Source organism: Poecilia mexicana, unplaced genomic scaffold, assembly GCF_051168715.1.
Source record: "Poecilia mexicana isolate PSO_F unplaced genomic scaffold, ASM5116871v1 scaffold_15, whole genome shotgun sequence".
NCBI lineage: Eukaryota > Metazoa > Chordata > Actinopteri > Cyprinodontiformes > Poeciliidae > Poecilia > Poecilia mexicana.
In genome coordinates, this window is record NW_028263384.1 from 4,822,837 (window position 1) to 4,894,925 (window position 72,089).

At 38.8% G+C, this 72,089-nt stretch overlaps 3 protein-coding genes across 3 annotated transcripts; 2 read left to right on the forward strand and 1 right to left on the reverse strand.

Annotated features, from left to right (window-relative positions):
* The first annotated feature begins 14,550 nt into the window (after window positions 1-14,550).
* LOC106911624 (high-affinity choline transporter 1-like) lies at window positions 14,551-39,646 on the forward strand. Its single transcript, XM_088012914.1, has 8 exons — window positions 14,551-15,001; window positions 16,983-17,096; window positions 20,627-20,782; window positions 24,345-24,493; window positions 27,046-27,189; window positions 34,566-34,719; window positions 36,304-36,521; window positions 36,594-39,646. The coding sequence occupies exons 1-8, from the start codon at window positions 14,704-14,706 to the stop codon at window positions 37,137-37,139; spliced, it is 1,779 nt and encodes a 592-aa protein (XP_087869040.1). The 5' UTR covers window positions 14,551-14,703; the 3' UTR covers window positions 37,140-39,646.
* A 740-nt stretch (window positions 39,647-40,386) lies between these two features.
* On the reverse strand, window positions 40,387-47,624 carry cox20 (cytochrome c oxidase assembly factor COX20). The gene is made up of 4 exons (XM_014975180.2): window positions 47,574-47,624; window positions 46,343-46,457; window positions 40,893-40,956; window positions 40,387-40,817 (listed from the first exon to the last, which is right to left on the reverse strand). The coding sequence occupies exons 1-4, from the start codon at window positions 47,604-47,606 to the stop codon at window positions 40,673-40,675; spliced, it is 357 nt and encodes a 118-aa protein (XP_014830666.1). The 5' UTR covers window positions 47,607-47,624; the 3' UTR covers window positions 40,387-40,672.
* Window positions 47,625-49,918: 2,294 nt separating this feature from the next.
* lhb (luteinizing hormone subunit beta) lies at window positions 49,919-58,363 on the forward strand. The gene is made up of 3 exons (XM_088012916.1): window positions 49,919-50,312; window positions 53,619-53,740; window positions 57,852-58,363. Exons 1-3 carry the CDS (start codon window positions 50,225-50,227, stop codon window positions 58,083-58,085), a joined length of 444 nt encoding a protein of 147 aa, XP_087869042.1. The 5' UTR covers window positions 49,919-50,224; the 3' UTR covers window positions 58,086-58,363.
* Window positions 58,364-72,089: the final 13,726 nt, after the last annotated feature.

Consider the following 72,089-nt stretch of genomic DNA (forward strand, 5'->3'; position numbering starts at 1 on the left):
CTGGATGGTTACAAAGAGAGGGAAGGTCGTCCGCACAGAAGGGGTCTCACTCCCAGAAGGAACAATAGCAGACATTGAGGACAGTTACAAGTACCTGGGAAAACCACAAGCAAATGCCAACCTCGATGAGGTCACAAGGAAAGGAGCCACAGCCAAATACCTCCAACGAATAAGGCAAGCCCTGAGAAGCCAACTCAATGGCAACATAAACAGCTATGCCTGTTTATGTTCAGATACCCTGCCGGAATAATTAGCTGGACAGTGGAAGAGATAAAGGGCACGGATGTTAAGACTCTGAAGCTACTAACCATGCATGGAGGGTTCCACCCCAAATCCAGCACCCTGAAACTGTACACGAGCCGTAAGGAAGAAGGCAGAGGACTAGTGAGTGTGAGAGCCACTGTCCAGGATGAAACATCCAAGATCCATAAATACATCAAGGACAAAGCCTCAATGGACGATGTGCTCAGCGAATGTCTCAGACAATGTGGAACAGAGGACGAGGTGCTGGAGGAACCATCATGGGAGGACAAGCCCCTACATGGGATGTACCACCGACAAATAACTGAAGTGGCTGATATCAGGAAATCCTACCAATGGCTGGAAAAAGCTGGACTCAAGGACAGCACAGAGGCCCTCATCCTGGCCGCCCAGGAACAGGCCCTAAACACCAGAGCAATAGAGGCTCACACCAGACAAGACCCAAGGTGTAGGTTGTGCAAGGAGGCCTCTGAGACAGTCCAGCAGCACCAGAAGGGTGCAAGATGCTGGCAGGGAAAGCGTACATGGAACCACATAACCAAGTGGCGGGCATAGTGTACAGGAACATCTGTGCAGAATATGGACTGGAAGCCCCGAGATCAAAGTGGGGAACACCCCCAAAGGTGGTGGAGAATGACCGAGCTAAGATCCTGTGGGACTTCCAGATCCAGACAGACAAGATGGTAATGGCGAACCAACCGGACATTGTGGTGGTGGATAAAGAACAGAGGAAAGCCGTTGTGGTGGATGTAGCAATACCAAGTGACTACAACATCAGGAAAAAGGAGCACGAGAAACTGGAGAAATACCAGGGCCTCAGAGAGGAACTGGAGAAGGCCTGGAAGGTGAAGACCACAGTGGTGCCTGTGGTCATTGTGGCCCTCGGGGCAGTCACCCCCAAACTGGAGCAGTGGCTAAAACAGATCCCAGGAACAACATCAGACATCTCAGTCCAGAAATGTGCAGTACTAGGCACAGCCAAGATACTGCGCAGAACCCTCAAGCTCCCAGGCCTCTGGTAGAGGACCCGAACTCAGAGGATGAAAAACGAGCGGAGGGTGAGAAGGGAATTTATATATATATATATATATATATATATATATATATATATAAAAATTTGTGTAATATATATATATATATATATATATATATAAATTCATGTGTAATGTTATGTATATAACATTACACAAACATAATTATCACAGTTAACAATTTAAGTCATTGATAGAGAAAATTTATTTACAAAAGGTATATCAATTTTATTTCAACATTATGTGATGGGTATTTTTCTCGAACCTACATAAAAGAACCACAGACAACGTATATGAATTTTATGACAAAGCTTTTGCAAAAGGAGAAGTCTCTGGTAGCAGCTCCTCCGAGCTGTTCACAGAGCGTTCTGCTCTCCTTCCGGTTGAGCCCGTTTTATTGTCAAAGCAAAACAGCCAAGGGGGCAGTCAGGAAAAACAACGTAAAATTTCTAATTCAAACTAGCAACCCAGTTCCAGGTGTGATATCTGATCTACGGTCTGAGCCCAGTTCAAATCTCGGTCAAACTGTCAACAAGACAAAATACGACTACACACAGGCAGTTCCTTAGGAGGTATTTTGGTTGATAAGGATTTAAGGTCTGAAAAAACAGAGTTAACTGTTTCACATGAAGATGAACAGTCAGTCCTGACCTCCAGGTCAGTTCATACACACATTAAAGAAGAGAACACTTTAAACTGAAAGTCACAATAATCTATAGAACATTAGACTGAATATGAACTAAAGTAACAAAATGATAATACCAAAAATCTCTATCATTATGTACTCAGGGTTTACAATTTAAGAAGAAGACATCCATGTAGGGTAAGGACCCTACATGGATGTAGGGTCCTACAGTCTGCAGTGTAGGACCCTACCAGTCTGCAGTGCCAGTCCACTGCCAGTCCACAGTGGACTGGTGGCAATGGTATACTGTAGTGAGCAGTTTGAAGCAGAAGTCCCACCATGTGATCCACAGGGCTTTCCCAGCTGAGCACAAACTTCATGCACTTCGTTTCCACAGGCACCACAGCAGAATCAAGTGTAACCTGTTAAAAAGGTGTTATTCAATTTTCTACTGCCAAGTCTACAACCGCAGGAAAACAAAGTAAAAGAAATTTAACCTTCTAATCATAACCTTTGTTAAATATTAATTGGAGAAATGTGAAGTTAATATATATTATGGCCACTCTTGCATCATAATAAAGTCCACAAAACAAAAATGCAAGAGTAGTCTTTTAGGAGGTTTTTGACTCACTCAAAGAAAAAATAAAAAGCACTCACAGAGACTTCTCCTGTTTCAAAGGGGTTTCTTTTACTTATATAAATAAAAAATAATGTCCGAGTTGACATCAAATATAAACGTTAATTTGTGGTACAAAAACCTTTTCACTCCTTCACCAAAGGACAATCAGGTCAACCCCAGCAGCTGCTTCTGCCTGTTAATCACTGCAGGAGGGTGACTGACAAGGAGGAGGGTCTAAGTGTGGCGACACTAGATGGAAATTCAGATTTTGTGGAAGTTTAGTTTTAGTAAATTGCTCAACAACGCCACCCTGGGAATTTCACCCAGAGAATATTACCTCTTGTTTAAGGCACACAGGTTCAGTCATGCATAGATTAAAACATCTGAAACCATTTCAAAATTATAAAAAAAAAATGTTTATTAAATTCTTTTTAAAAAAATTTTAAAACCAGTTTCTTCTTTAAAAATTAAACTAAAGAAATCAAAAGAAAATAAAAGAACTGCAGCAGTTGAGGTTACCGGCCGGAGGGGGCGCTATGGGGACGACATCCATCAAACACAGCAAATCAAAAAAAACCTTTAACACCAGACGCAGTGAGACAAGCCAAACTCCAAAATCACAGCACACAAACGAGGAAGACACCGTCACCACACCAACACCGGACCTCAGCAACTGCAAACAAAGACAAACAATTAACCAATATAACAATATCAGCCCGACTAAATAAACAAAAGGGCTGTGAATAAAAGTAAAAAAAAATAAAAGTCAGACAATACAAGTTAAAACATTAAGACCAGGCGTGGCCCTGCCACAGCGGGAGATGAAACGGGCGCGCCGATGCCACACCCCAAACACCGCTCCAATTAGGGCGGATAACGCCGCCACAGTCCAACTTGAGAACAATTGTGCAGGAATCCGGAAGATTTACGTAGCCGGTGCAGAACAAAGCCGAACAGATCCGGGAAAAGAACGCAGACAGAGCAGATCCGGGAAACGAACGTAGACAGAGCAGCAATGGTTCAACTGTGGGGAACCTATAAAAAAATGTATCACCATTTTAAATAAAACAAGAAACTGGAGCTTAGATGAGTGTTAATTTCTTACCTGCTGATCCACAAAACATGCACACACACTCGCAGACCGAGGAAGAAAGGGAACGCAGCGCAGTGGCGTTTTACCTACGATCACACTTTAGTTTAGATTTTCTGACCAAGATCAGCTAAAGTGCAGGGAGAGAGAACACCTACCACCAGAACATCAGCGCAACATGCACCAGCCAGCAATTTGTTGCCTTCTGCTGCCAGAGTCCACCAGACACAAGCCACACAGTGGGAGAACAAAAACGACACATGCCTGAATGAACGCCGCAGCTCCCTTATATACACCACGCCCACTTCAAGAACCGGAACTTCTCACCTGGAAACTATTCGTGTGAAATTATGTATATTTCTATACCACTACATTCTTCTACCCCCCCTTCTTGCATCGTCGACCCGACGATGGCCAATTCAAAACCGAAACCATCAGTTCCAAGGTCTAAACAAAGCTGACACAACTGACATGGATGCAGAAGAGCCTCCAGGAAGAGCGTCTCCTGCTGGTACACATTAGAATGTTGTCCAGCAGTTTGACGTTTGGAGCGACGTAGGGCCACTGGGTCAGGACAGCTGACAGGTGGGACAGTCACAGATGTAGAAGGTTCAGCAGATACAACTGGCTCACATGGTGCCCCCGGTTCCTGGAATGCAGCTTGGGGCTGTGATCTACTAGAAGGTAAGTCAGAAGCAACCACCAAGGGTTGCTGTTCACAAACAAACAGATCATAATCAAATGGGCCATTATCCTCAGACAGTCCCTCTTCTACAGGAGGCAAGTTGTGAGGAGGAATGTGATCAGGAGGAACAACACCAACCACAGGCTTTAGCATGGTACGGTGTACCCGTCTTACTTTAGTCTGGTCATTCATAGGTGCAATGGTATAAACAGAGCCATCCTCCTTTGGTACCCTCAACACTTTATACTTGACAGAGCTCCATCGATCCCTGGTCTTATGAGGCCCTCTAGCAGTAAAGTCACGCAAAAACACAAATTGACCTTCCTTTAATGGCAGATGTTTCACCCGAGTGTCATGGGCCTGCCTTCGGCGATCCGCAGCATGTTTCAGGTGCTCTCTAGCCCCATCAAAGGCTACCTGTAAACGAGCTTGATGCTCTTGAACCCACTCATGGACAGAACCACCAACGGGACTCTCAACTCTACCCAACAGGAAATCTAGGGGCAGTCTAGGTTCCTGACCAAACATTGAAAGGAAAGGCGACTCTCCAGTAGATTGGTGAGGAGTTGTATTATAACAATAAAGAACCTGGGGCAAACAGGCATGCCAATCTCTTTTCCGAGACACAGGCAGCGTCCTTAACAGATTGTGCAGCGTCCAATTAAAACGCTCACATTGGCCATTTCCTTCTGGGTGGTATGGAGTGGTGCGTGATTTTACAATACCATACAAGCTACACAGCTGCTGGATAAGTGAGCTCTCAAAGTTACGACCCTGGTCGGAGTGCAACCGAGCTGGAACACCAAACTTATAAAACCATTCAGACACCAAAACCTTAGCCACAGTAGCTGCTCGCTGATCCCGTGTGGGGACAGCAACAGTATATTTACTGAAAACATCTGTCAAGACCAAAACATTTTCTAAGCCATTCTGAGTGGGCTCTAAGGTGGTATAATCAATAGCCAAAATTTCATTAGGACGTGATGCTAGCAAATGCCCCATGTAGCCATAAGCTTTAGGGTGGACATCCTTTGCCACCTGGCACCTCTCACAAGCCTGGCACCATTGGGCCACATCAGAGGCCATATGAGGCCAGTAACACCGGGACCGCAAGAGCGCCAAAGTTCGTTCCACTCCCTGGTGACCATGTTCTTCATGAACTTGGGTCAAAACATCCTTAATTAGCACACTTGGTAACACCAACTGAAACACAACATCACCACCGTCAGATCTAAACACCTTTCGATAGAGAACTCCATCTCTCTCGACAAACCGGTCCCACTGTCGGAGCAGAACCAACGTGGATGAAGACAGCTGGGCTCGCTCCTCTCGACTAGGATGCTGTCCTTTCTTCCAAAACACATCCTGTAAAACAGGATCCACCTGCTGCAAAGCACAAAGTTCTGCTGTAGTATGCTGTGGCAAAACTGCAACGACTGCTTGGGTTGCCTCAACTGTTTCAAACCCCAAAGCTTCCTGCAATGCTCTAGGCATAGCTGTACCCGGAAGCATGACTTTCACATCTGGTAAATCAGGTGGATGCTGGCGAGAAAGCGCATCAGCATTGGCGTTACTCCGACCTGACCGGTACTTGATCTCAAAATTAAAAGATGCTAGCTGAGCAGCCCACCTCTGTTCAGTGGCAGCCAATTTAGCGGTGGACAGATGGCTGAGAGGGTTGTTATCAGTGTAGACAATACATTTGTTCCCCAACAGATACTCTCTAAACTTGTCAGTCATGGCCCACTTAAGGGCCAGAAACTCAAGCTTCATGGAGCTGTAATTTGCCATGTTTCGCTCTGTGGGTCTCAAGCCTCGGCTGGCATAAGCAATCGGTCTCACCTTGCCTCCCTGCATCTGGGAGAGAACTGCTCCAAGGCCACCATGGCTAGCATCCACCTCCAAGATAAATGGCTGAGTGAAATCTGCATAGGCTAACACTGGTGTTGTTGTTAGCTTAGCCTTCAGGATTTCAAAGCTCTTTTGACACTCATCAGTCCAACATGCAGCAAGTCCACAATCTGATTTCTTACCAGCTTTGGCACCAGCACACTGAGTCACAGCTCTATGCAAAGGAGCTGCCAGTTTTGCAAAACCTTCCACAAAACGACGGTAATAACTGGCAAAGCCAAGGAATGACCGAAGTTCTGAAGCTTTAGTGGGAGTTGGCCAGTTGGCTACAACTTCAACTTTACTAGGATCTGTGGCAACCCCTTCACCAGAGATCACATGTCCTAAATAACATACCTCTTTTTGAAAAAAGGAACATTTACTGAGCTTTGCTTTAAGCCCTTGTTGTAGAAGTCGATCCAGCACCACCTTCAAGCGCTCCAGATGTTGATCCACACTTGAAGAGAAAACAACAATGTCATCAAGATATAACAGAACAGACTGGCACTGTTGATCCCCAAAAATCCGTTGCATTAACCGTTTGAATGTGCTAGGCGCATTGCAGAGCCCAAAAGGCACCCGGTTCCATTCAAACAGCCCAAAGGGAGTACAAAAGGCAGTTTTTGGACGATCTGCCTCCACAACTGGAACCTGATTATAGCCGCTAGCCAAATCAAGGGTGGAAAACCAACGTGCACCAGACAAGGCATCCAATGACTCTTCTATTCGTGGAAGAGGAAAAGAATCTTTTCGAGTCTTGTTATTTAGCTGTCTATAGTCAACACACATCCGAATACTTCCATCTTTCTTTCTTACTAAGACTATGGGAGAAGCATACGGGCTGCTACTCTCTCTAATGATCTGCGAAGCCAGTAATTGGTTGATATGGTCCTTCACCACCTCATAATCAGAAGGGGGAATACGCCTATAGCGTTGTTTAACTGGGACATCATCAACCAAAGGAATGTCATGAGCTATCAGACTAGTACAGCCCAGGTCACCATCATGAGATGAGAAAACTGTCATGTACTGATGGAGCAATGATCTCACCTGACCTTGTTCTTCCACAGACAGACGACAAATCCAAGTCCTTCACCTGCTGTTGCACACTAGCTGAAGCTGTCTGGCACCCCATCCTGGCTACTTTTGCTGGGACTTCAGTAATTCCTGCCGGGAGAGTCACCACATTAACAACATTCAGTGTGCCAACAACAGTGCGGGGGTATAACACCACTTCAGTCAAACCAACATTAATAATGGGCACATAAGCTGTACCCCTGATTACCGGAACCAAGGCAGGGGAAACAAGCAAACCAGAAGGCAATCCGGACTCTAAAGGTTCAAACAGAGCTGTAGAGCCCGAGTACCCATCAGAACATGTGGCAGCCACAATTTTCATGACTCCACCAGGAATCCGACAGCCCATTTTACCCCTGACCTTAACCCTTCCAGGACTACAAGGCTCCTGTAAGTAGGCAGACTGACACTGCTGCAGTGCCTGCATGACCGACTGAGGGGCCTCAGAAACACCAGATACAGAAGACCAGGCTACACCATGCAGCCCAAACAGTTCCTGATAACACTTCCTGATCACATTCATCCCCAAAACACCTGGGACTTTAGCTGGGAGCTCACCACAAGGGTCCTGCACAATCAAAACACCACAGTTGGAAATCAATTTGCCACAGAGTTGTACATCAAGTTCTAAATAGCCAATATAAGGAATCTTAAGTCCATTGGCAGCTCTAAGCTCCAACCAATGACACGAGTGGAGACGCTCCAAACCCCAAGACTCCATATGCTGACGAAAAAAGCTTTCAGAGACCGTGGACACCATTGAACCAGTATCCACTAAACATGTGACTGTTACACCACCCATGATTACATCTGCATGAGGACAAGCTGAGATCAATTTAGAAGCACCCAAACTTCCAATAATGGCTTGTGAGCCAGTAGCACCCCCACCTAAACTGTGGCTCTGCGGTTCGGTGGGAACTAGTTTTCCGCCGCTGAAGCAGAATGGGGCCGAGTAGCTAAATCTGAATGAACTTGGGTTCGACGAGGGGCACGCACCCCATCACACTCTCGTGCAAAATGACCAGGCTGATTACACCGCCTACAGATAACTGGACCAGCAAAGGGTGGACGGTTAGTACGACGGAAATTCTGCAACTGAGAAATGCTCTCACTAAGCTGTTGGAGCTGCTCTTGCTGACGCTTTAGCATTTCCCTTATCTGACTCATTTCCGTTGCTGATGTCAAAGAAGCTACGCGAGGATCGCCATGAACCCCATACTGGACACCATAAACTGAAGGAACCGACTGACTACGGCTTCTCACAGGATGAGGTACCCCTTCGCGCTCCCACTGTATTGCTGCAGTCCTAACATCAAGCAAAGTGCTGTCCGGCCTCGTGCGTACCAGCTGCTTCAGCTCACGACGCAGGGAACCATCCAACACCTGCTCAACAAACTGATCCCTTAGCAGCGTCTCAGAATTCAACATACCAGCAGGTGCGCGTTGCTTTACCTTCTCCATAAGACCCATTAATGCGAGGGAGAACTCCTGAAGACTCTCTCCCTCTTGTTGTCCTCTGGAAAAGAAGGCCTCTTGGAGAGCAACATACGACTCTGAGCAACCATACAACTCCTGTAAGATTTCAAATACTTTAGCAGGGTCCTCTCTCTCTGCACTAGAGCGATACTTTATTTCATTCCTAGCCTCTCCATCCAAGTGATCGAACAGGAAAAACGCTTGATCAGCCACAGATAGATGTTGCGCTCTCATACACACCTTTGCTTCCTCCATCCACTCACTCAATCCTATGCCTGTCCTTCCTCTAAAGATGGGACATTTCCTATCCCTAGGCACAAAAATCAGTCTCTCTGCTACAGGGAGACTAGGCGTAGGAGGGGCATTAGGCAATGCTGAAGAAGTGGACGGCTGAGCACTTAGGCTAGCCTGCCCTTGTCGCAACTGCTCATTATCAGCTCTTAAGCTTGCTACCAACTTTTTAAGTTCCTGAATTTCTTCTTCCATTATCACAAGCTTATGCTGCTTCTTATTACTGCAGTGCGGAAAAAAAACTAAGATTAAACTACTAACACCTCACCCACCACTTTGAAGCTCTACATGGAACCACTGCTGCTCCGTCTCTGGATCGGCCAATCTGCACAAAAAGTAAAGAAAAAAAATACACAAACAAATATTGAACACAAATACTGGTCTCAGATGTTCATAAAAAGCATGTCCTGCCAACAACGCCAAAAATGTGGCGACACTAGATGGAAATTCAGATTTTGTGGAAGTTTAGTTTTAGTAAATTGCTCAACAACGCCACCCTGGGAATTTCACCCAGAGAATATTACCTCTTGTTTAAGGCACACAGGTTCAGTCATGCATAGATTAAAACATCTGAAACCATTTCAAAATTATAAAAAAAACGTTTATTAAATTCTTTTAAAAATATTTTTAAAACCAGTTTCTTTAAAAATTAAACTAAAGAAATCAAAAGAAAATAAAAGAACTGCAGCAGTTGAGGTTACCGGCCGGAGGGGGCGCTATGGGGACGACATCCATCAAACACAGCAAATCAAAAAAAACCTTTACCAGACGCAGTGAGACAAGCCAAACTCCAAAATCACAGCACACAAACGAGGAAGACACCGTCACCACACCAACACCGCCACCGGACCTCAGCAACTGCAAACAAAAGCAAACAATTAACCAATATAACAATATCAGCCCGACTAAATAAACAAAAGGGCTGTGAATAAAAGTAAAAAAAAATAAAAGTCAGACAATACAAGTTAAAACATTAAGACCAGGCGTGGCCCTGCCACAGCGGGAGATGAAACGGGCGCGCCGATGCCACACCCCAAACACCGCTCCAATTAGGGCGGATAACGCCGCCACAGTCCAACTTGAGAACAATTGTGCAGGAATCCGGAAGATTTACGTAGCCGGTGCAGAACAAAGCCGAACAGATCCGGGAAAAGAACGCAGACAGAGCAGATCCGGGAAACGAACGTAGACAGAGCAGATCCGGGAAACGAACGTAGACAGAGCAGATCCGGGAAACGAACGTAGACAGAGCAGCAATGGTTCAACTGTGGGGAACCTATAAAAAAATGTATCACCATTTTAAATAAAACAAGAAACTGGAGCTTAGATGAGTGTTAATTTCTTACCTGCTGATCCACAAAACATGCACACACACTCGCAGACCGAGGAAGAAAGGGAACGCAGCGCAGTGGCGTTTTACCTACGATCACACTTTAGTTTAGATTTTCTGACCAAGATCAGCTAAAGTGCAGGGAGAGAGAACACCTACCACCAGAACATCAGCGCAACATGCACCAGCCAGCAATTTGTTGCCTTCTGCTGCCAGAGTCCACCAGACACAAGCCACACAGTGGGAGAACAAAAACGACACATGCCTGAATGAACGCCGCAGCTCCCTTATATACACCACGCCCACTTCAAGAACCGGAACTTCTCACCTGGAAACTATTCGTGTGAAATTATGTATATTTCTATACCACTACATAAGCTAAATAAATAAATAAATAAATAAATAAATAAATAAATAAATAAATAAATAAATCTATCATTCATATAACCTAGATCTGCGAAAATTAATTTAGCAAAAAATAAATTAATGCTTAATAGGCTCCATAGAGCTCATCACATTTCTCCAATGAAACTAATATCTATCTATCTATCTATCTATCTATCTATCTATCTATCTATCTATCTATCTATCTATCTATCTATCTATCTATCTATCTATCTATCTATCTATCTATCTATCTATCTATCTATCTATCTATCTATCTATCTATCTATCGTTGAGAAAATAAATTTGAAATAAGCTAGTTTGATCTGCCTTTTGTCTGTGTGGGAAAACAATACAGTATAAGTTCTAGCTTTTCACACTCATCTGTGAAAGCCGTAAACACGGCAGGGGTTTCTGGCTTCAGACAAAGGGTCAGAGATAGCTCATGGTTGAATGAGGAAAGATACGCCTTATTTAAATAAATTAAAGATAAGAATACGCCTTTACTATAAAACTATCTACACAGAAGTAACACATTAGATTTTGCTCTTGCAACTTCTCCAAAGACGTCTTTGCTTTTTGTTTGTCGTTTCCATCTCTTGTCTTTTTCTCTCTCAGGTAAATTCATGTGTTGTTTGTGCTCTGAGGTTTCTGATGTTATGTGATGTGCTTTTCTGGTGATAGTATGCATCTGTCTTGAATAAATGCTGATTATTGTGACGCTGTTATCTCTGTGTGATCTCAGTCTTTGCGCACAGCATTTTTCTGAACCCGGGCATAAGAGAGGATTTAACGAGTCAAAAGGTTTTTAAAGTTCAAGAATTTTTCCTCTCTTAACACTATCTATCTATCTATCTATCTATCTATCTATCTATCTATCTATCTATCTATCTATCTATCTATCTATCTATCTATCTATCTATCTATCTATCTATCTATCTATCTATCTATCTATCTATCTATCTATCTATCTATGACAGCGTCTTTCCTACTCGTGTCTCTATCTTAGCAACTTCTCAGGACGTGATGGAGTAGCGGGTGTTTGGCATAACTGTCAAGTTTTGGAGGTAATGTTTCACCACCCTCTCAGTCACTATTGAGAGGGTGGTGAAACTAGAGTATGACGTGAGGAGGGGTTAATACGATCATGCTTAGCAACTTCAGTGATTTTAGTGAAACTTAACAATACAGCACTGACAGGGAGTGGTGTATACGTTTCCTAACTCTGGCTAAAGCTGCTGCTAGCTGGTTTACTCTCCGATTGGAGGCTGGTTTCTTTAAATACAGTTGGAGAATGGTAAATTGACAATGACTGATAACGGCTAACACTTAAATACTGTTTTATTAAAGTTAATACAGAAAGTGAACCTCTAAACGTTACAGCACTGACAGACAGCGGTGTTGATGACAGTGACAGTTGATGTTCCCAACTGTGGCTAAAGCTGCTGCTAGTTGGTTTATTCTCTGATCGGAGGCTGTTTATTATATACACAGTTAGAGAGTGGTGGATTGACAATGAGTAATAACGGCTAACACTTAAATGCTGTTGTAATTAATCTTACCTTTTAGTATATCCTTAAGATAATGAGTATCCGTGAATTTTTCAGTCAGGTTTCCCGAGGGAAAATCACACCAAAAGTAAAGATACACCTCTTCGAGTTACGGCGCCCATTGTCTGACAGGGTCTCCAGAAAAACTTTTGGTTCAGAAGTAAAACGAGCTGTAATCCAATCAGCAATTTCTTAGGTCTCCCACTGGGGCCTACCTCTTCCATTTTGTTAATGTCGTTGTGTTTTTGTTAATGTCATTGTGTTTTTGTTAATGTCATTGTGTTTTCATTAATGTTGTGTTTTCGTTAATGTTGTTGTGTTTTCGTTAATGTTGTGTTTTCGTTAATGTTGTGTTTTCATTAATGTCGTTGTGTTTTCATTAATGTTGTGTTTTCGTTAATGTTGTGTTTTTGTTAATGTTGTTGTGATTTTGTAATTTGTAATTCTTAGGTCTCCTAAGAAATGTATTAACGAAGCACAACTAATTGTGCTTCGTTAATGTTGTAGTGTTTTGCATCTCAGGGCCACCGTAGGAAACAGCTGACTGTTTCTTGGCTAGCACCTGTTTTGCTGTAGTCTTACTTTTTGTATTTCTACAGTACAGTTTGTGTAATAGCACCCTCTGGTGATCAGAAACTGAAATACAGGTTACCGAGTTTGTTTAGGTTGGTATTCTACCAGTTCGTTCTAAGTAAGACCTACTTCCAGGTGAATTTTATCCATGTTAAAATTAAATGATTCATTTTCATAGGTTAGCACCGAACAATTTCAAATAAAATTCAGAGATCCAGCATGAACATTAGTTCAAACATCAATGAACAATGTTCATAGATGAAGAGCTCTACAAAGATTTTTATTAATATCTTTCAAATAATAGCTGAACAAATGGAAATTTTATCAGCACAAACAAGCACAAACGTAGATGAGTTGATTGACACCAAATTTGATTGATTTTATAAAAGTGAGGGGGCTGGTTGACCTTTAAACTTTCATAAATATATCTTCAAAGCCAAAGCAGTACAGATGAAATTTTTTCTTGTACAAACAAGTACCAACTTAGCAGAGCTGAGATTGTGCAAATAAAGAAATAAATGTAAATATGAGCAGGGACTCAAAGAACTGTGTAATGTGAATGGTTGACCTCTGATGACTCCTAGAGAACATTTTTCTTAACATATTTAGAATGATAGTGGCATAAATGAAAATTAAAAAAATAAAATAAAATAAAATTCTGTATGATTCAATTATTTTCAATATTTGTGGGGCATTTGTCAATATGGCCGTTTCTCCAATTCAGAAAGACATATTTACGCTTTTCTCTGAACAGTTCCGTCCTAACATTGCAGGCTTGTTTGTTTTCAGTCATATGATTAATATTATTATTACTATTATTGTTGTTGTTGTTATATATATATAACAATATATATATAATATAGCATATATAGCATCCATCCATATCCATATATGGATGGATGGATGGATGGATGGATGGATGGATGGATGGATGGATGGATAGATAGATAGATCCTCAGGTGTGCTGCATACAGTGAGACACATTATGATAAACAAGTTCAGTTTAACTTCATCAGAACAGTCTGTAATTTTTTATGTCTTGTTCAAAGGAAACATTTTCTACTTTAAATGCTTTCAGTATTTAGTACAGGTACTAAATTTGACGAATGTGGAAGGCCGACTTCACTCAGGTTTTGTTTTTATCAGTCAGAAAATCATTAGAAAGCTCAATATTAAGGAACAATATTTTTTGTCCCTTATTTCGGAAAGTGAAACTCAAACATTATGTTCATGTTTTCAGTTTTTATCAGTGGTCGCTTTCAAAATAAAAGCCTGCTTAAAATATATGTACAGACAGAATTATGACTAACATACATTTCAGATGTCTAATCACAGCCTGTTTTTCTGACTGGTGGATATTACAGGAACCTTTTTCACTATTTTCTCCTCCTCTTAAAATGAGTTTGGAAAAGTTTTAGAACTGTGTTTGTTTTGTGATGCTGTGAGACCTGGTATTTATTTTTCAGTGGTGAAGACTTGCTAGCAACTAGCTACATTTATGTAGATTAATGATTACAGGGACAATATGGCAGATGGCTGCAGTACATCAGTCAAATAACTGATGTACTGCTTAATGCTAATAGCCAGAAGAGCTAAATAAATTAGTGAATGAACTAATTAATTTTAAATAAAATTCAAAATAATTATAATAAATACATGTATTTAGTCTCTCTGGGGATAGGCACCAGCACCCCTCCCAACCCCACTAGGAAAAGGAAAATGGATGGATGGATGGAAATGTATTAATTTATGATTTTGTATTTTAATGTCTGTCTTGACCATGTTTATTGAAACTTTCACATACTGAACTTTTTTTTTTTAATGCATTGGATTGTGGCACTTGTGGCACTCCGTATAGCACGTAGCAGCAGAAAGGCATGTTCAGCAGCAGCAGGCAGGCGCTTATTTCCTTATCAGGGTACCCGCCGCCTCATCATGGCTCTCAACATCCCCGGTGTGACCGTGATGGTTCTTTTCTACCTGCTGGTTCTCGGGATCGGCATCTGGGCTTCCGTCAAGTCCAAGAAGGAGGCAAAGAAAGGCCGGGGGGACAAGACCGAAATGGCTCTGCTGGGGAACAGGGGCATCAACCTCGCGGTCGGCATCTTCACCATGACAGGCGAGTGACTGATTAAGAACAGAGGGACACGAGGGGAGAGCCTGGCTCTGCTTCGGCTTAAGATTTTACATAATTAATTGATAGATAGATAGATAGATAGATAGATAGATAGATAGATAGATAGATAGATAGATAGATAGATAGATAGATAGATAGATAGATAGATAGATAGATAGATAAAATCATGTTACAGTATTCTGGTAAAGACGTGTGGTCTATTATACATTAGTGATAATTTAGTAATTTAGATTAACCACAATTAGGCAGTTGAGTTTAGCTATGAAAAACATATAAGTGTCAGCTGTTTTTAAATAGAAACTGCTTTTAAAAGTGAAACTATTTCAGAACAGGAAGCTGATGTTTGTAAAGAAAAACAGCTTACAGTAAGAATGTAGCATAAGACTCAAAGAACTGTGTAATGTGAAATAAAAATGAGTCAGAATCAATTAACTCTCTTTATCATGTACATTTCAGATCCGCATGGTTTAAATTTGCCCTTCGAATACCTTCTGCTTTTAGGTGTTTGTTGTTAAACTTGCTCTATGCGGCTTGCATGCAGGTGGAGGACAGGTCAGTCCGGTCATGTTTGAGTTTATTTTATGAGAAACCAAAAGGGGAAAAAAAGAAGTGCTTAACCAGTTTTTCTACATAATGTTTTTAAAATAATAGATACTTGTTTTCTATAGTGATCAGTTTGACTTGGTATAAAGCATAAAAAATACAAGAGGGAAAAAAATAGTCGGTTTGGTCATGTAACATTCACACTTCAACAAAAGGGATATCCTTCACATGAAGGATATTCCTTTTCATATGTAACCATATGTAACCATATATGGGAGACGGCTTATAAAATATCACTTAGTGGTATTTGTATATAAAAATGATATTTGCTAGTTTTGTAGTGGTGGAAAAAAAAGTAATTGTGGAAGCTCCCCCTACTGTTATGATATGGTCACAGAACTGTCTGGAAATACTTGTTAAAAAAACCCCCAAACAATTTTAAGTTTCTGTGTGACTTTAACTTTAATTATCTCAAACAAAAAACAAACATTAAATCAAATTTAAATTTCTACAAATCAGTTTTTCCACAAGAAAATTGATCTTATCTAACTTTTCATACTTTTTTTTAAAATCAAACTCCAGTAACTACTTTGTTACTGGAGTAACAAATGTTTTCTCATTAAAACATCCAACTACCAAAACAAGAATAAACTAGTATGTTTATTCTATATATGTTTATATTTCCATGTTTATATTTACATTTCCTCAATTGAAACCAGAAACAGGGGGGAAATTGATCATTGATTTTCATTTTAACAGGTACAGTATTACATGTTCATGTTTAAAATAACAAAAGCCTAAGATCACTGACTAAAATGAAGTTAAAAACTGGTGTTGATGGTGCCGTGTTCTGTGAAACCCTCCACACATGAACTATGTTATCAGTCAGTAGCAGCCTCAGGCTTTATTTAGCCAAACACTGCCAATAGCCGCTGGTAGCACTGAGTCCTTTTGACATTGAACTCAGATGAGATTAAAGAAGGTTTTTATTTGATAAGTTCATGGTGTTTTTGTTTTCTGGTTGAAAATATATTTGGGACCAAATTTTGTGTTTGTACAGAAGAAACCGCTCCTTTAATAGTTACAGTAAATTTTTTAACAGTTCCTGTCTTCTTCCTGTGACAAATGTATCAGTTTTTACATTTCTCATCTACGATTTTTATGTTTTTTTAATGATTATTATTTTATTTTAAATATGAAAAGGAAAATCAAAATCAAAACTCTTGTTGATTTATTTTTTGACAGCATAAAAGAACATTTTTTAATATTTCGACTAACTGTTTTGTATTGGAACAAATAAGTACTTGTTTTCTTTTGAATTTGTGAGTTTGTGAGTGAAAATATGCACATGGCAGCAGCAGCTGCGGCCGCGGTGCTTTCTGCCTCTGTGTGAAGCTGTGTGTGTATTTCTGTCCCTCAGCTACATGGGTTGGAGGCGGATTCATTGTGGGCACAGCTGAAGCTGTCTACAACCCATCCATGGGTCTGACCTGGGCTGTGATGCCGATAACAGCAACACTGTGTTTCATAATAGGTAAGATTTCCTCTCTGTTGTCCTGTAGAAACAGACAGAGTGTGTCATGATCAGTTTCACTGAGGATGGTAAATTATTTATAGCTTCAGCTGGGACGTCTCTCTGTACAGGAGAGCAGACCACTTCATTATGCTGAGTGCTACCTCTACTTGTTGTAGATCAATCAATGTCTTAAGAGCAGCAGCAGACACTGATTTAAAATAGGTACTGATTTAAAATACCTGCTGGCTAAAAAGGCCTGTAAATAAAGGCTGTTCATTTAGTGGGAGCAGAGATGAGACATCAAAAGATGTAGGCGTCATTTCTATCAAGTACAGATTTTCATCTTAAAGCAAATAGCTTTTCCTAACATTAGCAGCAACACAACTGTCATAAACACACTAAGCTAAAGCTTCACAGTGGTTAGATGCATGATTATCTCAGACTGCAGTGATGCACTGGCTTTAGGAAAACTAGAGTGGAAAACTTTCCTTAGTCTTAGAGCTTCATTCTTGATTTTAGAGAAAATTGTGGTGAAGCCATTAACTGCTGTTCTTCATCTGTATCAGATGACAGGATCATTGTCAGGCAGGGTTTCATAAATTCAAATGAAACAACTCTTCTAGTCTCAGATATTTTGCTCCAGATGTTCAGTCATGCTAGATCTGACTTCAGCTTTGGGTGCTGTTGGCCCTTTGTCCCTGCTGAACAGGCTGAGGGTTTTGGCTGGTGTTTCAGGTTCTGTTTTTAATAAATAAATCTTCTTGTCAACAACTTTCAGTCCTGTTCAGTTTGGTGTTCCATCAGGTCCTATTTTGGAGCCAATGTTGTTTTTTCTGTATCTACTCCCTCTTGGTTCCATACTGTCATCTTTTAAGGATTTGTCCTGCCATTGTTACGCAAACAGTTGTATATTTATTTTCTTCCAGATGAAGTCTCAATACTGCATATTTTACTAAAATGCCTAGACAAAAGCTGCATGTATGACAGTTTTCCTAAATTGAATTAAAAGAAAATGAAACAAATGAAGATAAGGGCCTCTTGGTGTTTTCATAAAAATCAACTTTTGGAAATGCTTGAAAGTCAGATAAAATCTTTGGTTTGATTCTGTTTCTATCAGTGGCGAAATCTTGCTAAAAGTATCTCCACTGTCTCTCAACCTAAACTGGAACTTTTACTTCCTGCTTTTACTTCATCTGACTTTACACACATCCGACCAGAACTTAACAAGATCAGCTGCAGCCTCTGCAAAATGCTGCTGCCAGCAGCCTTTTCTCATGTGATTCTGCTGTTAATGCATTGGCTCCAGGTTATGTTTGAGCCATATCAAGATCCTGGTTTTGAGTTGGTAGCTTTGCTTTTACAGGCAGCAATCTACATGTCAGCCCAATTAGGGCCTTGAGGTCCGGTGATGAAGACCAGTTGATAGTCCTGACTACCTGAGGCCTGAAGGAGGCAAGTTTTTCTTCTGGAATGCCAAAACTCTCTTCCTTTTTCACTGAGATCAGCTGACTCAGCAACTTCCTTCAACAGCCGCTTAAAAACATCTTAATATCTGCTTTTGTTTAATTGCTTTGTATATTTTAGTTGTTTATTTAAGAACTTTATAATCATTATGTCTTAAAAAAGAGCCACAAGTTTACTTACTTCCTACGGAAAGATTAAAACATTTTGTGTTTCCAGTGTAATGGTTTGCCAAAATGAGGATGCTGAGGCTGAAACGAGTGGTGAAGAATATGATGATGGTAAACAGAACCTAAATCTGTATTTCTTTTTGAAGTTTGTACAGTCATTCAGATTCAACATAATGCACTCTACAGAGCATTCAAGCACAGAGAAGAACCTGTGTTCTAAATATAAGGAGTGTTGTTCTAAGTTCTAACCACATAATTGTAAAATTTGGCATTTTGAAAATGAATTAGCTTAACAGAAACATGTCAATTTTGAAAAAACACGATTTTTGATAAGATGTTTTAAGGTTTTTTCCAGTTGTATTGAAATTGGTTTATTTTTCAAAACTGCATTTGGATCACATGAGTCTCATGATCTTGGACTGCACAGTGGTGCAGTTGGTAGCACTGTTGCCTTGCAGCAAGAAGGTTCTGGGTTTGATTCCCAGCCTGGGGTCTCTCTGCATGGAGTTTGTATGTTCTCCCTGTCCATGAGTGGGTTCTCTCTGGGTACTTCAGCTTCCTCCCACAGTCCAAAAACATGGACTGTGGGAGGTTAATTGGTCTCTCTAAATTCTCCCTAGGTGTGAGTGTGTCTTGTCTGTCTCTGTGTTTCCCTGCGACAGACTAGCGACCTGTCCAGGGTGTACCCCGCCTCTCGTCCGGAACGTTCGCTGGAGATAGGCACCTCCCGACCCCATTAGGGACAAGGGTGTATAGATGCAGTCATGGATGCAGTCTCATGATCATGTGATGCAAAAAAGCATCGTGAACAACAAAGAAGAAGACGACAGGAAGTGGTTGGTTGGCAAGTTTTTTTTTATGACTTATTGTGTGAATAAACTTATTCACATGTGATTTTAACTATTTTTTATGGAAACACCATAATGCAAAATGGTTTTTCAGCATTATTGAAATATTGACAGTTTTGCTCACATTTGTGATGGAAACTTAGTGAGCAACGCTTTGAAGCTTTGTTAGCTTCAAGCTTTTGTTATAGACGAATCAGTGAATAAGGATGGAGAGAGACGGGGAGGGATCAGTGGAGGGATTCAGAACTTGCTCATACAATCATGTTTCCTTTGCTCCATCAGGTCCCGGCTGCACTATGTATGTAACAAGTCTTTTAGTGTCAGTGAAGCAGAGTGATGGACAGAGTTTGGAGATGTTTTTGAGATGAGAGACAGAGATTTACAGAGTTGTTTTGATGTTAGTTTCAAATGTAAGTTGAGGGTTGAAATCTTACACCAAGATTGTTATCTAGAGGAAAAAAGATGAATGTTGTGTGCAGAGATGGCCAACAGCACCCAGGTGTTGAGGCGTTACTGGAACAGCTTTTGTTTTTAGTGTTTAGTTGGAAAGTGATGTGGATTAATCTGGAGGCAAGGTCGGCTTTGATGTGCATAACAATAGAAGGAAATCCTGTGATGAATGATGAGATGATGCTGAATGTGAACAGGGTGGGGTCCAAGGACCGACCCTTGAGGCACACCACCGCTGACTGAGTCTATTCAGGATCTTGCTTCTGCTCTGTTATTGTAAAAAATTAATCAAAATTCTGCAGTTTTTTTTTTTTTTTTTTTTTTTACATGATGGCACATTTTTGATAAAGTGCACTTACTTCAAGCATTAATTTGTATAATTTCATAAAAAAGTAAAAAAAAAAAAAAAAAAAAAAAAAAGCCCTGACAGTTAACAAAATCTACCCAAACAACAGATAGATATCCCAGTTTTAGACCAAACCTCTTGTTTAAAGCAGAGATCATCCTTGTGGGAATGTCTCACTGCTCACTATGTCTACTGAAAGTGCTAAAAAAAGGACAGGAATGTGTTTTGTTGTGTCACTACATGACGCGTGACTGTTTTCATTTACAACCGAAGGTGGCTTCTTCTTCGCTGAGCCAATGCGGAACAGTAAATACGTAACTATGATGGACCCCTTCCAGATCAAATACGGGAAAGTTCCCACAGCTGCTCTGTCACTGGCCTGCCTTGTATCGGAGATCATGTGGGTGACAGGAACACTCATCGGATTAGGTAAGAATGTTTTTCTATATATGCATCAGTGGAGTGTGTGTGACAGTGGTTTGTTGATCCTGGCAGCTGAACTTCAAACTGCTTCTATTGTGCATCTCTGACATCATTCTACATCAAGCAGCAGCTGCAGCAGTGATTACTAATATTGTACTGTTGAAATTAATATCAACTTCATTACATTTATACAAATATTTATAATGTTTAAATAAACCATGCAAACCACAAAGTACAACATAATCATTTGCTCATCAGAGTTTACATTATATTTCTCAATATGATGATATTGTATGATTTTGTTTGCATTACTAGACATGCAACAGTTCATAAAATCCTCATTGGAGTAACCCAATGCTGTCAGCTCCGGCAGAACAGCAACTACACTGTTTCACTTTTTACAACACTAACACTAACTCAGATTTCTGTAAATATTTCCAATTTAGAAAAACTAAATTCATGGTTATGAACCTCATTTTTTTGTCTTGAACTTTGTTTATATTTTGCATTCTGGGACCTCTGCTATAATCTGAATAAATGGAACTGGAATAAAACTAAGAATGAAAGAATCAGTTTGTATTTTTTTAACTTGGTTTTTAATAAGAGCCATATCAGAAGAAGGTTCATGTTTCTGTTGTGGAACAAATTAACCTAATGTTCACATATTAAATGAACTCAGAATGGAGAACCACAACTGTCAGGAGTAAAAAAAAACGTGGATCTTTTCACATGAAAATGAGATTTTAAGATGCTCATGATGCTGGTGTGAACTTCTGATATAATTACATGACAAGAAGCTGACTTTCCCACAAAAAGGGGAAAAACACATCAAATACAGTTGATGTATTTGATTTCACTATAAAAAAGTGCTTTCGTTCAGTGTAAATTCAGAGCAGAATCTAAACAAAGAGGGAACAGATCATCACAAAGCTCTTGGAACAAAACAGCAACAAACATGATGGAAACCACTCCTCAAGGTGAGTGTGTCTGCTGCTGCTGCGCACTGACAACTCAAACACTTGTCTGACTCAATTCTGTCTGTTTTCACCTTTCACACTACATAAATCCCATCTCACTGAACAACATGCCACCATAATGTTTCACTAACAAGCCATAAAAATCCTCAACCTGAATACTCTCCAAGACCCAAAATAACTAGTTTTATTTAGATGCGTTACTCTCTGTATTTAGTTACAATCCCCAGTAATGATGAGTGAGTGGAAAGCCACATGTCAGCAGCCGTCCTCACATTTCTGAAATACTGCACAGGGTTGCTTGCTGTAATGAGACCTAGTTGCTGACTTCTTCTAGTGAACCGACTGGCTAAGCTCTGCTCTCAGCCCCAGGGAGAAAACCCTGCAAATCCTTTGGGATATGTACCGATACACACAGTGTGTGTGAAAAACAATGTTTGTTGTAATAAGTACACTGACACTTAAAAGAGCTGCAGGTATCAAAATGAAACCATGAAACAGAAATGGTGATTGACTCTGAGTGTAGTACTGCAAAGCAACTGGAAACTACAGCTGCAATATGGAGCTATCTATCTATCTATCTATCTATCTATCTATCTATCTATCTATCTATCTATCTATCTATCTATCTATCTATCTATCTATCTATCTATCTATCTATCTATCTATCTATCTATCTATCTATCCATCCATCCATCCATCCATCCATCCATCCATCCATCCATCCATCCATCCATCCATCCATCCATCCATCCATCCATCCATCCATCCATCCATCCATCCATCCATCCATCCATCCATCCATCCATCCATCCCTAACTGCTTTATGGACAACATGCACTACCCAATTATGTAAGATCAAGTATTTCACTCGGTCTTTGCCAGTAATAAATGCAGCAGAAAACATTTTAGCAAGCTATCATCATGTCCCATGAGAAAACTTAAAAATTCCAACCAGGTTGTTTCAGAGCAGAAACAGAAGGAACTCTTTATTATTATTATTATTATTATTATTATAACCATGTGGTTCATATGTAAACATATGGACCCTGGACTATTTGCAGTTGGGTATTTGTGGTTGCACCTGTTCACAAATTTTTTCATAGCGCATATCTAAAATATTTAAAAGAAAATGTGGCTTGGGAAGCTGTGATCCCTGGGCACTGGGTACTTGACACGCTATTGGCTGCCGTTTGCATTTAACTGCATTCAGCCCTGAAGAGCTGAAATGGAGAAGACTGCAGATATTAACTTCTGCAGTCGTGTTAAGATGGTTTCCACTCTGTGTGTTGATGCATATGAAGGTTTATTTGGTGTTTGAAACTATTTTAAAACAGTGACACTCCCTCTAGCTGTTTCTAGAGAGAGTCTCACATATTGACTGTAACCCCAATATGTGGTTACAGAACACTGTGTGTTCACCATAACACACTTTAGTAATTCCAGTGCACTGATCGATTATTCACAGTCTGGATTTCATGTTTGTAGTGAACTTTAAGCTTTAAGTTTTTTCTTCTAAGTCCAACAACAGCAGGAAACACACCTTCCTGAAACTTGCATTTCTTTATGGTGCAACTTCTACTTTCTTTACCTTTTTCTGTTTTTTGGATGTCAGCATCCAAAAAACATTATAAGATAAGATAGTACTTTATTCATACTCTATCCAGTGACATCCATAAAAGTCACACATGCACATGATCAAGTGATCAAAATACACACTGTAAAACTCTAGCCACTGATCAATCTCTCACCTATCTGGTATTGTACAACTCTATACCTAATGGAACAGAAGACTTTTCCAGTCTCATTGTTACTAACAGACAGTTTGTACTCAGGGTCAGTGTCAGATGCAGTCACTCCAGTTTCATACTAACAGAGGCAGCTTTCTTCAGAAGTCTGTCCAGATATCCAGCATCCCACTTCCTAGAGTTGCTGCCCAATGCCCAAGATGACTGGCCATGACAGACTGGTGGAACATGAAGAGGATTTTATTACAGACACTAAAGGAGCTCAAACTCCTCAGGAAATGGTGCATCAGTATTGGCAGTGCCATTAGAAAACGTGTGTATGTGTCATGATTTAGAACGTGAAGTTGGTAGCTACATATTAAACTAATATAGCTATTAATCTGAAAATAAATATTGCCCCAGTTGGAGCAACTTCAAGCTTTTGGCTTGCTGAGTTGAGTGAATATTTATCTCTATACAGACAGAGGATGTGTACAGTGTGGGGTGCCATTTGTAAAGTTATGTTGTAAAAAAAAAAGAGCAGCAGTGATTCTTGGTTATTTAACCATAAGAGGGAAAAATACCTGGCACCATTCTTCAGTCAAATTTTGACCATGTTATTCATTCAATGATAGAAATCCCAGTTTTAAACTAATATTTAATTAGCAAGCTAGCAATATAGTTAGTAAACTAAATGTCTTACCAATGTCGCTAATTGCATATTTAGTTTGGAGCTGGATATCTGGCTTGCTAACTAAATAACTTTTTTAATAATGATAACTTTTGCTAAAGTGCTTTCTGGTAATAGGAACCCAGTCCATTGTATGATGTAAATGCTTACTGTTTGCCTGTTGTGCATTTGGTCAGGAGTGACCATGAGTGTAATCCTGGATTTGTCCTACACTGTGAGCATCTGGATATCTGCTGCCGTTGCCATCATCTACACACTGCTGGGTGGCCTCTACTCTGTGGTTTACACAGACATCATCCAGCTCATACTCATTTTCATCAGCTTGGTGCGTTTTTTTCCCACTTATTCTTTTCTAATTTAAACTGTAGATGTCTTTTGAAGTAATATGTGTCCATGTTTGCAGCTATGAATTTGATGCTGATTAAAATGCTTCCCTCTGGCATTCTGTTTCAGCCGTTTCTTCATGCCAAGCATAAATGACATTACTGAAAGAATCGTCCTTTTTATTTTCAGTCAGCTACCAGCCGGTAGAATCTGGCTGATGGCCAAGAGCTTTCAGACCTGCTCTATGCAGTCCAGTAATTTTTCTTGTCTCAGCACAGTTCAACACGTTCTCCCGTCAACTGATGCATGTCGATTGATAAAGACGTACCAATGTAGTGAAGAAGCCTTTTTAATTCTTGACTTATGTTCAAACATTTTAACGTGTTTCCTCTGAACTGAGACTGAAGATTTTGGGACAGGTGCTTAAAGCTTAAACGCATGTGGTCTCAAACTTACAACCAAGTTGGCTTTGGAATAATAGATTTGGCTATTCTGAGACCTTAAAGCTGTATAATATGCTTCCTTCAAGAGCTGTAAAATATTCAACTTATAAGCCGCACCCACAAAGTAAAACAAACAAAAAAATAAATAAATAAATAAATAAAATAAAAAACTGGAAAAGCACATAAGCTGCACCGAGTGGCAGGCTGATATCGCCGCCACTCGGTTTTTCACAAGGACGCTGCCTGCGTCCTTAATAAATCTGCTATTAAGGACGCAGCCCTGCGTCTCCAACGCCAAACCATGGATTCGTTCACGTCGAGTTTACGTGCAGCGGCTATCGATCTGTACTGCCAGATCGATAGTCTTCAACTTAAAAGCGGCATCATATGAACTTCTTCCTGTTGTTTCCATGATGAGGGATATGAGTTTGAAAACATTTCTCCGTCGTGACTACTGCTAGGGGCCATCTGAAGCCAGGCTTCGAAGCGTGTACCGAGTAAAAAGGGGGCGTGTCAGATGAAGCTCCGCTTCGTCTGACACGTCTTCGTCTTGCTGAAAACCACGTGACTGACAAAAAACGATGCCTCACGTTGCATGGGTCACATGTCTGCTTTATTTTGCGTGTCGCTTTTCAAAATAAAAGCACAATGATCCGTGCCGCTTCATGGGTTTTTGTATTTGATCGCGCATCAGAAGAGTATTTGTTTTCAGCAGTGGCCGAAATAAAAGGAACCTTGACCAACAAAGGTCATGTGTATTAACGATTTTGATGATGGCATTCATCAAAATGTAATGTTTGTTACCGCCTTTCTCAATTGTTGATTATTGTGTATTTTATGACTTTGAAACTGCATTGTTGCTTCTACACACAAATAAACTTGATTGAAACGGAGCCAGCAAGAAAAAAAAATCTGGCATGAGTTTAAACTCATGTTAGTAAACATGAGTTTGACAAAAACTTTGTGACAATATTGCATTTACTAATTTCTTTTTTGAGATGATCGCTCAAAAGATTTTTAAATAAAAATAATTAACCCCTTCACCTCCAAAATTCTCAGTTTTTGAAATTTCCACTATTTCTTTATTCTGCAAATATATATCAGACTTGCACAGCAGAAACAGACAGCTGTTGGAAGAGAAAAATTCTGGCCTGATGAGTAAAAATATAAGGGATCAGAAAGCCAATAAATCCAAGAAAAAGAATTTTTGAAGAATTTTAGTTTTTCAGGAGGCAAATCAAAACTCAAACTCTGCCCCAACAAGTACTGCACTCCGAATACATTAAAACAACATTTGTCTATTGTCAAATCAGTCGATGACAAAAGAAAACAGCCACTGTCAGTCAACAGGATTGGCTAAAAATAATTTTAATAACTAAAAAAGATTAGTTAAATAGGATTTAATTGACTCTCCTGTTACTAAACATAGTTTGACAAAAACTTTGTGACAATATTGCATTTACTAATTTTTTTAAGTATGTCTATTTGAGTGACACCTGCCACAGTTTCAACAGCAGATGTCACTAGTGAGAAATTAATGAACCACTGAGCAATGAACCTTTGGGCAAAGCAATGGGCTGGGAAGCTTTGCCCATTGCTTTGCCCAAAGCAATGGGCAAAGCAAGCTGGTAGCTGGTAGCTGGTAGCATGTGCTTGTTCTAAATGAACATCAGCACTTTCTTCTTTGATTTCTAATTTCGACTTCCAATAATTCACTTCCTGCTAAAGAGCCCCCTGGCAGTTGAAGAAAAATCCACAGAAAAGCTGTGCCGGGCTACAAGTTGCATGGTTCAAAGCGTGGGAAAAAAGTAGCGGCTTATAGTTCGAAAAATACGGTACCTGAACCCATATCAAGCCGATCTTAGAGAAAATCCAGAATAAAACTGTCCTTCAGCACCCAGTTCTTGCTTTTCAAAATTAGTGAATTTGTGTAACCATTCTTTGAAAAAGAGCAGTTCAAGTAAATCCTTTAAACTCCCAAATTTCCAATATTCATAAAGAAATTCTGACTGAAACAGTATAATTTCTAGACATTTTAGCCCTATGGTCTACAAACAGCAATGATCTTATTCTGAAAGGAGGGTTTATAATGAACGTGTTGTGGTTCTAGTGGCTGTGCGTTCCCTTCGCCCTGATGAGTCCGGCTGTCTCAGACATCACCAAGACGGCCTTCAACCAAACCTTCCAATCTCCCTGGGTGGGTTCCCTGGAGGCAGGCCGAGCCTGGAGGTGGATTGATAACTTTCTACTTCTGGTACGACCAGGTTCCATGTTTCATTTGTAAAAATGTGAATTCCTCTGTCCAGGCATGAAAAGGGGTGAAAAGTGATGACAATTCTAGGGGCCCTGACCAGCACTACCCTCCACAATTTAATTATTTATATTTTGTTCATAGACATAAAATAAAAAAAAATCGGGGTCCTGTCAAATACAAGATTGTTTTTAGCAGTAAAAATTTAATGGTACCTCTCCCAGACCAAAAAACACACATCCATTTTTGCCCTGAACCCCCTATCTGTGTTAAATGGTTCGTTCCTGCTTGGAGCAGTGATGTATGCAGCTACAGTCAGTAGAAGCTGCAGCTGAATACAGCGGGAACTGTGGCTGTTACTATGTTGCTAAGAAAAGTTATAAAATCAGGTTTTCAAAAACAAAATAGAGAGAGGGAGAGAGAGAAAAAGGCAAGAGTGTTAATTTATAACCCAGTTTTTCTCCAAGAGAGGTGGGCAGATTGTGTGAGATTTAGCATAATTAGCTCAGCTACGGACTACTGTAGCATATTCACTAGCATTTAATGAATTAAGGAAAAAAATTACCAACATAACTTGTTCCCTGTACCTTTTAGCACTTAACAGATGAGTGAGTGAGCAGAAGCTTGAAAACACGTCCCTCCTGACCTGTTCTCTCCTGAGTGAAATTAAAGCTTTTATATAAATATTTTTTCACATATTTTTTAAAAACTGTCATTATGTTGTGACATTAATGAGAGGTAATCTGTGAAAAATCTATTTCCTCTTCTTTCTCCCAGTGCTAGAAACAACCAGTCAGAGGCAGGAGAGTTTAGTGCTGTCATGTGGTGCTTCTCATCCTTCCTCCTCCTCGATTTGTGCCGTGCTGCAGTTAGCATAGCACAGAGCTTTGCAGATTATAGACTCAAAAAATTGTAACAGCAGCTGCGCAGGGGGCCCAATCAAATTTTTTGTCAAGGGGCCCAAGATTTCTGGCAGCGCCCCTGGAGCCGCTGGAGAGATCCACTAGTTATTGCTGTGGCTCTGCATCACTAACAAAAGAACCCTCCAGTAAGTAAATACTTAAAGCAAAAGATATGTAACACGTTGGTAACACTTTATTTGAAGGGGGTTGAATAAGACTGTCATGACACTGTCATAAACATGACATAACACCTGTCATAAACATCAATAAGTCTTCATGAATAGTTATGACTGTTGTCATAAAGCGTCATTCGGTAAATAATGACACTTTTTCTGAATGAAGACATTTCGAATAAGTTGACATTATTCGAAATGTCTTCATTATGACAACTTGTCATTAATCTAAACAAAATGTCTTCGTTATGACAACTTGTCATTAACCAAGAAATCATGATCTGACATAAATTTGTTATAAAACGATTAAACTTTAAAAATTTGCTTTATGTAGTAAGCTCTGCCATGTTGTTTAGTCTTAATTTTCTTAATTTAATCAATCCTAAAGTTTTACAGCAAGATGTCTACAAAGCACTTATGAACTTAGCATTTGAAACATTATTTAAGGCTCTTTTAACCCTTGTGCGTGCGAGGACTGAGGCAAACGTAGAGAACTGTGGCAAATGATAAAAGTTTTACGTGTGTGGGGTCGGTTTCTAAACACAAGGGCTAAGTAGTGCAATACACCATCTCCACCAGTGAGAGGCAGCAGTGCACGAACAGGCGTGCAGTGTGTTGGTGAAGAAGAAATCTTCCATATTGTGGCGCAAACCTAACCACAAGTTATAACGGCCAGACCTCCTGTTTAAAAAGAAGCCGAAGTTTGATACCTAATACATATAAGGTATGTCTCTTATTAATTTTACATGTTCTTTGAGAAAATAACATTGATAACATTAATAACTCTCTCTCTGTAATGTTAGCTATAAGCAATTCAAGCCAATCCTACCTTGCTGTAAGTTAATGTTAGCTAAAGTTATTAAACACAATTACTGTAACGTTAGCCCTTAATTTAAATATATTTTAAAGACAGGCAAATAGTTTTTCCCCCTCCAATTTTAATCTAGCAAATTAAAAGCTAATATATATAGTAGGGGTTGAACGACTACATATTTTTTAAGGTCGACTACATCATGATAATAGTCGAGTCGATGTCGACTAGTCGCGGTGACGTCATAGTGACGTAAGCGCAAAAACCCTTCACAACTACTTGGAGGCTTTATCAGCTATTTTCACGGCAAGTATGTACCCCCCCCCCCCCCACACACACACACACACACTCCCCTTCTCCCGCTTTTACTAAGTCTATTATGCAGAATTAAAAGAGCAATAAACAGATCATTGTTCGTGAGCAGGGAGAAAAGTTCGTTGTACAAAGTCGGGTATGACTTTTTTTTTTTTTTTTTTTCCAAACACCGGCTGATGCTGATGATCTCTGGATAGTTACTCGTATAGGAGTCAAATTATCACACTGACCACTGGTGCTTTTGGAACATCACGAACCAAACTTATTATGAACGGATCCCGTTTGGTTACAGTTGAATTTAACGAAGCCTCCTGCTGCTCCTCCGCCCGATGCGCAGCAGGAGGCTCTGCTGACTCAGCAGCGGCTCTCTGAACCGTCATGCAGACGGCGGCCGAGATCCCCTCTGTCAGATCCTCAGGATGGAACTTGGACTTAGTTTCCAGATATCTTTATAAGAGCATAAAGCTGCCAGGTTAAAAGCTTCAATACGCAGGGTGACGCTGATCAGTTGGATGGATAAAAAAGCCTGACATCATGACGCGTTGTAACACATTACTCCGGTAGTCTTTTTTATTTATTTATTTTTTTAAGCATTTTTTCGGCACTAGTTTATTTGACAACGATCTGACTGTAAGGGGGCAGAGAGAGCGGAGAGAGGCCGGGGCCCAGCGAATGGAGGACGGGAGTCGGACTCCTGATTACCGTGGGCTAAAGTCTCTGTATGCGGGGCGCCGCGTTAACCACCGCGTCGCGCAACGCCCCTATTGCGGTAGCCTGTGATGTAATTTACAGTTTGTAATTATTAAATTATTTACATTTTTATACAATTTGAGCTTTCTGACGAACTCACCTAGTCCACCTTCTTTCATTTTCTGGGAAAAATCTGTTTAGTCAGACTGGCCCAGAAAAAAGTCAGTGCAGAGAAAAGAATCGACAAGTCGACTAGTCGACTAATTGGTGCAACCCCTAATATATAGTCAAAGTTATCCTTCATGTGCATTATTTAGCGACTTGGCTGATGTGACACAGTGCTTGTGTTCTTTGCTTTGGCAAGTTTAGCCACATGAAGACCCAGGCTAGCCTAAGGACACATGGTGGGGAGGACAAAGTTGGCTAATGAAGACATGCTACGAGTGTGGAGGATGATAATAAGGACCAGCCACCAGAGAAAGAAGTTCCTATTTGACCAAAGAGAAAGAAGCAGATGAAATATTCCCCAAGAAAATTAGGTAAGTCGTTTTTGTGTTAATATTTTCACCATGTGAAGTGGGGTGGGACAGCCAGGTAAGTGGGCAATAGGGAGCAGGAATCAACATTCACCAGCTGAGTTAAGTTACGTTTTAGACAACTAAAACTGATGTTAAATCTATTTATTTATTAATAAGCTTTAGGGCTGAAACGATTCCTCGAATGATTCGAGTACCTCGATTACTAAAATTCCTCGAGGAAAATTTACCTGCCTCGAAGCTTCGTTAATTTATGTTTTATTAGTTAGCGCACCGTGTTTCGGCCGGGACTTCATTTGCGTTGCGCGGAGCTCTCACTTCCGCCTCTGAGTTGTTGACAAAAGCTAAGTCTCAGCGGCATAAAGTCCAATCTTCAAGATTGGCCCGTGGGGATTTTATTGATTGATGATAATGCCAGACTTTTTATCGTTTTTGGGGAACCAATAAGCATCCTTAAAATGACTGGGGAATGCCTGGAGTACGGCAGCATTTCTCCTCCGGGGCTGCTGGTTGAAAGCGAACGGCGGGAAGAGCGCTGAGGTGAGCGGATAGACTGAACAGGGCGGGCGGCTGAGTAGCTGATGCTTACCGTGTAAATGTAGCTTTACCGACGAACCGCACAATAAATTTCATATCCCGGTCTGAAGAAACGGGTGGCGGAGCGCATCGTACATGGCTGGTAGATGAGTTTCTGAGTGTGACCAGTGAAGGTGTCGTAAATATCCCGTATTGCTTCCCCCCGTGTTCGTCCCCCGGTCTAACGGTTCGTCAGTCCGCTGGTCTATTTCCTCCCCTCCACCCCATGTTCGTTCATTCGCCCTCTCCTCCCACTCCAGGCGGCATTTCCCGTATTTTCAAACCCAAAGCGTGACAGGTTAGGTGGCAAGGTGAGTTTAATTAATCTATTAAACTCACTGAAGATGAATACATAAACTAAAAGCTGGATTGTAGACATTTTTTATAAGCATATTTGTGAGCCTGCCTCTTTATTATTAAATTCAATATAATTTCAGATTTTTCTATAACTTTTCTTCTGGTTAACTTAGAAAGTGAGCTATTATTGTTACAGGTTAGTTTTCTAAACTACAAAAAAGCAACTGTTAGGGATGCTCAAATATGAAAAATTGGACTGATATTGATATTTGATAGTAACACCGGTATTATGCCAGATTTACCAATATTTCATTTTAGATTTTTTTTATCCGATTACTCGATTAATCGTAAGAATAATCGATAGATTACTCGATTACTAAAATATTCGTTTACAACAGCCCTAATAAGCTTCTTGCAAACAACCCTAAGTTAGAGTATCTGGTTAGAAATAATGCTCATTAAGTAAAAAGATGCATTCATGTGCCTAAAACTATATGTTAAATGATGCATTCCAATAACAGTGGCAGTCTGTCTGAACTTCTGCCAGACAAATATTTGATCAGAATAATTTTGTTCAGCTCCAGTTATTATTCCACTTGTAATAAGAAATAATTGTATTGCACTTTATAACAACCAGTCATGTTAACTAGGCATTTGTCTGCCAGTCTACCATTCTGACAGTGTGCAGCAAGGGACATTTTTGAAATGGTATTTAAATAAATGCTGGAATATGATGACATTGTTTTTTGTTTTTGTTCTTTTTTTTAAGTGACCACAATGAATTGAGTCATCACCGACTATGAGAATGTCCAGAAGAGATTCACCAAGTTTGAATTCATGAAAAAGCTTTCGCCATGACTAACTATTGCAAGAACAGCTGTAATTTCTGAGCATTTCTGGACACCTTCAAAGAGCTGCTTCCAGGAAATGAAGACAAGAAGAAGATCTCCTGTTTTCAGAGCAAGGAAGACTATTACGAAGGAGATGGCTGACATAATCAAAGCAAAAAATGTTACTGTTGAAAGAACCTACTTTGTTAAGTTAAAGAATAAGTAATTCTGTTTTAGTTTTTCAATCAGCATTTCAGAGTAATTCATAACCAGACGTTAAACCCTCTGTTATCTTAGAACAAGTTATCTTTTGTTTTATTCCAATGTACAAAGGGTTTGTTCTACAGTTATGATGGTAGTTATAAGTCTTTGAGGTAAGACTTAATATCAATAACTCTGTTAGCATTGCATTTGACACTGTAATACTAAATTACATCTTTATAATTGTTGCTACTAGTTTCAATTTACTTGAGGTAAAAGTTAATATTAATGACACTGTAATGACACTTAATGACTTAATAACTGTTGTAACTTGTTTCACTTTACTTGAGGTAACAGTTAATATTAATGACACTGTAATAACATTTAATGACATATTCATAACTGGTGCTACTTGTTCCACTTTAGTTGATGTAAAAGAAATTGTTAATGAGTCTGTTATTAAATCATTTGACCGTGTAATAAAGCTTAGTGAAATCTTTATTGCTTGTCCTACTTGTTTTGCTTTATTTCAGGGAGTGGAGATATTAATCATTGTTTTGTTAAAGCTTTTGCTAGTGTAATAATTAAATCATTATGACTACTATTATGACAAATTTATGTTAGATCATGATTTCTTGGTTAATGACAAGTTGTCATAACGAAGACATTTTGTCTAGAATGATGTCAAGCTGTCATAACGAAGACATTTTGAATAATGTCAACTTTGTATTAAAAGTGTCATTATTTACTGAATGACGCTTTATGACAACAGTCATAACTATTCATGAAGACTTATTGATGTTTATGACAGGTGTTATGTCATGTTTATGACAGTGTCATGACAGTCTTATTCAACCCCCTTCAAATAAAGTGTTACCAACACATTTTATTTACTTTCCACTGCTCAATAGAAAGAAACACATTAACAATAAAAATCAGTCCACAGTTCGTTATTTTATTACTTAGATTGAATCATGGTAAACTGCCACCTTATGTCTTGGAAATCAAATCTAGCTAAACTGCTACATTGCTTTCATAGCAATGTAGCAGTTTTCTCCTTTTCTGTTGAAGGTAGCGAATATTTCAATTATATTTAGCTCTCTAACTCTTACTTTAATAAGAAGAGTTTGAAACTGGAGCGGTTGAGCGTTACCACTAGCCGACAGCTCAGTATGGGAAACGAGAGCAGACGGGCTACTGCAGCTGACAGTAAATAAAAATAAAGTATGCCTTTACCTTACCATCTTCAACGTAAAGCCTTTAAAGCCACAAAATAAAATCTGAATATTTTTCTAGAAAACTGGTGCTGAACCTTAAGTTCAGCACCAGAGAAGTTATGATACTTCCCAAATATTCAATTTCTACATATTTATAGGTTTTAACAATGGAAACCCCAGGCCCCTCCCCAAAAATAAATAAATGTTTAAAGCAACTTAAGTAATAATTTAAATAACACATGATTTGTAGAACCACTGCAATAAATCAATATTTATGAGGAATTTTATTAAGTGGTAACTTAATAAAACTTTTTATTTAGAGCCTTAAGTTTTTGTAAAAGTGTAGCAGAGATTAGATCTGTGACACTGAACCAAACTCATAAGCAACATTTGAATCTTATTTTTGACTTCTATAGGTCTCAACAGGTTGTTTACTGAGAAAAACACTTTTGTTATTCATTGCTACTTACTAGTCATTTTTGATGGTGCAGCTTGAAAACAAACAATTTAAACCACATTTTATCTTAACTTTGCTGACCCCCAAAATTGCTCTTAAAAAATATCCCTGTTTATGGTCCCTCCCAATAATGAGATGAGATTTACGCCCTTGGCTGAAGATGATCTTCTTTGCGATCTAAAAGTTTTTCATAGACGATATCTGAGAAGTTCGTCTCGCAACACACCAGTCTGGGGTTGGGGAATACTCCAGACGGCCCGACTCCACCTTGAGGGAAACATTCTTCAGCCCAATCCTACATCCTGCTGTTTCGCAGTACATCTCCCGCCAGCTTCCCACAGCTCTTATTTTTCCTGCCCCTCTCTGTTTCTCAGGGTTTGGGGAACCTGGGTCTGCAGAATTTTCACCAAAGGACGCTTTCTGCATCGTCCTCGTCTACAGCCAAGATCACCTGCTTTGCTGCTGCGTTCATCGTTCCCACCCTGGGAATACCGCCTATTCTCCTGGGAGCAGCTGCTGCGTCAACAAGTAGGAACCACTGTGGAATAATAAACTAATTCACCACATTATGTTGTCATGAAGTATCATGACAACATAATGTCATGTATTATGTAGGACAAAATCTTTATTCTTGTTCCTTAAAATAGAAAGATACAGAGTGCTTGGTGTTAAGTAGTAAGATTTAAGTGAAGGGACAACTCATAGATGAACATAATTCAGTGGAAATAACACTTTGTAGAGATACCAAAGCAGTTACTGTGAAAGCCTTTTAAAGCCTGTTTCCACAAGGTTTTCATTGGGGTTTCAGATGTGATAGATGATTCACATTTCTTTTTATCCATTTTTTAAAAAGTTAAAATAAAACGAACATATTACCAACTCAAAAAACTATTTTTTTTCTTAAGAGACAAAAGTTTTCCCACTTCTCACTGAAATAAAAATGGGTGTGTAAATGATGCCAAGAGTTTTGAATGTTTTTGTTTGTGGATGATTGATTTGTATTTTCTTGGCCAAGAAAATTTGTAGTCTTTTCTCAGAAACAAGAACAGAATTGTAAGTTAATCTCTTCAGATTTCTTTAGCCAAGTTCAATAAACAGCCCATGTCTCCTTTGAGTAAAATTCATTGGATGTTTGTGTTCCTTTTTTAATCAAAGAGGCAAGGTTATGTAAAATCCACCTTTTTAGCTTTTACATCATGTTATAATGTTATTCCCTCAGAAACAGATCTGGAGTGTTGCTTTGATTCTTTCATGCATCTTTGAGAAATTCTTTAGTTTCCATGGCAACCATCCAGCTGTACAAAACACCTGGGTGAACCTAGCCCAGCCTTCGAGGATGAAGCTCCTCCTCAGAGCTGCTTCCGCCTCTCAGAACAGCTCCTTCACACTAGCCAGCAGCAATTAGCAAACACCTGGGGGAACTGCTTTGAGCAGTAGCTCATTATAGGAGCTACTGCTCAAAGCAACCCTGGTAAAAATGTTGCTAAAGGGATGACTTCCTGAAGTTTTTGAAAGAGAAGGAGCTTCTTAAAGAGACAGAGGCCCAATTTCAAGGCATTAAATCAGGAAGTCAAATTCTAAAGTCAAATTGCTATGTATGCATATCATTTTTATAATAACTGAAGGTAACATAGTTATCATAGTTACTTGATTGTGCTATGAAATTATGTGCCTGGAAAATATGTAAAATATTATTTGCTGTGATTTTTGCTACAAAGGGGTAGATCCCCTTTGTAGCAAAAATCACAGCAAATAATAGATAAATTATTTTGTGTTGAACCAAATATTTCCCATTTTATAAAAAAAAAATTAATTTGTTGGCAAGATCTAGATTTTTTATAGGAGACCGTTTTTCTTTTCATTTCACGATGCTATCTTTTTATGTTGAAGTCACATCCAAACGAAACTAAGCAGCTAAAAATTACAATATCATAAAAAACTTCAATATTTCTTTTTGCTCATTTTAAAAAGGAAAAGGATTGAAGAGGTATGTAAACGGTCTGAGATATTGAAACCTGGATTGTCCACTGTGGTTCCATAATTTTTTTAGGATCAGTTTTCAGACAAACCAAACAAATAAGGATGTTTTCATTCTTTATTTGTTCTCCTCAGACTGGAACCTGACTTCTTATGGATTCCCGTCTCCTCATGAACGTGGGGAGACAGGGCTCGTCCTGCCGCTCGTCCTTCAGCACCTCACCCCCTCCTACATCTCCATCATTGGCATCGGGGCGGTGGCAGCTGCTGTGATGTCATCCACTGATTCAGCTTTACTTTCTGCAGCCTCCATCTTCACCTCCAATATTTATAAGAACATCCTGAGGACGCAGGTGAGAAGATGACAATGCTCACCCCCTGATGCCGTTGGGGTGATTTATTTTTTTGGTATTCCTCCTCGGCAGGCGTCTGACCAGGAGATCCAGTGGGTGATCCGCTGCTCTGTAATAGTCGTGGGCCTGGCTGGCACGTCGCTCACCTTCCTGGACAACAGCGTCCTGATGATCTGGCTGCTTCGCTCTGACCTCACCTACACCCTCATGCTACCTCAGCTCATCTGCGTGCTCTTCTTCAGCGTCTCCAATGGTTACGGGGCCATTCTGGGCTGCGCCGTCGGGATCCTCCTGCGGCTGCTCTGCGGGGAGCCAGTGCTCGGCATACCAGCCATCATCAAGTTCCCAGGATACACTCTGGAAAACGGCATCTACATCCAGCGCTCGCCGATCAGGACGATCTGCATGCTGTCTGCCGTGTTCTCCATCTTGTTGTTCTCCTACCTCGCTTCTGTGCTCTTCAAGCGAGGCCTGATTCCTGAGAAGTGGGATATTTTCAATGTAAAATCTCAATATTCAATACAACTCAGCCATAAGGCTGTCACTACAGACCACAACCTGAATGATCCAACTGAAGGCAGTGAAGTGTGTGAGCTGAAGTTTGAAACAAAACTTTAGTGATAAATGACGTGGTGCAATATGCAGTTTGATAACTTTTAAAATAATGATTTCATGATGATTGCGACATAGCCGATATTTTTTTTTTAACTTTGCATCGACAAACAACACATATGTTTTTTGTTATAAGAGCCCAGCATTTCTGCAGTTTTATGCAGCAGTGAAATGTTAAAACACTCACATACAAGACAGCTGCCTCCCTGGTCCAAATACATCACAGACAAAACCAGAACCAGACGTTTAATGGTTCAATTATTCAGTGGTAGCTGCTAATAGTGAACTCGTCAAACTGCTAAAAAGGGTACTTTTCCGACCCAGTTTCTTCAGATGGTCAATGTGAACAGGTATCAGGTTGTGTGAATTTCCCCTGGGACCCGACATACTTTTCTTTTTTTGTTTTGTTTTTTTCAAACCAAAAAAACAAAACAAACAAAAAAACATTTAAATTGACGTGAGACTCACATTAAAACTAGAAAAGAGCAACTTTTTTTTTTTAGAGTAACGAACAACCTTGATTACTAAAATACTTGGTTAAGCTCAATGATTTTTAGATTCATTCTGCATCAACAAAGAATGTTTAAAATAAAAGACAAATATAGCTTTCCATGTCATACAAAACTTTACTGACAAAGTCATGCATAGCTAGTAAATATTTGCCTTTCTGTATTGATTATGCAAACAGTTCTGTGGAAAACACAGCTAGCACTAGCTTAGCTACATAGCAGGAAAAGGACTAACTTCTAACTTCTAGCTTAATTATTAAGCTAGAAGTAATAATTATCAAATTGTGAGGCAAAAAAACAACGAAGGATTAACTGTCTTAGGTAAAACTTGTAAATATTGGTAGTGCAGAAATCAACAGCGACTTCTTTTTGGTGACATAAGTCAATTCATTTTTGAGTCCAAAGTAAAAATGTTTCAAATCAGAATTTTGACTTGGAAATTTGCTTAGTGTGTGTCAGAAATGTACAGCTCACAATCCAACATGGCTGCCATGCGTAAAATGTAGTTGTAACTTACAGAATTTTATTTATTTTTGCTCTTATGAAGGTGTGTGTCTGCGAAAATCAGTCACATATATGCAGTACCAGCATGCATATATGTGACAGTAAAAGTCCTGCTGAGGTAAATTACCGATAGAGATATATGTTTTTATTTCTGACGACATTGTAAAGAAAAATACAGGAACGCCAGAACACGAGCGCCATATTAGTTTGGCACAATCCACTTTTGTTAAACTAATATTTCCTCTGTTGAATTATTTTTATGGCTTTTCAGTTCTTCCAAAGTTTGGAAAACTAATTTTTTTGCTACAAATGCTTTGTGCCTTTTTTTTTAAATTAATGTTTGCTTTCAAAATTTCATCCCTACCCTGTGCCTGTTTTTTTTTTCTGCGGGAGGATGTTTAGCATCACTTGAATAACTAATAATTTAAAGTAATTTAAAGTAATTCCTTCAATGAGCTCATCAAATATGACTCAGATCATTTTCACCAGGAGGAGGTGACTCAGTTCCTCCAATTTGATCAGAACTCATATTTTATTTTATTTAAAAATCAATGGACCAAAATGGAGCCATGATGATCGGAAACAGGGATACAATTTTCAGAAAAAAAAAAAATACAAAACCTGAATTGTGAGGTTTGAAAGTTTGTGACTACCAAGAAACTGGCACTCAGTGGCAGGTACATGAGTAGCTGCCATTTGATTAGCAAACTGAAGATCTTGAGGGGAAATTAAGTGAATGCAGTGACCAATAATAGGTTTAAAGAACCTGCAAAGCAAGATGTCATTTGATACATCTTGTAAAACAAGTAGGTTTTAATTTGTATGCATATACTGTGAATGAATGTACTGTGAACGGGGTGATTATACTGATCATATAATCCCCCCGTCTTTCCATTCAGCCCAACTCATTTGGGCTGGATGGAATTAATCCAGTATCTGGAGTAATTCATCCAGATACTGGATGAATTACTCCATCCAGTATCTGGATGGAGTAATTCCATCCAGATACTAACAGACTGCAGCGGTTTGAAACCAGAGTTTTGTGGTGGTCCTTAGCTTCGTACCAACATGAAGGGTTGTGATAAACCAGGCGTCCCATCGGCAGGTGTGTTTGAACCTTTGTCCAGGACAAATAAAGAAGTGACTCTGGTCTGTTAACCGAAGTCAATGCAGGTACTTCAAGTTTCTGAACTTGAAGCCATCTACCTTGAAGTGATCTAGCTGCTCATTTAATTTCCCATCTGGGTCTAATAAATTCTGTCAAATTGAATGACCTAAATGAACCAAAACTGAACACAAAGTGCTTCCAGGTTGTTTGCCATCATAAGCCTGAAAACACGTAACGTATTTGTTACGTCCAAGTTGAATATGAAGTTGGTACGGACTTTTTGTGTTTAAACATATATTCCTGTTTACCAATGAGTGCAGAAAGTTTATGAATGTCATTGTGAATAATACAATCATAGAAATTCTCCATTAAACCTGCCTTGTTTTAAGATACCAAGGCTGAATGAGTGTGTAATCAAACTAAAATCAGCAATTCTTGTTAGTTTTTTCTTGCCTTTAGTGAACACGTTAAATTGTTTTTCTGTTGTTGACAGAAAAGATATTCACATGTTATTCAAGTTTTCTTTTCTCAAGACATCCAGCTGTCCAGAATATAGTGAATGGGGATAAATCCTGATGTGTTACTACATAAACCACATAAATCTTGTAGTAGTAAAACATTACATTTTGTAATGTTTTACTACTATTGTTCTATGCAGTAATAAAACTCTTTATAAGAGCTGCTATTTGGCTTTTATCTGGAAAATACTGAAAGCAAAACGAGTCTTCTAGGAATTTGGGTGGCTGATGGAGAACCTCAGTAAATTTTAGAGTGGCTATGCTGACACCTGACACCTAATAGGCAGCATAACATTTCATCATACTGCTATTGAGCAGTGAATAATACAAAGGTGCACTGTGCGAACTGAAAGATTTTTACATTACAACCACAAACTTCAGTGAAGTGCTGTTTTACAATTTAGGTTACCTTAGAAAGAGAAACCTTAAAGTTTAATGTATATTTGTGTTCAGCTGCCAGACATTACTCCTAACTTATACCAGAGGTTCAAAATACAAATAGTAGACATACTTTACCATAAGTGAGAATTGTAAAGGAGCTTCACTTAAATCATTCTAATCATTTATAAAATAGCAAATCTGATTCAAAACTTCAACAAGCATTCAAGGCTCTATTGATTTTTAACTTTTTTATTAACTGTTCCAGAAATTAACATCTTAGATAAATACGTTATTGGAGTTGATTAAAAAAAAAAAAAAGATTTCTCAGTTTAAGCTTCAAGAGCAGCTTCCTGTTTGTATTGGAAATTTTTTTTTGAAAACTTCTGCTTTAACAGACCACTTCCCCCAGTATCAGAAACTTTAGAGAGACTTCCAAGCCAACAGAAATAAAACTTTTCCACAGAGGCCGCAGTCTGTGTCGCTTTGATTCTGTCTGCTATGGAGACGAACCGCTGGGCGTCACGAGGGGCCAGATGGAGTGTCTGCTCTGGGTCTGTTAGTTGGGTCTAGAGATGTTCCCTCGTAAACAACCTTGTTCCGGATGCCCTCCTGTATGACCCTCTGCTGCACCCGTAGTTTAGCGTTGTTCATTCTGCAGTAAAACCTGAAATGACACAAAACGGTGAGAAAAACAACTTTTCTTTTCGACAGGGAAATGTGATAATCCCAGAGAATATACCAAAACCCGAGAGTGGTGAGCATGAAGCCCGCAAAGCCGACGTCAAAGGAGCGCCTCACTCGACCTGATGACAGCAGGAGAGAAAGAGTCTGAGTCATCAAGTACAGCTCATTTTTACTGAAATAAATATGTTTTATTAAAGTCAATGAATGATTACTAGAGATGCAAATCTTTTTAGATTCAGAAACCATTTTTAATTCAGAAACTTTTTTTTCAAATGGTATGTTTGTATATTATGCTACTGACAAGTAGAAAGGAAGTGTAAAGATTTATTTAAATCAATTCTAGAAAGTTTCATACTGAATCAAATTTCAGTAGTTTAGACTTCAACAAAAGTACATTTGTGTATCAATTCTCTAAGCTTTTGTAGCAGTATTAGTCTCAGGGTTTCCCCCAGTGTATTATAGGCCTGGCGGCCATGCTTTACTAGCGCCACCGCCAGGCTAAGCCTTTCTTTTTTTTTCCTTCTCTCTCTCTCTCTTTTTTTTTAGGAAAATAAAATAATAATTTTAAAAAATCGCCTTTTTTAAGCCGGATTGCTCTTGCTCTGAGCTTTTCACTATCGAAGCAGATTTATTGCTAAAAGATATGTTTATAGAAGGTAGGTTTATAGTTTATGCATTCAAAGCCGACAGCGCACCGACCTCGCGCGCTGCAGCAGTAGCTCTAAAGTTTACCTCAGCCCGGATCGCGCGCTCCTCCTTTCACTCGAACTGGACACAGGCTGACCTGAATGGATATTTATTTCAACCCCCTGGGAGGAATTATTAGGAGTTTATACCTCACCATGTTAGCCATGGTTGAGCAACTCTTTGCGAACCGCAGGAATAACATGTAGTCGGGCTTTCAGTGGTGCTTTGAGCGAGAATGTTTTATATTTGTGAACAAAACATTATGCGGGGTTTACATCTCAACACGCTTCCCAGCGTTTAGCCCTGTCTTCCATGTAAAGTTTATGTCTGTGTTCCCGGTTGGCCGGTGCGTTAGCGGTTAAAGACCCAGCGCAAATCACTCATCGTGCAGGTTTAACCCGGTGAGGAGCTTTCGCACTCTCCTCGCAGTCACGCATCAGGCTGATTTTATATTATTTCATTATTATTACCAGTATTATTTTTCCGGTTACACAGTGCACCAAACCGTATCAAATGCTTTGTCTACTTAGTCAGACAGAGTGAATGCGCGCGGTCACCGGGCATCTGAAAAACTCGTCCAACCAAAATAGTTTCTGTCTCCTTGTTAAAAACTCAACAGACACGAAATGAAAGAGCTATTAAAGCCACATTAAATCTCCCGTTTGTTGCTCATCTCTGCGCAATGCAGCGGGTTTAACTCATCATGCAGGGCCGGTCCAAAGCTGTATGTCATATTCTGCCTGGAGCAGAATATCATTTAGGGGCCCCTTTTGTTGCTAAAAACATCAGCACCTCTAAACAGATTCTGTTAGACTTAGTGAAATCTGGGACAAGGGGAGTAGTTTAATTGGCAAACCTGAAAAGCATTAAATTATAATTGCTGTTTACTAATTTGTATTTGTGAACAAACAGAGCTGAAACTCAAAGATTAAACTCACACATTAGGTGGTTGCTAATGGTAACAAACCAATCTGACTATGGATATTGTTTGAACTTTTACAAAATAAACTTGCCAGCTCCTTAAAATCTTACATATAAATGTTAAATAATTTAAAATCTTTTAATTTATGTATGCTGAAACCATTATGTCAAATTTAGCAGCATTGCTAATCTCAAACAAATGCTACATTAATACAGGTCCTTCTCAAAAAATTAGCATATTGTGATAAAGTTCATTATTTTCCATAATGTAATGATAAAAATTAAACTGTCATACATTTTAGATTCATTGCACACCAACTAAAATATTTTTGGTCTTTTATTGTTTTAATACTGATAATTTTGGCATACAGCTCATGAAAACTCAAAATCCCTGTCTCAAAAAATTAGCATATAGCACAAATAAAAGAAATGTGTTTTAATACCAAAAAAGTCAACTTTCAAATAACTATGCATTCAATACTTGGTCAGGAATCCTTTTGCAGCCTTTCAATGCGGTGTGGCATGGAGGCAATCAGCCTGTGGCACTGCTGAGGTGTTATGGAGGCCCAGGATGCTCCGATAGTGGCTTTAAGCTCATCCAGAGTGTTGGGTCTTGCATCTCTCAACTTTCTCTTCACAATATTCCACAGATTCTCTATGGGGTTCAGGTCAGGAGAGTTGGCAGGCCAAATTGAACACAGTAATACCATGGTCAGTAATACCAGTGGTTTTGGCACTGTGAGCAGGTGCCAGGTTGTGCTGAAAAATTAAATCTTCATCTCCATAATGTTTTTCAGCAGATGGAAGAATGAAGTGCTCCAAAATCTCCTGATAGCTAGCTGCATTGACCCTGCCCTTGATAAAACACAGTGGACCAACACCAGCAGCTGACATGGCTCCCCAGACCATCACTGACTGTGGGTACTTGACACTGGACTTCTGGCATTTTGGCATTTCCTTCTCCCCAGTCTTCCTCCAGACTCTGGTACCTTGATTTCCGAATGACATGCAAAATTTTCTTTCATCCGAAAAAAGTACTTTGGACCACTGAGCAACAGTCCAGTGCTGCTTCTCTGTAGCCCAGGTCAGGCGCTTCTGCTGCCGTTTCTGGTTCAAAAGTGGCTTGACCTGGGGAATAAGGGACCTGTAGCCCCTTTCCTACACACGCCTGTGCACAGTGGCTGGATGGATGGATGGATGTTTCTACTCCAGAAACACTGCACGGTCCACTGCTTCCGCATGTCCCCCAAGGTCTGGAATCGGCCCTTCTCCACAATCTTCCTCAGGGTCCGGTCACCTCTTCTCGTTGTGCAGCGTTTTCTGCCACAATTTTTCCTTCCCACAGAAGGAAAAATTCTGTGGGCACTGAGGTGCCTTGATACAGCACTATGGGAACAGCCTATTCGTTCAGAAATTTCTTTCTGTGTCTTACCCTCTTGCTTGCACAGTCAATGATGGCCTTCTCGACAGCAGTCAGGTCGGCAGTCTTACCCATGATTGCGATTTTGAGTAAATGAACCAGGCTGGGAGTTTTTAAAAGCCTCAGGAATCTTTTGCAGGTGTTTAGAGTTACTTTGTTGATTCAGATGATTAGGTTAATTGCTCGTTCAGAGAACCTTTTCATGATATGCTAATTTTTTGAGACAGGGATTTTGGGTTTTCATGAGCTTTATGCCAAAATCATCAGTATTAAAACAAAAAAAGACCAGAAATATTTCAGTTGGTGTGCAATGAATCTAAAATATATGACAGTTTAATTTTTATCATTACATTATGGAAAATAATGAACTTTATCACAATATGCTAATTTTTTGAGAATGACCTTTATATCTGTGGTCTGTGTTAAAATATTAACATTTATGGGCCCCTGAAGCCCTGGGGAGCCTGATGGAGCTGCTGACTTAATTTGGATTTAACAAAAGTGGAAATAATTGATATTTATTTTAATTGTATTTTTTGATTAGTTGTTTTTAAGACTAGTTGTGGGTTTATATAGCAGTTCACTGGCAATGTTTTCCCATATGATATTTTTACTTTTTCTGTCTACTTAACATCTTTTAATAGAAAAACATGGTGGACCGCCTCGGCGTCCTGACCACCGGGCTTAGCAAGTTTTCTGGGGGAAACCCTGATTAGGTTAGCTTAGCTGCTTATACACACACACACAGATATATATATATATATATATATATCATACACACACATATATATATGTGTGTGTATGAGTGACGTGCAGTCAGGGGTCATCATGGAAAATAAATAATAAAATCATTTATATTGCTATTTTCACCCTTAGCTTACTTAGTTTAACCAATTCTGATTATTTTTTCTTCAAAATCGCTGGATTTTTGCATTTTTCCATTCAAATGCTCAGAAGCGAAGCCGGTGAGGCAGCAGCGAGCTCAGCCTCACCTGGCAACCTCTCACTAACTGCACTGGCTGCCATTCTATGGGAGCATGTTCGTCCTGTCTGTACGCCGGCAATAAAATGGCTAAAAAACATTTAATATATGGACTGATTTTCCATAATTTAGCTAATGTATATAATGTACAGTGTTTTTTGTCACCAACTGTGTGTATAACGTGTTTTGTGTGGGGAGGAGCAAACAGAAACGGCAGAGAACAGACTCGAAGTGAGGCAGGCAGTTCTCTTGCCTCATCGCTTGGGGCGCTCATGATCCCAGATATTGTGACTCCACAACTGTAGAGTAAAACAAAGTGAGCTAGCCATACAGTAAAAAAGTAAAGTACAGCGATATATTTGTTTTCTTCTCACTTCCGACATCAACATGAAAGACTACATTTCTACACTTAAACAGTTTTCTAAAGTGGATTTTCAATTGAAGAATGAGATAATAAGTAAAGGAAAACCAACACCGGAGCTGAAAGTTTTGCTTCGAGACGGTTTGATGATTCTCAAACGGAGTAGAAAAGACATGCTGAGGACAGTCTTGGCTTTGGATGAACGGATATTTTTGTGCAGAATTAGCGGTGCATGGATTTCATTGATAAGTAAAGGTAAGACAGCAATAAGATGTTTTTATTTATTTTTTTAATGAAATGTGCGTTTGTATGTCTAAATAATTCAGTAAAGTAGAAGCGGTAACTAATCTACCACAGCAATTATTTATTAATAAAACATTAAGCCTAAAACGTACTACAATAACAGACTGAATGTTCTGTTCTGTGTGCAAAATTCTTTAATCTTTTTTGGTGTTAAATCCTAAAACATGAAGTGGCATTGTTGTCAGTTGCTATGGTAATGAGTCTGCGTGTAGCTTGGCTAATACAGAGCGAGAACGTGCTTTCTCGCTCTTTCCCTTTGCTGTGGATCATAGCACAAAATTAATACCTACATTTCTAAGTTTCACTGAGTTAACGTGGCTATGGATGAGATGTAAAAGATTAGTCTTTTTGCCCCCCAGCGTTGTATGTCTGCGCGAAATTTCCATATGTCCAATAACATACCTGTTATGAAGTCAGTGCCTCACCAGCAAAGAACCTCACCGCACGTCACTGATATATATATATATCACTTCTGAAAACTTCTGCTTTAACAGACCACTTCCCCCAGTAGCAGAAACTTTAAAGAGACTTCCAAGCCAACAGAAATAAAACCTTCCCACAAAGGCAGCAGTCTGTCGTTTTGATTCTGTCTGCTATAGAGACGAGCCGCTGGGAGTCACGAGGGGCCAGATTTATATATTATATATATACAAGTATACATATATATAGGACTTTACAGTCATAGTGCATTTAAGTCTGAATCAGTGGATCAATTCAATGATTGTAATCCCAAATCTGTTTTCTCTAATAATAAACTGAATGAGCATTATTAAAAACAAGCAACAGATGATGCTTAGGAAAATGAAAACCCAATTTTAACTTGAGACTTACTGGTGGAAAGAAAGAAAAGCATGCCAGCAGCTACTGAGCCTCCAGCTCCATGCAGGATGGCGTCTCTGGCACACGGTGTCCTCTGGACATCCAGGATCCCCAACAGCTTAAAACCCTGAAGAATGACACAGGAAGCTCTAAAAATCAATGACACTCTGCACTGTAAGCCTTACCTAAAGGAGTAGGCAAATATCAGCAAAGTAAGCATTGCTGTCTAAAGAAGTCATTCATGAAACGCAAGACGACAGCAAAGGAAGTTTAACTGTACAAAAGTCATAAATAAAGCAAAGAAGATTAAAGAATAAAGTAATAAATAAAATACATAGAGACATTAAAGAAAACAAAGGGTTCCAAACGCCATATCAATCAGGTTCTTCAAACTAAAGCTGCTGTAAACAATCATGTTTTCACATTTTGGGTCAAGACCATTTAGTGTTTTAAAATTCAGTCTTTGACATATGAAGAAGAGGCAGTGCCGTGGTTTGAGAACCATCAGGATTCTAGCAACAGCAGCAGTTTGGAAAAAATCCAGCTATCTGATTAATATTTTACAGATACAAGTAAAGACATTATTGTGATAATCTAACTCAATTTTGGCGCTTTCGTTCCAGGTTCCATCTACTTCAAGATGAGTAAAAGTAAGCTTTTGCTATTTTAATAGGGAAAACATGACATTTATTCTAATCATAAAAAACGCAAAACATTATCCAACGATTATTTCTTGAACTTTTCATGCCATAAATTAAATTATTACAAACGAAACAACTTTCCACCGCTTTCAATGCAAACTGAGGATCATACTTTTCAAACGCCGGAGCTGTTATTAATGTAAATTAAACCGAGTCTGTGACTTCAGCTCCGCATTAACTCTAAGAACCCTTATGAAAGATGACCGCGTAAATGTAATGCGAGTAAAATGTCGTAGTGTTACTTTTAAAAGATCCGTGTATGTCTCTTTAAGGAGTAACAAGGTGAAGTGATGAAGGTTATCATACTTGTGTAACTTTGCGTGTTTCTGACCCCTTTGGCGTTGTTTCAGCTTAGCTATCAATGCCGTTTGCTTTTAAGTTTATAATTAATACATACAGAATATTACCGAGACAGAAAGTGAATGAAATAAGAATAGATAACATTTAAAAACAGCCAATGGTGTTGACAACTGATAACCCTCGTGAAAACTGGAAGCTACGAAGCCATTGTTTCTCCAGTAAAAAGGAACACGAGCTCCGACCTTTTCCTGGCCTGCCCCTTTTTCTCCTGCCATCACTGTCCAGCCTCGCTCTCCTTCTCGGAAGTTGATTTGGTGGGAACGGTAATTTTTGTAACTGCGCTGCTTTTGCGCATGCGCCAGGTTGTCCGCCCATTCTTCATAGCCGTCGAACAACAAGTATACAGAGAATACTTAGTTCCGGACCCGACTGTTAAACAGCGTCGGACGCATTTGGTCACCACGTCCGATACGTCACGTTCGTATCGGACGTGACGTATCGGAGCTCTGCTCCTGTTATTGTTCACTTACAAATCTGTTATATTTTCTGTAATTTTAATAAACAACTACTAGTTAATGCTTATTTGATTGCATCTTTGGTCGATTCAAGGTGTTCATAAAAACTTAAACAATATTAGATGTTTAGGAATAAATGTGTATTTCATATAAATGTAAAACGTGCATTTGAATCCTGAACAATAAAATAACGTTTTCTCTCTCGATCTACTTTTCCATTTGTTACATAAAATCCTAAACACAAAAAATGACAAAAATCTTTATTTCATATTCCTATTTTAAATATGAAAATAATAGCTCTGTAAAATCTAGTGAAAACAGAAAATCTGTATTTTTTCATTCACCCGCATAGACATTCTTTTTTTGTAATAAAGACTAACCTCAGGCGGAAAGTTTAAAGAACTTAAATAACACATTACCCGTGTAATGTGTTATTTAAAACCAATTCCAAACGCACTCATCCTGTCAGGACGCTCTAAACAAGAGGATCAAAATCTAAAGTTGACAAAGCCAAACGGGAAGCATGTCAGGGCGATCGTTTCAAGATAAAAGAGGATTAACTCGCCAGGTGATTAACCATTGCCATTACTGTCTACATCCTGTTCTTTTCCAACATAACATCATTTCATATCGCAGCGAAAGTAGCAGTTGTGTAATGTTTTTAAAGTTTATGAAATTATGATTATGAATACTATAACTATGTGTGCAGTATCATAAAATCAATTTATCTCATGCACGTTTGTTATAAAATGTGATCAGGGTAAACTGGAACGGAAAATTTGAATTCCCCATAGCGGGAGAATTCAAATTTCACCCACGCGAACCCGGTTCGCGTGGGTGAAAATTAGGAAAACCTAATCGCTACCCTATAAGGGACAAAAATCGGCATATTGTCTCCAACAGATCAATAAACGCCGTTAAGAGGGCAATGTTTGTGCCATAGTAGTTAGTGGACCTACGTTCCTTTGAAGCATTCCTACTTAAGCTTAGGTACGGATATGCCAGACGACAGTTTCATAAATTTTATTTTGAAAGAAACTGATTTTGAAAAAAGATATATTTTGCCTATTTTCTTATTTTGTTATGTTGTTTAAGAGACTTATTTTCATTTTAAGGTAAGGTAAGGTGAGGTAAGGTAAGGTAAGTTAATTTTATTTATATAGCACATTTTCAGCAACAAGGCAATTCAAAGTGCTGTACATTAATTAAAAGGAAATACAAACAAAATAACAAACCATAGGAAAGACAAAAAATAAGAAAGAGAGCTAAATCCTTTTCTGGGCTAAAAGTAATATAAACTAAGCGGTGATGTTCCTGTTAAGTATTTCTAGATTCTAAGTTCGTAGTTATTCTAATTGTAATTCTGATTCCATTTCCATTATTATCTGATTCCAGAAATGGAATCAGATAATAATATTGATCTAAATAGGGTGTACTCCACAATTTCTAATATTACTAATAAACTAAAATGATCCTTTTAGTTCTTAAAATAGCAAGATCTCCACGTAGCTTTATATTTTTGGTCCGCCTGATGATTTTTAAAGATTAAATGATTCATGTTTGGATCAGCTACTTATTTCTTAAGTACCCTTTTTACCAAATATTTTACTCTTACTTAAGTAGTTTCTTGGATGGATACTTTTTACTTTTATTTGAGTAAAATTATGTTGAACTTATTTTTTTTGGGAACTCTACCCACTTTTTCAATTAAACTGCTGAAATAAATCAACTTCTCAATGACATAAAAAATTTTAAATGCTTATCTGGTATAAAAAGCCAAACTCTTGTTAGTTTTACTAAATGTATAGCTTGGCGTCATGTTGTTTCATATCGACATCAGGTTGAACTGAAGCCTTAGGGGCTCTGCTATAGTCCTAGTGACCTTGAGTGAGGCCCAGCTCTTAATCCTGATACTTGGTGTACCAGGATGTAGAAATGATTCAATGAGAGGTTGATCCCTGGGATGAACAAAGATTTTAAAAACATTTCGTCCTTGTACCAAAATCAGGAAATCAGAGTTGATCCAATAAGCTCATCTCTGCTGTATAAAATCAGAACAGGATCGTTTTCCCCATCACACTGCCTGAAGACACCCAGGAGGTAAGTCTGTGCTGCTATTCTTAGCTGGGCGATTTACATTAATGTCTATTAATTCTCAATGTGAAGAAGTGGCAAAAAGAGAATGCCAAGTTAAATTTTATGATGAGGTATGGACTTTGTTTTAAATTATTTGTACATCTGTTACTAAACCAGTACTTCCAGAAAGTAAAAGGTCAAAAATATACATTAATATTTTACTAAGACATTGTTTAATACATAAAATGAGATGGTGAAAACATTAAAAAATAAATCCTCACTTTGTTTTTTCTTTCAGGATAATGGCTCAGGATAAGAGAGTGAAGTTCTCACTGACGGTGTGTTTGTTTCTGGGAGCCTCTTTATTCATTTGTTCCCTGGCCCCAACAGGTAATCTTTAATTATAATTATAATACTTTAATTATAATACTAGTTTTATACAACAAGAACATTATAATGACTTATATTTCAACAAATTATTTAGCTAAATTATGATTTTTTAATAGCAGGTAGAACACAAAATGTTTTATGACGTTTAGGTTTCTGACGTTTAGATTAAGACACTATAAGAGAATAAGTGATGGATATAGCCTTCAAAAATGTACATATCTCTGTTAAAATGCTAGATTTTTATGACGTAAGAAATTAGTTCCAAACTTTTTCTACATGCAATGAGACACATATCCTGTACAATTCAACTGAAAAACAAACACATTTGGAATAATAACAAAAAAAAATCATAATCAATCAATCAAATTTTATTTGTATAGCACATTTTAGCAATAAGTCATTTCAAAGTTCTTTACGTCATTAAAACACAAAAAACTCAAAGTCATGCAACATGTAATCAACAATCAAAAGATTACATATAGTCAAGTACCATCATTAAATTTTTTAATTGATTATGTTTCAAAGGCAACTCTAAACAGGTGGGTTTCTAGTCTAGATTTAAAGGCACTCAGTGTTTCAGCAGTTTTGCAGTTTTCTGGAAGTTTGTTCAAGATTTGTGGTGCATAGAAGCTGAATGCTGCTTCTCCATGTTTGGTTCTGGTTCTGGGGATGCAGAGCAGTACCAGAACAAGAAGACCTGAGAGGTCTGGAAGGTTGATACAACAATAGCAGATCTTTAATGTATTGTGGTACTAAACCGTTCAGTGATTTATAAACTAACAATATTTTAAAGTCTATTCTCTGAGATACAGGGAACCAGTGTAAGGACTTTAGAGCTGGAATAATGTGCTCTATCTTCCTCGTTTTAGTGAGAGCGCTAGCAGCAGCTTTCTGTATGAGCTGCAGCTGTCAGACATAAATATCTTGCAACATTTTCACACCCTTAGACTAACGTCTTTTCAACAACTTTTATTCATTTCCAACATTCAGTCTTGTTTTATGGAAGTCTATCATCCTCCTATGTCTAGATAATATTTGTTCACTCTACCAAAGTTTTCCAAATCTCTCAGACAATAAGGCTATTTGTCCACATTCAAATTCAAAATTATTGAAGTGGAGGACCCATGTTCAATGCAATAATGATGATGGTTTAATGATGACATATAAAATACAAAAATCAAGGCAGCACAGGTGAGCAGAAGGCTAGGAGCTCAGAACTAGTAGCAATTGAAATAACAAAAATCAGGCACTGGGGACACACAGGCTGACACGACAAATGACAGTATGGGACCCGACAAGGAGCAGAGAACACAGGTGGGATTAAATACACAGCTGGGAGCAATCAAGGGGTAGACGGGACAACAGAGAGACTCAACTGAACACAGAAACCTAAATTAATACACAGAAAAACCAAATCCTTACAGTATTCCCCCTCCAAGGCCGGTTCCCCAAAACAGAAAAATCCAAAAACACAAAACAACCCAACCATGGTGGGTGGAAGGGCACTGAACGGGGGGCCAAAGTTCAAGACAAAACACAAGGAAAACAAAACAAAATAAACTCAGTCTCAAATAAGTGGGTCAGGGTGGGGCCTACCGCAAGGAGTCTGGTGGGCGGCGATGAAGGAGGCGGACCCATGGAAGCGGGTCCGGAGGATGGCAGTGGTGCAGGAGGCATACTCACAGAGGTGGGGCCAGAGGCGGCGCAGGAGGAGGACCCATGGAGGAGCTCGGGCCTTGGAAGGCAGTCTGAAAACCGGCTGGAACCGGCAGAGGGCTCCGAGGGGCCGATGGGAGGAGCCAGGGAGTCACTGGAAGGAGCCATGGAGTCACTGGGAGAAGGGGCGGAGAACCCACTTACTGGGGCGGCAGGTGATACTACTTCAGCATGGGACACTGAGACCTTCACTGCAAGAGATATGGAAGCTGGAGCAGATGAAGACGAGGAGGGTGTGGGTGTGGTGGATTGTTTTTTTCTGAACGAATGAGTCGTAGAGCTCAAAAACTGTTTCTAACATACAAGAGTAATTTTTAAACTGTTCACAGAGTAGACAAAAATCCTCTTCTGAAACTAAATAAAAAATGATGTTCTGATGGACCATCATTTTTGAAACATCAGTGGGAGCCATCATAGTGATTGTTGAAGGGGTGAAGTAGTCCTGTTGAGGGGTGAGCAACACGTTCTTCAATTGATCATAATCTGATCAATCTGATTATAATAACCAATAATCAAGGGGTTAATTCTCCAGCAGTGGAGAAGGCAAGATCTCAACATCCTCATATAAATCCTTCTGGGCCTACTCCAACTGCTGCTGGATTCACCTCTCTCAGTCTGTATCCATGTCTAGTCCTTACAGACTGCGATCCTCACCTCTGTTTGGTTGGGTCCTTCTGTGATGAAGTGCGTTTGTAGAATGGGGAGGACTCAGGTTCAATGCAATAATGATGATGGTTTTAATGATGACATACAAAACACAAAAATCCAGGCAGCTCTGACTGAAGACACAGTTTTTCTAAGACAGTTTAGGACATTCCAGAACTTTGAATTCCCTTTCATAAAGTTATTCTTTTGTTGATTTGCATACAACTCACTAGAACCAAAAACTGACCGGCTTCATCATGATCTAATGTTACACAGTGGGTAACACTCATTGGGTGTTGTGATCTGTTTGTTATTGTTGTTTTGTTTGCTTGTTTGTTTGTTTTTTGTCAAACACACCTTTGTGCGTTGTCATCAGACTGTCTCATTCTCCCTGAAGATTTTGTATATTTATGCAGGGCTGGTCTTCTTTGGATAAAAGGATTAACGTGGTCACATGGAGAATTCAGGTTACTGTAACATGTAGGAAAATCCCACCAGGACAGCTGAAGTTAAATTCTGGTCAATCAGATTCACTATGATGATGGATGTTACTGTGAATTCAAAAGACCGAAGATAAAGACAACAATACATTTGTTAACATTAACTGCAATGTATTATAAATCTAAATGAGAAAAAAAAAACACTTAAAGTTCAACTTTAGATTTATTTTTAAATCTAATGAGAAGATGGTTTGAAATTATTAATAAGTAAAATCTCCAGAAAAATTAAACTTCAAAAAACTAGTCATAAAGATTCTCATTGCATTTGGAGGAATGTTCAAGGTGGCCACAACATTCCTGGGTATTCTGAAATGAAGATTTCTAGAACAGTCATTACATACACTTTTAATGTCATGTAATATCATTAATGTAATGTCATGTTTAATGCCAAAAGCACAAACAGGAATCTGTGATGAGTGAGTGAGTGTGACCTTTTTTCTGTTAGCAGCAGCCTTCCAGCTTCCACGCTGCCAGCTCATCAACCAGACAATATCTCTAGAGAAGAGAGGCTGCTCTCGCTGCCACAGAGTGGAAACGACCATCTGCAGTGGACACTGCACCACCAAGGTGGGTGGTGGCGTTCAAAACAAAAACCTGGAAATCAAGGCCATGCAGAGACCTTTGGAGAGGTAGGGGCTCAAAGTTAAAAAGGGGCTCACTGAACAAGATTTTAAAACACCAACACAAATATAGCAATAACCCATAAGAATTTAATATTTAATCAGCTCATACTGTATCTTTGTCGTCATGTGGGGGCAATGCAAAGCAAATGTAGTATATTTTCCCCAACAGGTGTAATATTGCTGTTTCCGCTGCTGACAGAGCTGGAGGGCTGTGTTGATCTCAGACTGTAGCTGTTAAACAGACCAGAGGAGAAAAGGTCACTGGTTATGAAGTTATGAAATAAGCAAATTTCCTGCCATTTTACTAAATAAGCCCTAATAATATCTATTTAACCTCTATAACAACTTGACTGCATATTGTTCTAAAGATCAAAAAAGCTCAAAGGGGTTAATTCTACATCATTTTTTGATGTTAGCACCTCTGAGATCTAGAATTGTAAGGCTGAGAGATATCAAGGCAAAGAAAACTCAGTAGCTGCTGGTAGGGGCCATTCAGGGGCCCTCCAGACATTCAGGCACCCCTATAAATGGTTGAATAGAGCTAAGCCTGTAGCATTCATTTATTGAGAATGACAATGTTATTACATTTTTATTAAATGTCATTCAACAGGGAGAAAAAAAGTACATTTAGAATTTAATTAGGATGTTTACTTTGTAAAAGTTTAAAGAATCATCTTGATAGTTTGATTGTTGTGTTACCATAGCTACAATATGGTGTAATCTTTGTGCTTGAGTTGGGTTTGTTCACAAATACATCAGAGCAAATAATAACCAATAATCAGTGATGGATTTTAAACTCAGTCAATTAACCTGGGCCCCCTCTCACAGAATTCACTAAATCTATATTTAAACACTGTTAGTGATGCTGAGGTTCTTAGTAGGGGGAGACTGGGGAGCCTAAATCATGATTCTGTCTAAGGCCCCATATTACCTTGGGCCGGCGCTGCATGAACAGCAGCTGCGATGCGCATCTCTGGAATTGACCTGGAGTACCCCGGTACTCCCTATGCAGTTGCCAATGCTTTGGGGATATTTTGATTTCTTGAATTGTGGCATGTTTGGCTTTAGCTGCGGTTCAGATTATTTGTACAGTATTTTCGCTGATGGTTGTGATATTTTGTGAACTCCAAATGCCATGAGCCCAATATTCCTTTAACAGTTGAGGTTCTGCAATACAAATTTACAGCCGTTCTCCTCCAGCCCAGATCCCGTCAGCAGCGGCTTTAACCTGCCTGGTAGTAATGTTAAGGTGAAGCAGAGAGCGAACAGTGAGCAGGTGGTACCGGGGCTTTTAGGTGCGTCGCGGTGACAGTTGCTGTACCGTTTCTTTACATCAGGATGTCTGATATAAAGACTGTCGGTGGGACCGACAAAGGTTACCTGTAGGGAACTGGATATTTAGTCCAGCACTGCGACAGCCTGATAAAATTAAAGTTAGAAGTTTTGGTAACACTTTATTTGAAGGGGGGTGAATAAGACTGTCATGGCACTTTCATAAACATGACATAACACCTGTCATGAACATGAATAAGCCTTCATGAATATTTATGACTGTTGTCATAAAGCATCATTCGGTAAATTATGACACTTTTAATACAAAGTTAACATTATTCAAAATGTCTTTGTTAACCAATAATGTCAATATTGGTTTATTGACATTAACCAATAAATCATTACTGATTAAACTTTACCTTTAATAACATAAAGTTACCTAATTTTTAAAATGCAATCAGTAATACTTTTATAACAAATTTATATCAGTAATGATGTCAAACAAATGTTAATAAATGTCTTCCCTTGCAACCAACTGGCAAAAAAAGTGGTAATTCATGCTTTTACATGACACACATTACCCTCTATTAAAATGTCAAGTCATATTCAATATTTTAAATAATTTTCATATTAAATAATATAACATTTTCTCCAATAGCTTCCATATTATGTGCCACATTGATTAGAAATAAGTATGTATTTGTTGTTCTCAACTGTATTTATGAGGCACATTTTACCATTTACCATTTTACCTTTTTTTATTTTTGTTACCTATTTTTTTTAGTTTAAATTTAGTATTTCTCTTCAATAGCTTCTAGGTCTTGTTACCTATTAGGTCAAAATCAGTGTGAAATTGAATAGATGCTTAAAACAGATAAATGTGTCAAAACTTTCTGTAACTGAACAGAAACAAATCTGAAGTTATCTTTGAACCTAAAGAGGAACAATCTAGAATTATAGATCGAGAGTTGTAGATCTATATCTAGTGATGGACTCTGACAATACATTAAAGATCTGCTGTTGTTGTACCAACCTTCCAGACCCCTCAGGTTCTAGTTCTGGTTCTGCTCTGCATCCCCAGAACCAGAACCAAACAAGGAGAAGCAGCATGCAGCTTCTATGCACCACAAATCGAACAAACTTCCAGAAAACTGTAAAAGAACTGAAACTGACTTCTTTTAAATCTCAACTAAAAACCCACCAGTTTAGAGTTGGATTTGAAATGTTATCAATTTACAAATTTAATGTCTTAATGTTATGTTTTTATTGTTGATTATTTGTTACATGACACATAACTTTGTGTTTTTTGATTATGTAAAGCACTTTCAGCAGCCTTGCTGCTGAATTGTGCTATAAAAATGAAATTTGATTGATTGCCAGTGGGTCACATGTGAGCTATTAAACACCAATCATATTTTTATAAATATAAAATAATGTAAAAAAGAAAAAAAAAAGAAAAAACACAACAAAAAAACAAAACAAAAACAAAACAAAAAAAACATCTAAAATGGGGGGAAATGAGTGTACCTCATCTGTACAGACTGGTAGAACACTTTCACACTGATTTTGACTCAATAGGTCTCTTGACCTGGAAGCTATCGAAGATAAATACTACATGTAAACTAAAAAAAATAGGTAACAAAAATAAAAATTTAGTCAAAATGGAATAAAAATGCATGTGCCTCATATATACAGTTTAGTACAACAATTACACATTGATTTCTAGTCAATGTGGCACAAAATATGGAAGCTATTGAAGAAAACATTATATTATTTAATATTACAATTATTTAAAATATTGAATATAACTTGACATTTTATTAGAGGGTAGTCTGTGTCATGTAAAAGCATGAATTACCACTTTTTTGCCAGTTGGTCACAAGGCAAAACATTTATTAACATTTGTTTATAAATTCAGTTCATTTTTCCATTTGTTTGACAGGAGTGTTTGGTTCGGAAATTTGTTGACAGTCTCTAAGTGAACCTCTGAGTGATGAGGACGGAGCTAGAGAACGGCTGGCCGAAATTAGCATTCATAAATCGGATCAACCTTGAGCTAAATGCTGCTTGCTCAGCGGATAGTGGAATATCCAATATCCAACTCAAAGCTAATCTGGATAAAGTTTGATTTGGATTGTGGCTTGTAAAGATGACACCGAGAGAGTGCGCAAGACGTAAACGCCCCACAACTTCTGACGCAGGGATGTTTGTTCCAAAGCTCTATTGGCCAATAGTAGAGGAGCTGGACATACAAGACGAAACAAAATATTTTCTTTTTTTGATGAAAGCGCATTTTTAGGGGAAATGAAAAAGAAAATATATACATTTCTTGATGGAAACTCATGTGTAAGGACAAGGAAAAACTAAATATATATTTATGGTTTTATTTCTTATTATGTCAGTTTTGGTCCTACATAGATTATGACCCAAATCTTAAAATAATTGAAATGAGGCTTTTACAAATGAAGGGCAGAACGCTAGGTAATGATTAAAAGAGGAGCAAAGGAGAATGATTTAGATTAGAGGTGCTTGCCAACAGCTGATTGTGTCTTTCAGGCCATGCTGCTGTGAAGCCTCTTCTCTGCTGCCTGGAAATCAAGCTGTTAGCATGTCAGGACCATCATGAGACTGTCATAGAGAAACAGTGTTCAGTCAGAAAGATTTTTTAATTGGTTTGAGTTGACTTCATAAACTGGGACATCACTTCCACCAACTTTCCATGACCCATTTTTGAAAATCTCAGTGTAGCACAAGAACCTGTTTTTCCATTTGCTTGTTTCCAGGATCCCAACAGGAAGATACTGTTTAGCAAAGCATATCAGCATGTGTGCACATATGGGGAATTGTACTACAAGACATTTGAGTTTTCTGACTGTTTGCCTGGAGTTGACCCTGTCGTCACCTACCCAGTTGCGTTGAGGTGCCACTGTGGCGGCTGTGCCATGGCAACGTCTGACTGCACCTTCGAGAGCCTGCAGCCTGACATCTGCATCAATTACATCCCATTTTACCACTAATCTTGCGCAATAAATGCCTACGCTTGTGCATATAATTTATATGTTGTTTAGAGGAGAAACAGCAGATTGCAGAGAAATAAATTAAAGAAAAACCATTTCAAACTAAAAGTTAAATAGGAAAACTATGCAATAGTTGTAGACTTATAAGTACATGCAAGCAACTATTCCAGCATAAAATAAATATCAACTTCAGCCCAATGATTCCAGTTTTTTTTTTTTTTGTTTGGAGGAAAAAAAACACAGTGTAAAATGTTATCATTTCAAATAAACAATTACAACAGCATTGCATTGTTGCATTATTTGACAAAGTTGAAATTTAACTCACTCTGCAAAATATGAATAAATTTATACAATGTAAGTATAAGTTACATTGTATAAGCCCTTTTATCAATGGATGATGATCACGAAACATAAGATTTAGACCTGGTTCCAGTTTGAAACAGCTAGATCTACTACCTCTCAGCATTTCGGAGCTGTCCAACAACTAACAAGGCTGAAAGTCCATTTTTCACTTCGTTTGCAAACAAAAATAAAGCGTTTTTGGTCTCATGGCATATTCTCTCTTGAAACATAAGATTCATACCTGATACCAGTTTAAAACAGCCAGATCAACTGCTTCTCAGCATTTCGGAGCTACCAAACATCTAAAAAGGCTAAGTGTTTGACAGCATAGAGAGTTGACAATTGACAGAAGGTCCATTTTTCAGTTATTTCACTGACATAAAGCTGTTTTGGCCTCTTGACATTTGCTCCATTGAAATATAAGTTTTAGAAATGATTCCAGTTTAAAACAGCCAGATCTACTGATTCTCAGCATTTCAGATCTATCCAACATCTAATAGGGCTGAAAATTGAACGTAGGCTGCGAATTCACAGAAAGAACATTTATCATGTCTGTCGCTGAGATAAAGCTTTTTTGGCCTTTTAGCATGTTCTCTCTTGAAACATAAGAATTAGACCTGTTTCCAGTTTGAAAAAGCCATATCTAATGCTTCTCAGCATTTCGGAGCTGTCCAAAAACTAACAAGACTGAATATTGAATGTAGAGATGCAAAATCACAAAAAGTCCATTTTTAACTTCTTTCGCTAAGATAAAGCGTTTTTGGCTTCTGGCTTACTGATGACTTGAAAATTGAGCATTAGACCTAATTCCAGCTTAATACAGCTACATCTACTGCTGCTCAGCTTTTCGGAGCTGTCCAACAACTAAGAAAACTGAAAATTGAATGTAGTGCTGCAAATTCACAAATAGTCCATTTTTGACTTCTTTCGCTGAGATAAAGCGTTTTTGGCTTCTGGCTTACTGATGACTTGAAACTTGAGCATTCGACCTAATTCCAGCTTACTACAGCTACATCTACTGCTGCTCAGCTTTTCGGAGCTGTCCAACAACTAAGAAAGCTGAAAATTGAATGTAGTGCTGCAAATTCACAAATAATCCATTTTTGACTTCTTTCGCTGAGATAAAGCGTTTTTGGCTTCTGGCTTACTGATGACTTGAAACTTGAGCATTAGACCTAATTCCAGCTTAATACAGCTACATCTACTGCTGCTCAGCTTTTCGGAGCTGTCCAACAACTAAGAAAGCTGAAAATTGAATGTAGTGCTGCAAATTCACAAATAGTCCATTTTTGACTTCTTTCGCTGAGACAAAGCGTTTTTGGCTTCTGGCTTACTGATGACTTGAAACTTGAGCATTAGACCTAATTCCAGCTTAAGACAACTACATCTACTGCTGCTCAGCTTTTCGGAGCTGTCCAACATCTAAGAAAGCTGAAAATTGAATGTAGTGATACACATTCACAAATAGTCCATTTTTGACTTCTTTCGCTGAGATAAAGCGTTTTTGGCTTCTGGCTTACTGATGACTTGAAACTTGAGCATTAGACGTAATTCCAGCTTAATACAGCTACATCTACTGCTGCTCAGCTTTTCGGAGCTGTCCAACAACTAAGAAAGCTGAAAATTGAATGTAGTGATACACATTCACAAATAGTCCATTTTTGACTTCTTTCGCTGAGATAAAGCGTTTTTGGCTTCTGGCTTACTGATGACTTGAAACTTGAGCATTAGACTTAATTCCAGCTTAATACATCTACATCTACTGATGCTCAGCTTTTCGGAGCTGTCCAACAACTAAGAAAGCTGAAAATTGAATGTAGTGCTGCAAATTCACAAATAGTCCATTTTTGACTTCTTTCGCTGAGACAAAGAGTTTTTGGCTTCTGGCTTACTGATGACTTGAAACTTGAGCATTAGACCTAATTCCAGCTTAAGACAGCTACATCTACTGCTGCTCAGCTTTTCGGAGCTGTCCAACATCTAAGAAAGCTGAAAATTGAATGTAGTGATACACATTCACAAATAGTCCATTTTTGACTTCTTTCGCTGAGATAAAGCGTTTTTGGCTTCTGGCTTACTGATGACTTGAAACTTGAGCATTAGACCTAATTCCAGCTTAATACAGCTACATCTACTGCTGCTCAGCTTTTCGGAGCTGTCCAACAACTAAGAAAGCTGAAAATTGAATGTAGTGCTGCAAATTCACAAATAGTCCATTTTTGACTTCTTTCGCTGAGATAAAGCGTTTTTGGCTTCTGGCTTACTGATGACTTGAAACTTGAGCATTAGACCTAATTCCAGCTTAATACAGCTACATCTACTGCTCCTCAGCTTTTCGGAGCTGTCCAACAACTAAGAAAGCTGAAAATTGAATGTAATGCTGCAAATTCACAAATAGTCCATTTTTGACTTCTTTCGCTGAGATAAAGCGTTTTTGGCTTCTGACTTACTGATGACTTGAAACTTGAGCATTAGACCTAATTGCTTAATACAGCTACATCTACTGCTGCTCAGCTTTTCGGAGCTGTCCAACAACTAAGAAAGCTGAAAATTGAATGTAGTGCTGCAAATTCACAAATAGTCCATTTTTGACTTCTTTCGCTGAGATAAAGCGTTTTTGGCTTCTGGCTTACTGATGACTTGAAACTTGAGCATTAGACCTAATTCCAGCTTAATACAGCTACATCTACTGCTGCTCAGCTTTTCGGAGGTGTCCAACAACTAAGAAAGCTGAAAATTGAATGTAATGCTGCAAATTCACAAATAGTCCATTTTTGACTTCTTTCGCTGAGATAAAGCGTTTTTGGCTTCTGACTTACTGATGACTTGAAACTTGAGCATTAGACCTAATTCCAGCTTAATACAGCTACATCTACTGCTGCTCAGCTTTTCGGAGCTGTCCAACAACTAAGAAAGCTGAAAATTGAATGTAGTGCTGCAAATTCACAAATAGTCCATTTTTGACTTCTTTCGCTGAGACAAAGCGTTTTTGGCTTCTGGCTTACTGATGACTTGAAACTTGAGCATTAGACCTAATTCCAGCTTAAGACAGCTACATCTACTGCTGCTCAGCTTTTCGGAGCTGTCCAACAACTAAGAAAGCTGAAAATTGAATGTAGTGATACACATTCACAAATAGTCCATTTTTGACTTCTTTCGCTGAGATAAAGCGTTTTTGGCTTCTGGCTTACTGATGACTTGAAACTTGAGCATTAGACCTAATTCCAGCTTAATACAGCTACATCTACTGCTGCTCAGCTTTTCGGAGCTGTCCAACAACTAAGAAAGCTGAAAATTGAATGTAGTGATACACATTCACAAATAGTCCATTTTTGACTTCTTTCGCTGAGATAAAGCGTTTTTGGCTTCTGGCTTACTGATGACTTGAAACTTGAGCATTAGACTTATTTCCAGCTTAATACAGCTACATCTACTGCTGCTCAGCTTTTCGGAGCTGTCCAACAACTAAGAAAGCTGAAAATTGAATGTAGTGCTGCAAATTCACAAATAGTCCATTTTTGACTTCTTTCGCTGAGATAAAGCGTTTTTGGCTTCTGGCTTACTGATGACTTGAAACTTGAGCATTAGACCTAATTCCAGCTTAATACAGCTACATCTACTGCTGCTCAGCTTTTCGGAGGTGTCCAACAACTAAGAAAGCTGAAAATTGAATGTAATGCTGCAAATTCACAAATAGTACATTTTTGACTTCTTTCGCTGAGATAAAGCGTTTTTGGCTTCTGGCTTACTGATGACTTGAAACTTGAGCATTAGACCTAATTCCAGCTTAATACAGCTACATCTACTGCTGCTCAGCTTTTCGGAGCTGTCCAACAACTAAGAAAGCTGAAAATTGAATGTAGTGATACACATTCACAAATAGTCCATTTTTGACTTCTTTCGCTGAGATAAAGCGTTTTTGGCTTCTGACTTACTGATGACTTGAAACTTGAGCATTAGACCTAATTCCAGCTTAATACAGCTACATCTACTGCTGCTCAGCTTTTCGGAGCTGTCCAACAACTAAGAAAGCTGAAAATTGAATGTAGTGCTGCAAATTCACAAATAGTCCATTTTTGACTTCTTTCGCTGAGATAAAGCGTTTTTGGCTTCTGGCTTACTGATGACTTGAAACTTGAGCATTCGACCTAATTCCAGCTTAATACAGCTACATCTACTGCTGCTCAGCATTTCGGAGCTGTCCAACAACTTACAAGGCTGAAAATTGAATGTAAAGCTGCAAATCCACAGATAGTCCATTTTTGACTTCTTTCGCTGAGTTAAAGCGTTTTTGGCTTCTGGCTTTCTGATCATTTGTAACTTAAGCAGATCAACTAATTTCAGGTTATTACAGCCAGATCTAGTGCTGCTCAGCATTTCGGAGCTGTCCAACAACTAACAAGGCTGAAAATTGAATGTAAAGCTGCAAATTCACAGATAGTCCATTTTTGACTTCTTTCGCTGAGATAAAGCGTTTTTGGCTTCTGGCTTTCTGATCATTTGTAACTTAAGCAGATCAACTAATTTCAGCTTATTACAGCTAGATCTAGTGCTGCTCAGCATTTCGGAGCTGTCCAACAACTAACAAGGCTGAAAATTGAATGTAAAGCTGCAAATTCACAGATAGTCCATTTTTGACTTCTTTCGCTGAGATAAAGCGTTTTTGGCTTCTGGCTTTCTGATCATTTGTAACTTAAGCAGATCAACTAATTTCAGCTTATTACAGCTAGATCTAGTGCTGCTCAGCATTTCGGAGCTGTCCAACAACTAACAAGGCTGAAAATTGAATGTAAAGCTGCAAATTCACAGATAGTCCATTTTTGACTTCTTTCGCTGAGATAAAGCGTTTTTGGCTTCTGGCTTTCTGATCATTTGTAACTTAAGCAGATCAACTAATTTCAGCTTATTACAGCTAGATCTAGTGCTGCTCAGCATTTCGGAGCTGTCCAACAACTAACAAGGCTGAAAATTGAATGTAAAGCTGCAAATTCACAGATAGTCCATTTTTGACTTCTTTCGCTGAGATAAAGCGTTTTTGGCTTCTGGCTTTCTGATCATTTGTAACTTAAGCAGATCAACTAATTTCAGCTTATTACAGCCAGATCTAGTGCTGCTCAGCATTTCGGAGCTGTCCAACAACTGACAAGGCTGAAAATTGAATGTAAAGCTGCAAATTCACAGATAGTCCATTTTTGACTTCTTTCGCTGAGATAAAGCGTTTTTGGCTTCTGGCTTTCTGATCATTTGTAACTTAAGCAGATCAACTAATTTCAGGTTATTACAGCCAGATCTAGTGCTGCTCAGCATTTCGGAGCTGTCCAACAACTAACAAGGCTGAAAATTGAATGTAAAGCTGCAAATTCACAGATAGTCCATTTTTGACTTCTTTCGCTGAGATAAAGCGTTTTTGGCTTCTGGCTTTCTGATCATTTGTAACTTAAGCAGATCAACTAATTTCAGGTTATTACAGCCAGATCTAGTGCTGCTCAGCATTTCGGAGCTGTCCAACAACTAACAAGGCTGAAAATTGAATGTAAATCTGCAAATTCACAGATAGTCCATTTTTGACTTCTTTCGCTGAGATAAAGCGTTTTTGGCTTCTGGCTTTCTGATCATTTGTAACTTAAGCAGATCAACTAATTTCAGCTTATTACAGCTAGATCTAGTGCTGCTCAGCATTTCGGAGCTGTCCAACAACTGACAAGGCTGAAAATTGAATGTAAAGCTGCAAATTCACAGATAGTCCATTTTTGACTTCTTTCGCTGAGATAAAGCGTTTTTGGCTTCTGGCTTTCTGATCATTTGTAACTTAAGCAGATCAACTAATTTCAGGTTATTACAGCCAGATCTAGTGCTGCTCAGCATTTCGGAACTGTCCAACAACTAACAAGGCTGAAAATTGAATGTATAGCTGCAAATTCACAGATAGTCCATTTTTGACTTCTTTCGCTGAGATAAAGCGTTTTTGGCTTCTGGCTTTCTGATCATTTGTAACCAGATCAACTAATTTCAGCTTATTACAGCCAGATCTAGTGCTGCTCAGCATTTCGGAGCTGTCCAACAACTAACAAGGCTGAAAATTGAATGTAAAGCTGCAAATTCACAGATAGTCCATTTTTGACTTCTTTCGCTGAAATAAAGCGTTTTTGGCTTCTGGATTTCTGATCATTTGTAACTTAAGCAGATCAACTAATTTCAGCTTATTACAGCCAGATCTAGTGCTGCTCAGCATTTCGGAGCTGTCCAACAACTAACAAGGCTGAAAATTGAATGTAAAGCTGCCAATTCACAGATAGTCCATTTTTGACTTCTTTCGCTGAGATAAAGCGTTTTTGGCTTCTGGCTTTCTGATCATTTGTAACTTAAGCAGATCAACTAATTTCAGCTTATTACAGCCAGATCTAGTGCTGCTCAGCATTTCGGAGCTGTCCAACAACTAACAAGGCTGAAAATTGAATGTAAAGCTGCAAATTCACAGATAGTCCATTTTTGACTTCTTTCGCTGAGTTAAAGCGTTTTTGGCTTCTGGCTTTCTGATCATTTGTAACTTAAGCAGATCAACTGATTTCAGGTTATTACAGCCAGATATAGTGCTGCTCAGCATTTCGGAGCTGTCCAACAACTAACAAGGCTGAAAATTGAATGTAAAGCTGCAAATTCACAGATAGTCCATTTTTGACTTATTTCGCTGTGATAAAGCGTTTTTGGCTTCTGGCTTTCTGATCATTTGTAACTTAAGCAGATCAACTAATTTCAGCTTATTACAGCCAGATCTAGTGCTGCTCAGCATTTCGGAGCTGTCCAACAACTAACAAGGCTGAAAATTGAATGTAAAGCTGCAAATTCACAGATAGTCCATTTTTGACTTCTTTCGCTGAAATAAAGCGTTTTTGGCTTCTGGATTTCTGATCATTTGTAACTTAAGCAGATCAACTAATTTCAGCTTATTACAGCCAGATCTAGTGCTGCTCAGCATTTCGGAGCTGTCCAACAACTAACAAGGCTGAAAATTGAATGTAAAGCTGCAAATTCACAGATAGTCCATTTTTGACTTCTTTCGCTGAGATAAAGCGTTTTTGGCTTCTGGCTTTCTGATCATTTGTAACTTAAGCAGATCAACTAATTTCAGCTTATTACAGCCAGATCTAGTGCTGCTCAGCATTTCGGAGCTGTCCAACAACTAACAAGGCTGAAAATTGAATGTAAAGCTGCAAATTCACAGATAGTCCATTTTTGACTTCTTTCGCTGAGATAAAGCGTTTTTGGCTTCTGGATTTCTGATCATTTGTAACTTAAGCAGATCAACTAATTTCAGCTTATTACAGCCAGATCTAGTGCTGCTCAGCATTTCGGAGCTGTCCAACAACTAACAAGGCTGAAAATTGAATGTAAAGCTGCAAATTCACAGATAGTCCATTTTTGACTTCTTTCGCTGAGATAAAGCGTTTTTGGCTTCTGGCTTTCTGATCATTTGTAACTTAAGCAGATCAACTAATTTCAGCTTATTACAGCCAGATCTAGTGCTGCTCAGCATTTCGGAGCTGTCCAACAACTAACAAGGCTGAAAATTGAATGTAAAGCTGCAAATTCACAGATAGTCCATTTTTGACTTCTTTCGCTGAGATAAAGCGTTTTTGGCTTCTGGATTTCTGATCATTTGTAACTTAAGCAGATCAACTAATTTCAGTTTATTACAGCCAGATCTAGTGCTGCTCAGCATTTCGGAGCTGTCCAACAACTAACAAGGCTGAAAATTGAATGTAAAGCTGCAAATTCACAGATAGTCCATTTTTGACTTCTTTCGCTGAGATAAAGCGTTTTTGGCTTCTGGCTTTCTGATCATTTGTAACTTAAGCAGATCAACTAATTTCAGCTTATTACAGCTAGATCTAGTGCTGCTCAGCATTTCGGAGCTGTCCAACAACTAACAAGGCTGAAAATTGAATGTAAAGCTGCAAATTCACAGATAGTCCATTTATGACTTCTTTCGCTGAGATAAAGCGTTTTTGGCTTCTGGCTTTCTGATCATTTGTAACTTAAGCAGATCAACTAATTTCAGCTTATTACAGCTAGATCTAGTGCTGCTCAGCATTTCGGAGCTGTCCAACAACTAACAAGGCTGAAAATTGAATGTAAAGCTGCAAATCCACAGATAGTCCATTTTTGACTTCTTTCGCTGAGTTAAAGCGTTTTTGGGTTCTGGCTTTCTGATCATTTGTAACTTAAGCAGATCAACTAATTTCAGCTTATTACAGCTAGATCTAGTGCTGCTCAGCATTTCGGAGCTGTCCAACAACTAACAAGGCTGAAAATTGAATGTAAAGCTGCAAATTCACAGATAGTCCATTTTTGACTTCTTTCGCTGAGATAAAGCGTTTTTGGCTTCTGGATTTCTGATCATTTGTAACTTAAGCAGATCAACTAATTTCAGTTTATTACAGCCAGATCTAGTGCTGCTCAGCATTTCGGAGCTGTCCAACAACTAACAAGGCTGAAAATTGAATGTAAAGCTGCAAATTCACAGTTAGTCCATTTTTGACTTCTTTCGCTGAGATAAAGCGTTTTTGGCTTCTGGCTTTCTGATCATTTGTAACTTAAGCAGATCAACTAATTTCAGCTTATTACAGCCAGATCTAGTGCTGCTCAGCATTTCGGAGCTGTCCAACAACTAACAAGGCTGAAAATTGAATGTAAAGCTGCAAATTCACAGTTAGTCCATTTTTGACTTCTTTCGCTGAGATAAAGCGTTTTTGGCTTCTGGCTTTCTGATCATTTGTAACTTAAGCAGATCAACTAATTTCAGCTTATTACAGCCAGATCTAGTGCTGCTCAGCATTTCGGAGCTGTCCAACAACTAACAAGGCTGAAAATTGAATGTAAAGCTGCAAATTCACAGATAGTCCATTTTTGACTTCTTTCGCTGAGATAAAGCGTTTTTGGCTTCTGGCTTTCTGATCATTTGTAAGTTAAGCAGATCAACTGATTTCAGGTTATTACAGCCAGATATAGTGCTGCTCAGCATTTCGGAGCTGTCCAACAACTAACAAGGCTGAAAATTGAATGTAAAGCTGCAAATTCACAGATAGTCCATTTTTGACTTCTTTCGCTGAGATAAAGCGTTTTTGGCTTCTGGCTTTCTGATCATTTGTAACTTAAGCAGATCAACTAATTTCAGCTTATTACAGATAGATCTAGTGCTGCTCAGCATTTCGGAGCTGTCCAACAACTAACAAGGCTGAAAATTGAATGTAAAGCTGCAAATCCACAGATAGTCCATTTTTGACTTCTTTCGCTGAGATAAAGCGTTTTTGGCTTCTGGCTTTCTGATCATTTGTAACTTAAGCAGATCAACTAATTTCAGCTTATTACAGCTAGATCTAGTGCTGCTCAGCATTTCGGAGCTGTCCAACAACTAACAAGGCTGAAAATTGAATGTAAAGCTGCAAATCCACAGATAGTCCATTTTTGACTTCTTTCGCTGAGTTAAAGCGTTTTTGGCTTCTGGCTTTCTGATCATTTGTAACTTAAGCAGATCAACTAATTTCAGCTTATTACAGCTAGATCTAGTGCTGCTCAGCATTTCGGAGCTGTCCAACAACTAACAAGGCTGAAAATTGAATGTAAAGCTGCAAATTCACAGATAGTCCATTTTTGACTTCTTTCGCTGAGATAAAGCGTTTTTGGCTTCTGGATTTCTGATTATTTGTAACTTAAGCAGATCAACTAATTTCAGTTTATTACAGCCAGATCTAGTGCTGCTCAGCATTTCGGAGCTGTCCAACAACTAACAAGGCTGAAAATTGAATGTAAAGCTGCAAATTCACAGTTAGTCCATTTTTGACTTCTTTCGCTGAGATAAAGCGTTTTTGGCTTCTGGCTTTCTGATCATTTGTAACTTAAGCAGATCAACTAATTTCAGCTTATTACAGCCAGATCTAGTGCTGCTCAGCATTTCGGAGCTGTCCAACAACTAACAAGGCTGAAAATTGAATGTAAAGCTGCAAATTCACAGATAGTCCATTTTTGACTTCTTTCGCTGAGATAAAGCGTTTTTGGCTTCTGGCTTTCTGATCATTTGTAACTTAAGCAGATCAACTGATTTCAGGTTATTACAGCCAGATATAGTGCTGCTCAGCATTTCGGAGCTGTCCAACAACTAACAAGGCTGAAAATTGAATGTAAAGCTGCAAATTCACAGATAGTCCATTTTTGACTTCTTTCGCTGAGATAAAGCGTTTTTGGCTTCTGGCTTTCTGATCATTTGTAACTTAAGCAGATCAACTAATTTCAGCTTTTTACAGATAGATCTAGTGCTGCTCAGCATTTCGGAGCTGTCCAACAACTAACAAGGCTGAAAATTGAATGTAAAGCTGCAAATCCACAGATAGTCCATTTTTGACTTCTTTCGCTGAGATAAAGCGTTTTTGGCTTCTGGCTTTCTGATCATTTGTAACTTAAGCAGATCAACTAATTTCAGCTTATTACAGCTAGATCTAGTGCTGCTCAGCATTTCGGAGCTGTCCAACAACTAACAAGGCTGAAAATTGAATGTAAAGCTGCAAATCCACAGATAGTCCATTTTTGACTTCTTTCGCTGAGTTAAAGCGTTTTTGGCTTCTGGCTTTCTGATCATTTGTAACTTAAGCAGATCAACTAATTTCAGCTTATTACAGCTAGATCTAGTGCTGCTCAGCATTTCGGAGCTGTCCAACAACTAACAAGGCTGAAAATTGAATGTAAAGCTGCAAATTCACAGTTAGTCCATTTTTGACTTCTTTCGCTGAGATAAAGCGTTTTTGGCTTCTGGCTTTCTGATCATTTGTAACTTAAGCAGATCAACTAATTTCAGCTTATTACAGCCAGATCTAGTGCTGCTCAGCATTTCGGAGCTGTCCAACAACTAACAAGGCTGAAAATTGAATGTAAAGCTGCAAATTCACAGTTAGTCCATTTTTGACTTCTTTCGCTGAGATAAAGCGTTTTTGGCTTCTGGCTTTCTGATCATTTGTAACTTAAGCAGATCAACTAATTTCAGCTTATTACAGCCAGATCTAGTGCTGCTCAGCATTTCGGAGCTGTCCAACAACTAACAAGGCTGAAAATTGAATGTAAAGCTGCAAATTCACAGATAGTCCATTTTTGACTTCTTTCGCTGAGATAAAGCGTTTTTGGCTTCTGGCTTTCTGATCATTTGTAAGTTAAGCAGATCAACTGATTTCAGGTTATTACAGCCAGATATAGTGCTGCTCAGCATTTCGGAGCTGTCCAACAACTAACAAGGCTGAAAATTGAATGTAAAGCTGCAAATTCACAGATAGTCCATTTTTGACTTCTTTCGCTGAGATAAAGCGTTTTTGGCTTCTGGCTTTCTGATCATTTGTAACTTAAGCAGATCAACTAATTTCAGCTTATTACAGATAGATCTAGTGCTGCTCAGCATTTCGGAGCTGTCCAACAACTAACAAGGCTGAAAATTGAATGTAAAGCTGCAAATCCACAGATAGTCCATTTTTGACTTCTTTCGCTGAGATAAAGCGTTTTTGGCTTCTGGCTTTCTGATCATTTGTAACTTAAGCAGATCAACTAATTTCAGCTTATTACAGCTAGATCTAGTGCTGCTCAGCATTTCGGAGCTGTCCAACAACTAACAAGGCTGAAAATTGAATGTAAAGCTGCAAATCCACAGATAGTCCATTTTTGACTTCTTTCGCTGAGTTAAAGCGTTTTTGGCTTCTGGCTTTCTGATCATTTGTAACTTAAGCAGATCAACTAATTTCAGCTTATTACAGCTAGATCTAGTGCTGCTCAGCATTTCGGAGCTGTCCAACAACTAACAAGGCTGAAAATTGAATGTAAAGCTGCAAATTCACAGATAGTCCATTTTTGACTTCTTTCGCTGAGATAAAGCGTTTTTGGCTTCTGGATTTCTGATTATTTGTAACTTAAGCAGATCAACTAATTTCAGTTTATTACAGCCAGATCTAGTGCTGCTCAGCATTTCGGAGCTGTCCAACAACTAACAAGGCTGAAAATTGAATGTAAAGCTGCAAATTCACAGTTAGTCCATTTTTGACTTCTTTCGCTGAGATAAAGCGTTTTTGGCTTCTGGCTTTCTGATCATTTGTAACTTAAGCAGATCAACTAATTTCAGCTTATTACAGCCAGATCTAGTGCTGCTCAGCATTTCGGAGCTGTCCAACAACTAACAAGGCTGAAAATTGAATGTAAAGCTGCAAATTCACAGATAGTCCATTTTTGACTTCTTTCGCTGAGATAAAGCGTTTTTGGCTTCTGGCTTTCTGATCATTTGTAACTTAAGCAGATCAACTGATTTCAGGTTATTACAGCCAGATATAGTGCTGCTCAGCATTTCGGAGCTGTCCAACAACTAACAAGGCTGAAAATTGAATGTAAAGCTGCAAATTCACAGATAGTCCATTTTTGACTTCTTTCGCTGAGATAAAGCGTTTTTGGCTTCTGGCTTTCTGATCATTTGTAACTTAAGCAGATCAACTAATTTCAGCTTATTACAGCTAGATCTAGTGCTGCTCAGCATTTCGGAGCTGTCCAACAACTAACAAGGCTGAAAATTGAATGTAAAGCTGCAAATTCACAGATAGTCCATTTTTGACTTCTTTCGCTGAGATAAAGCGTTTTTGGCTTCTGGATTTCTGATTATTTGTAACTTAAGCAGATCAACTAATTTCAGTTTATTACAGCCAGATCTAGTGCTGCTCAGCATTTCGGAGCTGTCCAACAACTAACAAGGCTGAAAATTGAATGTAAAGCTGCAAATTCACAGTTAGTCCATTTTTGACTTCTTTCGCTGAGATAAAGCGTTTTTGGCTTCTGGCTTTCTGATCATTTGTAACTTAAGCAGATCAACTAATTTCAGCTTATTACAGCCAGATCTAGTGCTGCTCAGCATTTCGGAGCTGTCCAACAACTAACAAGGCTGAAAATTGAATGTAAAGCTGCAAATTCACAGATAGTCCATTTTTGACTTCTTTCGCTGAGATAAAGCGTTTTTGGCTTCTGGCTTTCTGATCATTTGTAACTTAAGCAGATCAACTGATTTCAGGTTATTACAGCCAGATATAGTGCTGCTCAGCATTTCGGAGCTGTCCAACAACTAACAAGGCTGAAAATTGAATGTAAAGCTGCAAATTCACAGATAGTCCATTTTTGACTTCTTTCGCTGAGATAAAGCGTTTTTGGCTTCTGGCTTTCTGATCATTTGTAACTTAAGCAGATCAACTAATTTCAGCTTTTTACAGATAGATCTAGTGCTGCTCAGCATTTCGGAGCTGTCCAACAACTAACAAGGCTGAAAATTGAATGTAAAGCTGCAAATTCACAGATAGTCCATTTTTGACTTCTTTCGCTGAGATAAAGCGTTTTTGGCTTCTGGCTTTCTGATCATTTGTAAGTTAAGCAGATCAACTGATTTCAGGTTATTACAGCCAGATATAGTGCTGCTCAGCATTTCGGAGCTGTCCAACAACTAACAAGGCTGAAAATTGAATGTAAAGCTGCAAATTCACAGATAGTCCATTTTTGACTTCTTTCGCTGAGATAAAGCGTTTTTGGCTTCTGGCTTTCTGATCATTTGTAACTTAAGCAGATCAACTAATTTCAGCTTATTACAGATAGATCTAGTGC

What these genes read in the sequence shown, in the direction of transcription:
- LOC106911624 (XM_088012914.1), top strand. Translation starts at nt 14,704, where the DNA reads ATGCATTGGATTGTGGCACTTGTGGCACTCCGTATAGCACGTAGCAGC. An exon ending in AGGAACACTCATCGGATTAG is followed by an intron (nt 20,783 to 24,344) that starts GTAAGAATGTTT and finishes GCATTTGGTCAG; the next exon opens with GAGTGACCATGAGTGTAATC. An exon ending in AGAACATCCTGAGGACGCAG is followed by an intron (nt 36,522 to 36,593) that starts GTGAGAAGATGA and finishes CCTCCTCGGCAG; the next exon opens with GCGTCTGACCAGGAGATCCA.
- cox20 (XM_014975180.2), bottom strand. Translation starts at nt 47,606, where the DNA reads ATGGCAGGAGAAAAAGGGGCAGGCCAGGAAAAG. An exon ending in AAGGGGCAGGCCAGGAAAAG is followed by an intron (nt 46,458 to 47,573) that starts GTCGGAGCTCGT and finishes GTCATTCTTCAG; the next exon opens with GGTTTTAAGCTGTTGGGGAT. An exon ending in GCTTTTCTTTCTTTCCACCA is followed by an intron (nt 40,957 to 46,342) that starts GTAAGTCTCAAG and finishes TGCTGTCATCAG; the next exon opens with GTCGAGTGAGGCGCTCCTTT.
- lhb (XM_088012916.1), top strand. Translation starts at nt 50,225, where the DNA reads ATGGCTCAGGATAAGAGAGTGAAGTTCTCACTGACGGTGTGTTTGTTT. An exon ending in TTGTTCCCTGGCCCCAACAG is followed by an intron (nt 50,313 to 53,618) that starts GTAATCTTTAAT and finishes TTTTTCTGTTAG; the next exon opens with CAGCAGCCTTCCAGCTTCCA. An exon ending in GTGGACACTGCACCACCAAG is followed by an intron (nt 53,741 to 57,851) that starts GTGGGTGGTGGC and finishes GCTTGTTTCCAG; the next exon opens with GATCCCAACAGGAAGATACT.